Raw genomic sequence first — 61,050 nt, forward strand, 5'->3', positions numbered from 1 at the left:
ACTACAAAATTGATCAGAGAACAAAGATGGCCTGAAGGCTGACCCAGGAATTTACTGACCATATATTTTAAAGAAGCTTCACTGACCGCAGTTTAGTCCTGGAAAGGAGTTTACAAAAGATGAAGCATCCAAAAGAGGAAGTGTTTCTCTCTTCCTTTAGTCTGCCTACCTTATGCCTAAATCTTTGCGGTCCTCAAAACCATTCCCGGAAGGAAGGGTCCTTAGGTGCTTTGGCCCCATCACTTGCTGTGAAAGAAAGGCAATACCATCTTACCCTTTCCCACTCTGCTGATCTTGTTTAAGAGAATGGGAGGCCAGAAGAAGCAAACCACCATTTCCCAAGGGGACTGGAATAAATTCCACCCGGCTATATCCAGTATGCACATGGAGAGCTTCCTGATGGACAGATGTGTGGCATAAAGTGGGACTTGTAGCACCATTCGCAACGGTATTTCCTGTAGAAGTGCAGTCTGTTGCAGAGACAGCAGCTCATAAAGCAGGGGTTGCCCTTGCCCTTGCCTCAGGCTTGGTGATGGGCTACTGCAGACCCGCAAGCTGAGAGTCTCTGCACTGCCACTGGCTGGAGAGCTCTGCCTTTCTGAGTGCAGAACTGGAGCAACCCAGGGCCTGGCATGAGTCCAGCCAGCAACCCAGAGGGAGGCAGCCAAGGACCATTTGGAACCCTTTGGACAATTTTAGGGCTGCTCCCTAAATGATTCCTCCCAACCAAGATAGGCCAAGAAGCATTGCTAGTACTCGGAAGAGGCCAAGACTGTCCTCCAATTGAGTCAACTAGCACAGCAGAGAAAGCTCACATTTTTAAAGGGCTGAGGAGGGTTGGCTGCAGGTGAGCGGGGGCGGGTGGAGTTACAAGCTCATCTAAACCAAGTCCCTCAAAACAGACACAATGTCATTTCGCCCTACCGGATGAGAACGCTGGGAGACTGGCATCTGCTGACTTGGCTAAACAGACCGCATATTTGGAATCCAAACGTCTACAAATGTTTTCACTGATTGTCGTTCTGTTCTCTCCATATTTTAGCTTTGATCATTTTGGAACCCACAGCCTGTCTTGTGGAATAAATAATACAGGCAAATTAAAAAGGCACATTGTGTACCAGGGGGACTTGTCATGCAGTCGCTGTGATGGTCCAGGGCCACTCAGCTCCAGCCTCAGAGTCACCTGCAATGAAAAGCACTTCTTGCCGTCAGGGATTCAGTGATATAGATGGGATTTCGTAAAAACCAAAAATGACCAAATGGTCTCCGGCATATATTTCTGGGTAGGGAAGAAGTCATATTTTTCACAGCAACAAAAAAGGAGGAGGGAGCATGTTTTCAACATCGAACTCTGGCCATCAAAGTTTTCCACTGACCTTTAATAAGTGACTTTTTATTTTGAAAATTAGGGTTCAATAAAGATGGTCCAGAAATCACTTTTATCAATACTCAAGGGCCGCGATGCCTCTACCTCAGAAATCTCGGTTCTGGTGAGAGCAGTGGTTCGGGGGGGCATGACGAGACACTCCAGTTGGAGCAGAGTTCCCAAAGAGCAAGGTGGCCTGACACAGTCATGCCGTCAACCAAGCACTGTGCAGCCAAAGCCTGTAAGCAGGGCGGGGGAGGAGCCAACAAGCCAGCACCCTAGCGCTCTGGGGCTCTGTGCCCCTGTGCTGTGTTCTGAGACGAGGCTGCTCTCCCACCACTTCCCAGGAAAACAAGCCCTAGTGGGGTCCCGCGACCTCCCCGGGACCGGCAGAGGACTTCCATTGAAAATAATGGAAATTCACATTGGCGCGCTTTTGATCCTTAAAAGGCAAGTCTCTTTTGATCCTTGAAGATATTCTGTCAAGCCAGAGGACGGGTAGGGTGGGGAGGAGAGGTGCTTAAAAAGGAGGATGATCCATTTCATCGAGCCAAGAGGCTGGGCTAGTTGGAAAGTCGGGATAGCCTACACTGCTTCCTGTGGAGATGTCAGAGGTGGGTCCCCCAGCCATGGCTCTCAGCGTCTGGCTTACTCCCTGCCCTGCATGCGCAATGAGGCCCAAATTACTGTCCACCGTGTAATCCAGCCCATTGAGCAAAGGAGCGTGGGATGGCAGGGACGAGATGGAGGATGGAGACTGGGGGATTCCATAGGGGCTCCCATCCCTCAAGTCCTGATAGGATTGTCCTGTCCCATCCATGGAGAAGCTCCCATTCATTAACTGTCCGCCTGTAACGTCCCCCACGGTGCCATAAATCCTATTGGTGTGGCCAAGTTCTGAGAGAATTTGATCCTCTGTGGACAAAAGAACGGAGATTTATTGTCAGCCGCCAGGACTCCGGTGGTCCCCTGTTCTTCACAACCTAGGAATACACACGACCAGGAAAGAAGCCCAAGCATGAGCCAGACGCCAACACGTCAGCCTGGCATCCAGAGACTGACCCGCATCAAGGGGAAACAACAGAACCCACACCTGCAGAGACCAAACACCCAGGTCCCAGAAGACTGGACAAATGTTTGGTGAGTTTGTTGGTCCCATGTGTGCTCAGGTACGAAGATGGCTACACTGAGGAATACGAATGCCTGAGGTTTGGGGAGTCATATGTTCTCCACATCACAGACGGAAGAAACTCTGTGCTAACAAGATTTCATCTGAAAGTTTTCAAGCTGAGAAAAGTGCTTGGTTCAGTTAGTTGGGAAACAAGCAGGCCCATGCGGTCAGGGGGGCTGAGGACCTCTCTAAGACGTGTACAAAAGCCTTCTGGTCTACCTGGGAAAGAGGTTCGATATTAAAGTACTTGGTTTCTCTGTCTACCAATAAGCTCTTCATTGGGGACAAAGTATTGGACTGATTAAGGCAAATGACCTTCTTGTTTTATGAAGAATTTCATTAAGGGGATCTAATGGAACCTTTGCCACCGGGAAGAATTCCTCTCTCCGACCGAAGTGAGCAATTTTAGTCTTAAGAAAAAGAAGATTATATAATTACCTGGAGAGACCAATGATATGTCAACCTGGGGACCCACCTGCACCCAACAGAAAGGAGCTATGAAACAAGACTTAACAATCCTGTATGTTCCAGACGTTGATTTCAGCAGCTTAGAGGAGATTAAGTGGCTTTCCCCCTCCCCCGCCAAGAGGCCTGGAAGGTGAGCATAGGGCCCTTGAACCCTCCCCAGGGCCCCACGGGCAGACCTCTGGGCTGGGCTACAGTCCTCTCAGGACATCACGGTCCTGGCGGGCAGCTCATGCCATCTGCTGCCCCACAGACTTCCTTTCTATTCCCACCTGGGCCTGTGCATCCATTCCTACCAAGGCCACCCCAGAGTGGACTTCAACACCCATCCCTTCTGACGACCTGCCCTAGGCTGTCCCTCACCCCACCCATAAAAATGAAGAGGGGGAGGGGAGTCATGCCCTTTAGAGGGGTCAGGGGTTGAAGGCTCAGCTCCACTGTAAAACGGCCATTAGCGGTGTCGCCTTTTGCCTCCACCTGTCATGCCGTGCGGCCAGGGCCCTCTGTGGGAGCCACAGGCTCCCTGAAGGGGATGGTCGTGTCTTCCAAGTGTGAAAATGTGCTGAGCTTTCCCCAAACACATTCACAGTCAGTTGTGTTCATGGATCCCCAAGAACACTGCGAGGTGGGCAAGGATGTGGTTATTCCCCATTTATAGATGGGGAAACTGAGGCTCGAGAGAAGTGAATCCGTTTGACAGAGCCATAACCGGAAGCCAGATTTCTGATCCCCCAGCTCAGGACTCTTCCCTTCGCCCCACAACAGAAGACCTTCCACATTCGAGGACTCATTGCATGAGAACCGTTACGGCTATCTGCAAATGACCGAAGGATCCAAAACATGCAGCCATTTGCAACTTCGCTGACGCACAAATTTGAACATAGCGCATGCAGCAAAGCGCGTGCGCTGGACCGGATGACAGGGGCAGTGAGGGAAGGGATTTCAGAATGAGGCCGGTCCCCACCTCACGGGCACTCACAGTACTGACTTCCCGGGGCAAAGGGCCCGTTCAGCACATCCTCCCACCGCCAGGAGAGGAGGGGGCTCACTCTAGGGGGTCACGGGAGGGAGCCCAGTGCCCCGGCCGAGGGGAGAAATGCAGGAGGGGGGGCTCAGGGTGCAGGCAGAGACACAGCTGTCCTGCACAGCTGCGTGGGCTGGTGAGGGAGCCCCGGGCCGCAGGCAAGGAGGGGAGGCCTTGGGGCCCATGGGCCTGGGAACCCGGCTTCCATGTGTCCGCAGCAGAGCTCTGGTTTCCTGTGCCTTGTCCCCTCTGGAAGGGCCACTACCCTTTCCCCCCTGCCCTTTACCCCAAGTTGCAGGGAGGGCTGTGTTCGGGAGGGAGGTGGCCAGGCCTCCAGAAAGACCCCTCGTGAGCATCGGGGATGAGTTTCCCAGGGGCCTCTCCTAGGGCCTGGGCCTCGCCCCGGCAGCCCTGCTCACCTCGGAAGCTCAGCTCACTGTCACTAACCCCACAGTCCTCTGCCGAGCTCTCCTTCTCCTGTTTGCTGCCTCCCCGGCTCCTCTTGACGCTCTTATAGAACTGCCCCCAGCGGTGCCGCCCCGCGTCCTTCTTCAGCCGCTTTTCCTTGGCCCTTCTGTTCTGAAACCAAACCTGCCACACAAGCACAAGGGACAATCTCGGGGGGCGTCCACCACGAACCCAAAGCCCCCAGGGTCCCTGAGACAAAAGACAAAGACCGAAGCCTCAGCAGAGCTCAGGGCAAGGAATGGGACGTGCCCACCACTCCCCCTGTCTGGGCCTCAGAAATCTGCCTCTGATTCGGCAGATTTCCGGGGCTTGTGGCCCTGAGCCCAACTCCCCCAGGGGATCAGCGACACCGCTGATGAGGTACCATGGGTACCACTCCCGAAGCCTCCCTCACGTGGAGGGCACAGATGCAGGGACCCGCAGGACAGCCTCCACCCCTGCCCCAGGCCCGGCCTGGGTGGCGCCGGGCCTGGGATCTCCGGTCAACAAAGGAGGCCCGGGGGCCAGGGTGGCTGGTGTCTCACCTGTACGACCCTCATGTCCAGGCCTGTCTCCGAGGACAGCTGCTCCCTCACGTGCCGGGCGGGCTTAGGGGAGTTCTTGTAGGCGTTCTTCAATGTCTCCAGCTGCTTCGCCGTGATGGTGGTCCGGGGTCGCTTAGCTCCGGCCTCTGAGTCATCTGCAATGAAAACCACTTCTTACTGGGTCCAGCCCATCTGGAGCAGCTGGGTCTCAACCCGCCTTCCTCCTCTCCCCATGTAATCTTGCCTGCTATGGGCAAGAGTGAGGGAAAATGGGGGAATACCAAAGGGGCGTGGTCCCAAACCCCAGGGAGCCCATAGGCCCTCTGAGTCACTGAAAAGTGAGGACCATGTCCTCCTTCCCTCAGCTCCCTGCCTCTCCCCTGCCAGCCCAGCCACACAGGGGCTTTCCTCAGACTGAAGGTGTACCATTCCATGCGTTTCCCCATCATGACAAACACTCTGACTGGCCAACCATGTGAGTTACTGCCAAGGCTGCAAAGGTGAAGGAGTCGGAATGAAGTCTGTGCTCTGGGCTGCCCCAGACGCCTGCCCCTCCTCCCATCAGGAAGGTCCGTTCCCCCAGGTCCCACCCACGGCTTCGCTGCCTTGCCACAGCCCTGGGCTCATAGCAGGGGTGACCTGTACATTCACTATTCACCTAAGCAGTGTTCATAAATTATGGGTCAGAGCCCACTAGTGTGTTGTGAAGTCAATTTAGTTGATCGCAAACTAAGAGAGGAAATCAAATGGATGGGATGGAGTGAGATGGGATGGGCTGGGACGGGATGGACGAGGCAGATGAGAGCGAGTATTGTTTCATGAAACTTGATCAATGCTTGCTGTATGAACATGTGTGCTGAGCTGAAACATAAAATGAGTCTCTTACTGTAGATCATAGTCAACATTTTTGGAAAAACACTGGTCTGAAGAGTGTTCAGGACAACATGCTGATTGATCAACTGTCTTCAGTGGATTTTGAGCATCAAGTTCCTGTGTGTCAAAGGCTGTTTATTCTCAGTCAGAGTCAGGCACAGAGAGAGGCACTGGGTGTAAGTGGTTTGCTCCTCTCCCAGCACTGAGACTTACTTCCATTCTCTGCCTAGCACCCCCGGAGTCAAGCAAGAGGGAATGGGCGGCTGCGTCTGGCCCTCTGGGTTCTTTGTGCCCCTCCCACATGTGTACTTTGAAGGGGGTCTGCTCCATGCCTATCTTCCTACCTTTCTTCCTTTCCACCCAAGAAAACCCTCTCTTAGGAACAACAATAAAAATAGCTAATGTTTATTAAGTGCTTACTGTGTGCCTGGTGTTGACCTGAGAGCTTTATGTGCCTAGGAGCCTCACAACAATTCTAAAAGGTTTTTCTTGGAGTCAGAAGACCTGGGTTCACCGTTCTCATTGAGTGAGTGCATGGGCAAGTCCCCTCGCCCCTCTGAAGCCTGGGTGGGTGGCACGTTGTAGGATTAAGTCATCCTTAATGACATTAAGCCCAGGCTCACACTACGATCAATCGTGCACACAGCGGAGGGGGGACAAGGCCCCCAGTCCTCTCTCCCCCTTGGGCCGTTTTCTTCCCCAGCAGAGCACTGTCATCCTCAAAGCCCACCACTCAAGTCCCTCCCTGGGGTCCTGGACACAGGACCAGGAGGAAGGATTCCAGAGCCACTGAGGCACACGCACTGAGGAAAACCTCCAAAATTCTTTAAATTCTGTTGTTAGGAATCACTCCCGTCTACCCGTATTTATAGAGATAAGAGCATGACAGAACTTGATGCAAATACGAAACAGTGCACTTTAAAAATATCTATACGGTCTTTACGTACAAAATTTGAAATAATGAAACCACCAAAAATTTTTTCAATTCATTGAGAATTGCTTAATTTCAAAATAGGTTGGCCTAGTGCATTAGGTTGGCCAGATGGCAGCGCCACTGGGACAAACCCCTGTCATCCTGGGTTGGTGGCCCCTTGGTTCCGCATGGCTGGCTACGTACGCGGAACTTTCTTCTTGCGATTATGGGGATTATTATGCTGTTATTTTAACATTCACTGTTATTATAATTTAAAATCTTTTTTATATCCTATAACAATATCATCCAAGTATTCATTAAGTAGCGGTGGCAGTGCTCGTGCTGAAAAATGTACCCGAAAATCAATAACTTTGGTACGGAAGTTAAATGTGATAAAATGCTATGAGGAAGGCCAAGCAAGACCATGATACCCTAGGCTGTTAATTTAGGAGAGAGCATCTAGGAGAGACTGAGATAGTGCTGAGAAAATAAAAAGTAGCATTAAGGCAAAGATACACTTCACTGGTTATGGATTTATGTGCTCCCAGGATACATGCCCGCCCCTCGACTTTTTACATTAATTCCTATGGGAAAATTAGTCTTAAAATATGTTAGTTTTGAATTATGCAGGGTCTCCTAGCACTTGTCCCTGGCCTAAAATGCCACCTCATTATATTGAAAATGCAAATATCCAGGGAGACTAACAAATGAACGAAATCATTCACACCAAGATACAAATAGCTGATATTCAGTCTTTTGGGTAGCACCAGCGAGGGAACCTAAGCCTGAAAGAGGGTTTAGATTAGCAAGGAGGAATTAAAACATAAAAAGGGAGAGCCAACTGCCCCACAGCAGACCAAGGCCCCTGCTGTACCGAGGAGCACCCAGATTTCAAGGGATGGAGCGGCCGCTGCCTCACTGACAGCCAGAGGCAGGAGGAATGGACCAGAAACACTGTGTAAGCCCCAGCTGCTGGCAAACCTACAACAGATCTCACCTACTGTTTGCATTTCTTTTCCACGTTGGTCTCTCCCTCGTGGAACGTCCCATTCCACAAGTGTCAGCCTCTGGAAACCTCAGGACACAGCCCTATGTGACAGGTGCTCTGACCCACCCCTATGGAGCTGAGACGCCGAGGCTCAACCAGGTACACAACTTGCCGGGGGAACCCCCAAGTTAGTGCATGACCCGGCAGAGATGCCCACCAACCTCTGAGGCCAAATTCGGTGTCTTTCCACCATCCTACAGAGGTCCGCTGCGAGGCAAAGCATCCTCGATAAGAGCGTTAGCCCCACTGGGTCATTCTTGCCTCCCCAGCTGGTCTCCCCTTTCTCTCGACCCATCCACAGCAGCAGTGGACACCGGGCTGCACGTGCTCAGGGTCTAAAGGAGGCCTCTGACTGCGAGAAGCAGCCGCTGGCCCTGGGGGTGGCCTGCATCCTTGGGGTCTCTGGTGGAGGGCATCAGAGTTGCACGGGCAGCTTGGGCTCTCTGAGTCCATCTGCGCTGAGGGTTTATCCCTAATCTTCTGTGACACCATAAGTGACTCCAAAGTAACTGCACCGAGTGAGTTTTAAGGGGCCAGAGCAGATTAATACATTAAGGCAAAGAGCCTGGGAGCAGGCTTGCAGAGGCCCCAGAAAGAGGAGAAGAGACTGAAGGGCAGTCCATGTCAAACGCCAGAACTCTGGGGGTGGGGGCAGAAGAGAGAGGAGGCCCTGCCGCGCTGTCCCTCCCAGCCTGAGCTCGGTTCCCGCGGCCTCACCAACACAAACCCTTGAACTGCATTCGTTAGCAAAAGACTAATTTCTCCATGCATTGATCGTATCTATACAATATATATGTGGGGACCGAGGAAAGACCTGGAAGGAGATACATGAAATTGTTGTTCCTTTGTTTTTTCATCAAGCCCAGAGCCGTCAACAGAAGTGTTCCGCAGTAACACCCTGAGTCGAAATAAACTCTGGTCAAAGGCAAATGACCTTGGACGTTTCACGAGTTTGTGCGCCTGAGATTCCCAGGTTGACTTTGGCCAAATGCCATATTCGGGTGGAGGGCACAGCCCTGAGTGAGAAGCCTGAGGTGAGGCTGCAGGAGGTGGGGAGTCGGGCTTGGCTTTCCTGCGGGGAATGGCGGGGAGGGGTCCGAGCCCTCTCTAGGCCCTGGGAAGGCCCAGGAAAGACCTAGGGCTGCCCAGGAGCAAGGCCTGGGAGGGCAGGAGCCGCTGCTGCCCAGGCCGCCCCTGTGAAGGCAGGCTTTCCAGGGTGGTTACTAAAGGCTGGGGCCCGACATCAGCCTCAGCCTGTGCTGCGAGCTTCCGTGCAGACCGTGCACAGGGCCCTGAGGTGGCCAGGGAAGGGTGGCGGGGTGCACGGGAGCAGAAGGTTGAGACGGTTGGGTCTCCCTGAACGAGGAGACTGGCTGAGCGTCTGCTCCCATATGAGGGGCTTGGGAGACACAAGAGTCGTCACCCCTAAGGCCCTGCCCTCGAGAAGCCCACAGTCTGAGAGGGGAAACACAATACAATTAACTGAAATACTGAAATACGAGCTGACCCGTTCCAAGGGTGACCTAGGCCAACGCCAGGGCTCCTGCTGACCGAAGCCTCTGAGGTGCAGAGGTAGATGTGCACCCCGATATGTGAAACTGACGAGCAGCTCCACTGCAGACGGAGCACCCTCCCAGCCCCACCCCAAGCGAGGGGCCTCAAGATGATGGGCACAAGGTCCTCAGCTGCTCCCGAGCCAACGTGCTGGCGCGCGAGACAGGCAGGCGCTCAGCGGCCGGAAACCGGTTGATGCTTCCGTGGAGCAGCAAGCGCCAAGGGCTGGGGGCTGGGGGTTCCCCCTCCCTGCAGGCATCTGGGAAGGTTCTAGAGGAGGCAGGGGGCGAGCAGGGCTCCGAGGGGTGGGCAGCCCGGACTCAGGCAGGACAGGGGGCACGGCCGGCACGGAGGCCGGGGGAGGGGCCGTGCTGATTACCGTTCTGCTTGGCCGTCTCGTAGTCCTCCTTGCACACCAGCCGTCCGTCCTCCATGAGGTAGAACTCGTCCCCCGTGGCCAGCTGCCGGTTACAGATGATGCAGGCGAAGCAGTGCAGGTGGTAGACGAAGTCCTGCGCCTTCCTGACCACCTGGGTCGGGGGGATGCCCTGCTGGCAGGCCGTGCATTTTGTGCCGAAGCGCCTGTAAGGGCAGCGTGGCGTGAAAAGATTAGAGCGCGCGGCAGGGAGGCGGGGTCTGGCTTGGGCGCACTTTTCATCTGTCCCTCCCCCACCCCACCACTCCGGGGGGTCCATGGGCCTCCACCCCTGGGCCACCCAACTGTCCGATTAACAGCTCGTCAGTTCACCCAGGGCTGTAGGATTTTCCAGGTCCCACTGAGCGGGCAGTTTCGCCCTCTGCCTCCTGGTTTCTTCAGCTTGATGGTGAGGCCTGGAGGACCAGCCCCACGGGGCAACCGTGTGCACCCATGTGCATAAAGCATCAGGTGAAACGCCTCTTCCCGTGCTCCCCACGGGACACGCCACACGCCAGGGTCCACACGGGGCTCCGGAGAAATCACACGTCGGCCGCAGAGCGGGCCTCTCACGATGGGTTCTCTCTCCTGCCTCTCCCCTCCATCCGGCAGACACCAAACCCTCCGTAGCAGCCTCCGTCCCCTTCCCACGCACAGCCCCTGAGATGTGAGCCCGGGAATCTGCGTTTTATACCCCTGCCATCATTCGAGGTGTGGGGCCTGCAGACCTCAGTTTGAAAAATGCTGCCTCAGACCTCTTCCCATCAACCCCTTTCTGGAGCAGCACCGAGGCAAGAGGAAGGTGCCCACCATCCGGGCCCAAGGTTGGGAAAAGAAGAGAAGTAGACTCATTGCAACTATAGTCCAGCTGGGTCATTTAAGCCCCGTTCCCTGTCCTGGCCATACACACAGAGCCACACCGGTGGTCGCAGAGGCCAGAGGGGAACTGGGGGCCAGTGCAGATGTGACGATGAAGCGGTGGGTGCGTGGGGGGCTCTGCTGCAGGAGGGAGGTGGGAGGGTTAGGGAGGAAGGGGCAGAGTTTAAAACAGCAATCAACCTAATTATTCATGACATTTCACACAGCAGAACTTTATCTTCTTCAGGATGAAAGACTTTGCCTAATGGATCTGGGGAAGGTTTGATTTTAATGGTCCTTTTAACTAATGCTTATAGGCAGCCTGATTTCCCCTGAAAGGACAGTACATATTTCATCCCCATTAATACCAAATAAATTAATTATGGTCATGGCTATCATGATGAATCCCAGATTAATGCAGAATGATGGGTCTCTTGTGCAGTAATGATACCTGCCGGGGGCTGCAGGGGCCTGGAGCAGGCACGGCCAGCTGCGGCTTCAGCCCCGTCCCGGGGGCATGGGGTCACAGAGAGAAGTGGGGTTCTCTAAGTCTAGATGGGTAACCCCAAAAGAGCCAGGAGCGTGGCCCCAGGGACTGCTCTTCTGAGACGAGATCTGAGGAGGGTGTGAGGGCCTGAGCTGTTTGGCTCGGAAGGACCCCAGGCTTCTGAACTCCTGGAATGCCCCTAGGTTTTGTGAGGACGGTGGCATGCATGGGAGAAGGCCTCTTTAGAGCAGGGGTTCTCAGCCCAGAGCTCAGGACGGGCTCTGTCAACTACCCCTGAGTTTTTTCAAAACTGTGCATCAGGAGGGGGGGCCTGGACTTTCAACAAATTTTCAAAGGGTTTCAAGGGTTTCATCAGATTTCAAGTCCAGGACCCAGAAAAGTAGAGATCAAGTTTGTTGAAAAATAAATCAGTGAATAAAGAACCATGATTTTAGAGATTATGCAAGGAGATGGCTAAATCTGAGAATGGAGAACAAAGTCTACTGTCCGTCCTAGATGGTTCTGAACCTCCCAGAGCACAGGTGAGAACCAGGCTGCTTCCACAGCTGCTGTCTAACCATGTCGCCTGTATTAGAGAGGAAGGCAGGCAGGCACCCAGCTCGTGTGTGTGTGTGTGTGTGTGTGTGTGTGTGTGTGTGTGTGTGTGTGTGTGTGTGTGTGTGTGTGTGTGTGTGTGTGTGTGTGTGTGTGTGTGTGTGTGTGTGTGTGTGTGTGTGTCTGAAGGACAAAGAGAAAGGAAGCCTGTTTATGTGTTACTAGAGTGTGTTTTCAAATTGCCTGTAGTTTGCTATCCAGTCCAGGCCAATTCACAAAGCAGGTGTTCAAAATGAAACAATCCTGCTCACTGCAAAACCCTCCCAAATAAACCACCGAAACCCAAGCGTCCAAATCCTTTGCTGCAAAGGCTGGAGCAGAAGCAGCTCCAGAGAAGAACTAGAATGTTCCAAAAAGCAAGTCCTATTTTGTGGCCGAGTCACGGGGTGGAGACCGGGGGTGGGGGCAGGAGGGGGGTGTGGGAGGAGGGCTGAGCAGACTCCAGAACAGAGTGGAGACCCTGCAGCGGCCCCGCCCACAGGCAGGGCCACATCCTCTCCCCACTAGAATGCAGGCCGTGGCTTTCCGTAACCAGAAACCTAGTTGACACCAGAGCCCCAGAGACATGAAAGATAACGAGGGTATAAATTTAATCTACATACCGACAGTGATTCATGCGTGAGGGTGGCAAGTGCACAAGAAAAATGAAAAATAAATGGACTTTCCCACCGGTGTTTTTTAGCAATTGAAGCAATTTTCCTGATTGTGGGATTTATACCGATGGTAAGTGGAAGTTGCCCCTTATTACCCCCCTCCCCTGGAGCACGGCCAGCGGGACCCTCATCGAGGGGACTGCGTGCACCCCCTGGGCCCACAGGGCTCTCCCAGCATGGCCCAGTCCTGAGGGGCTCCCCACCCCAACTTCTGGTCAGAGCCAGCGAGCCCAGAATAAGACGCCGTCCTGTGGGGCTGCAGATGTGATGACGACACTGTCCTGAATGTCCAGATCTCAGACCAGCCAGAGTCACAGGTGAGGCAGTCATGGCCTGGAGAGGTTACACAACTTGTTCTGTGACGAGCAATAATGAGATGACCGCGGCTAAAACTCCCGGGTCCAAAACCAGGTAAAACTGTGAACCTGGCTGCTACACAGAACCAATAGTCGAACCAACCTGACCAAATCTGCAGGATGCTGGGGGCGGGGGCCGAGCAGGACAGTGGCCAAGGAAGAGGCTTCCGAGGAATTTTCTAGTCAGCATTCCCTTCGTCCTATCGCTGAGCCCCTACCGTGTGCAGGGCCCTGCCCGCGCGGGTGCAAACTGCACTGGCCTTGCTCACCAGGACAATCTCTCTCTGGTCAACCCTGCCCGCTAGGCCTTCAGGGACGGCCGGTCTCCTCGGGGAAAGCAGCTGGAGCTGATCCAAAAGACAAAGAAGACACAAGGGAGGACTTGCTCATGGCTAACGTTTCTCAGAGCAACGTCACTGGCAATGCTCTTATCTCTGCCCAACAAGCAGCAGGCAAGCCACAAAGACCCACCGAAGGAGTGAATGAACGCACGCAGGGAGGAATGAGTGCACGAACTGCTCCTTCAAGCATGTGTCCGAAGCAGGAGGGGAAGGGTTAGCACTCACCATAATAACTGCAGCTCCCGGCAAAAGCTCTCCTAAGAAGGGAACTGAACCCCCCGTTGAAATGAGGCCCGAAGTGTACGAAAACATAAACTTTCCACCCCACTTTGCTCTCATCATTGCACTCATTCCACAGATGTCTCCTGAGTGCCCAACCTGGAAGGCGGGGATTATGATGCCTTCTGACAAATGAGAAACTGAGGCTCAGATGGGGGAGGTGCCGGCCTCGGCTCACACAGGCAAAGAGTAAAAAGGCCAGGATTTGAACTCGGTGCTTCTGACAGCACAGCTGGTGCACGGTGGGCATCAAAGGCAGCAAACATCACGGAGCAGCCAGCCGTGGTGCCTCTACTCTGGACTGGAAGTGGGTTCCAGGGGCCCTGTGCCCCTCAAGCATCCCCAGCTGCTCTGAGCCCTCGAGCATGCGGCTCCCAGGCCTGCGATGCGGGGCTGCCCCAAGAGCCTTCCCCCGCGGCGTTCACCTCAACACACCAACTGGTCCTATCCACACCTTCCTGCACCTGTAGCTCAGGCGTGAGGGGCCTGGGCTTCCGGAAATGCACCAGACGTCATGGCTGACGTTCAGGGGCTGTCCCCAACCCTGGGAACAGGGCCAGGCCTGTGTCCTTGGCCTCGCCCTCTGCTCCCGTGCTCAGCCTGAGTTCCCTCTGCCCATTCATCTGTCCACCCCAGCTGCTCTCGTCAGGCCTGCCTGGCCCGCTGTCCACTTCAGGGTGTCTGGATACTGCAGGAAGGGTGACAGGCAGGCCTGGCAGGCACCACATCTTCTAGAGACAGGTGCATGTAAATCCTACACCGCAGATGTTCCAGCACATTCCTGATTTTAAGTTCTGACCTACCATCAGGCCAGGTACCACATTCTGGTCACCAACACGATTAAAGAGCAGCTCCCGTTTACCAAGCACCTGCCGTGTGCCCGCGTGGTACATAACCTCACGTGATCCTTGCAACTGGCCCTCAGGCCACACCGCTACCTCCCCAGGGCAGTCATTGATACCCCGGCCCACGCCCCACCCCGGGGCGAGTTTCCCTCCTGGCTCACTGTCGCTCTCACCGTCCCTGCTGCCGTAATTGTCAGTGGCATCAGTGTCCCCAGAGTCCCTCCTGCCCCTGCCCTCTCGTTTCCTTGACCTCTTCTCCTGAAAGGCATGGCCTCCCCCGTTCCTCGGCCACTCATGCCCATGGTCCGCCCCGGACCCTGTCACCAGGAACTGCACCGCCTCCAGGAATAACTTCCAACCTTTGCACCGTCCTGTCCTTCCAGCTCAGTCCCCGCAGCAGCCCGATGCCCACAGCCCTGCAACCCAGCCCCTCTCACTGCCCCTCCCTCCCCTCGTGGCCTCACGTCCCCCCCTTACCCAGCAAAGACTCCGAGGTCCACCTTAGGAATCGCTCTCGCGCCCACACCCCGAACCTGCGCCCCGCTCTCAGTCCTCTGCTTGCTCCATGCAGCACCGGGTGTCTGACAGCACCGAGGGAAACCTACCACCTCCCTGACCGGGCTCCCCTTAAACTCAGGCTCTGGACCTCAAGAGGGCCCGGGAAAGCACAGGGCACTTCCCTAGTGCATTAGCGCCCCCACCTTCCCATACCTTCTCTCTCTCAGGCCCCTCATCCTCCGTCTCAGCTGGTGGCCCGGCCTCCTATTTCCAGGAGAAAAACGGAGCTCTAAGCAAAGGCCTGCCAGGCCCTCCCACTGTCCCGTCCACACACACCCCCCACCCCCGCCCCGCCGCCGCTTGCCCAGGTCTCTCGGCTTCCTACAGCTGACTCGGCTGTGCTCCTGGTCAAGGCCGACCGCCCGCCTGGGCGCAGAGTCCGCTCCTTCCTGCCTAATAAGATCATTCACCCAGCAACTGGCCCCCTTGCCGCCCACATCATTAACTTCCCCTCTCTACCACATCTACTCAGCAGCGTACAGCATGCTATTATCCATAGTTCCACCACTTAAAAAAATAAAACCTCTCTTGACCCTACACCTCCTTGCATCTACCAGCCCTTTCTCTACTCCCCTTGGAGCAAAATCCCTCAGAAGACGGGTCTCTAGGCAGGGTCTCTAATGCCCCTGCTCTCAGCCTTCTCTTGAATCCACTCCGATGGTTAATTTCATGGGCAACCAGATGTTTGCTCAAACATTTTCCTGGGTGTGTCTGGAAGCGGTTTTGGACAGATTAACATCTGAATCAGTGACGGAGTAAAGCAGATTGCCCTCCTCAATGCAATGGGCCTCATTCAATCAGGTGAAGACCAGAAGAGAACAGAAAGGTTGGCCCTCCCAAGAGTGAGAGTGAACTCCCCTTGCCTGACTGCCGGGAGCTGGGACATCGGTCTTTTCCTGCCTTTAGACTCGAACTGAAATGCTGGCCCTTCCTGGGTCTCGAGCCTGCCATCTTTTGGATTGGGACTTACACCATCAACTCTCCTGGGTCTCCAGCCTGCTGACTGCAGATCTTGGGGCTTCTCAGCCTCCAAAATCTTGTCAGCCAATCCTTAAATTAAATCTCTTTACACACACACACCCCCCCACACACACACACCCAACACACACCCTGTTGGTTGCATTTCTGTGGAAAACCCTGAATAATACACGCTCCAGTCAAGGTGCCACCGACATATCAACCCCAACTGCACTTGACCAGGTCAGCACGGCCCCGGCATCGCTGAGTCCAGTGGTCAGGCCTACTCTTCCCTGACCTTCTACCACATCGGCCATCCCTCTTCCTTAGAACGCTGCGCTCACTTGGCCTCTGGACCCGACTCTCCTGGGTCTGCTCCTTCCTCGGACAGCCCCTCCTCCACCTCCCACACCTCTTCTCTGTCCCCCCCTACACCCCTAGGGATTCTACTTCCACCTCCAAGCCCAGACCTCCCCACCCAACTCCAGACGGGTACATCCCATGACGTCCTCAGCATCTCGACTTGGACGCCCAAGACCAAACTCCTGATCCAGATGCAGATCCCAGCATCTGTTCCTCAGGAACAGGAACATTTGCAATAGCATCAAAAAGAATCATCAAATATTTTAGGATAAATTTAACCAAACAGGTGCAAGACGTACACACTAAAAACTACAAAATATTTCTGAAAGAAATTTTAAAAGACCAAGACAAATGGAAAGATATTCTATGTTCATGGCTTTAAAAACTTAATATTGTTAATATGGCAATACTATTCAAAGGGATTTACAGATTTAATGCAATTCCTATCAAAATCCCAACAGCACATTTTGCAGGAATTGAGAAGCCAATCTTAACCCTAATTTCATGGGCAACCAGATGTTTGCTCAAACAAACATCTATTGCAAATGTTTCTGTTCCTCCAGTGACCTTCCCCATCTCAGAGAAGGGTGATTTCATTCTTCCAGTTGCTCAGGCCGACAGCCTCGGACACCTGCATCTGATCTGTCAGCAAATCTCATTGGCACCACTCAAAATTATGCCAAGAACTGGACCACCCCTCGCCGTCTCCACCACTGCCTCCCCAGCTGAGGCCACCCTCTCCCCTTGCCCACAGCTCCCCTAAAGCATCCCCTGGCTACAGCCCTTGCCCCACCATCTATCTTCCACACGGTGACCCTGAGTCGGACCATCTCACTCCCCTGCTCAAAACCTTCCAGGGGCTCCCCTCTCACTCAGAGTAAAAGCCAAAGTCCCCTAACTGGCCTCTACAATCCTGCACCATCCGGCCTGCTTCCTAGGCTCGGAGCTCTTTCCCCAGATATCTACATGGCTCACCCCTGCATTTTCTACAGGTCTCCCCTCAGATGTATCCTTCTCAGGGGGCAGTCCTTAACCACCTCCCCTGCACCCCACCCCAGCACTTCCTTTCCCTTCTCTGAAGCACTCATCTCCCATGGATGTACTGTGCATTTCGTTCATTTATCGTATTGTCTTTTCCCTTCTCTAGAAGACGAGCTCCGTGACAGCGGGGCTGGATCTGTTTGGTTCACCAGTGGACCCAGCGCCTGGAGCAGTGCCTGGCCCGGGATATGTGTTCAGTGACTATTTGATCATACGTAGTGAATGACCCACTCCTATGGTATGCATTAATGCACAATTCCCCCATTTGTGGATGAGGAAACAAGTTCAGAGAGGGTAAGAAACGTGCCAGGGGCCTCACAGCCATAGACCGTGGTGCTGGGATTTGAACCCAATGTTCTTCCTTTCTCTGGGCCGTTGAGAGCAGTCAGTGGAAGCCAGTCCGGGCCCACGCCAGCCTCTCACATGTAGGAGCTGCCACAGTGCGGTGCGCTGTCCCGAGGAAACAAAATACCACACAACTTAATTTTATGCTTTAATTGCTTGGTGGTGATTTACTGCCGGCCGTATATTTTTTTCCCAGTTGACACTTCCCTCCATGTATTTCTTTTATCTATCACCACACTTGACAGGTAAGTCGCTGATATTTACTGTTACTGTATGTACCAATATTTCCAACATATATCACCACCACAGCCATGTCACGGCACACAGAGTTCTGGCCCAGAACGGTCAGCCTTCTCCAGACATAAACGGGGGCCATATTTGGAGAAGGCCTGACACCGGAGAATGTTAGAACCTTAGAGAATACGGACACAGCTCCCCCATCCACATACTCACACATAAAGCTCCCAGGCCCACCAGAACTGCCCCTCAGGCTCTGCTTTTTGTTTTTAATATAATGTTTTTCTTTTCAACAAGCATTCAATATTACTTTGAGATGAATACAACGGGAAAAGCTTTAGAACCAGTGACCTAGTCCAACCTCCTCATTTAACACAGAAGCAAACTGGGGAAGCCCAGAGAGGGTCAGGGGCTTGCCCAAGATCACACAGCCCAGTTAGTGGCAGAAAAAGGTCGACAGCCCAACTCTCCCTTCCCCCAGCCATCCTTCCCCGCTTTCCCTGCTGGGGGGAGATTTGCTTCCCAAGAGGCAATGGGACGTGTAGGATCTGACCCTCTTCTACGAGAGTGCAGCCCATCTCTCCTAATTTTTGTGAACATGCATTAAGCAGTCAGTAGGCACCAGGGGATTTCACGTGAGCTATTTCATTGAAAGCGCACAACAGCCCTTATCGGTAGCTATTATTATTCCCTTTTCACAGATGGGACAGGCTGCCAGCTGGCCCAACAACATCGTCCCTCCTTCCCACTCCTCTCCTCTAGGCACCTAATCGGCTCTCCTTACTCCAGACTAATTCTTCTCTGCCAAGGTGTTAGCCCAGCTGTCACCAAATTACCCTGTGCAGAAGGGCCACCTGGGATGTTTGCCACCCCAGACTCCTGATTCTGGGCCCAGAACCCACACTTTTAACAAGCCCCACACGGATGACCCCAGTACAGCTGTGGCATGGACCATTCTTTGAGAAACCCTGCGTAATGGACGCTCTTGGCCCTCTCACAGCATCTGCAGCTTGCGTGTTGATTCTTGAGCCCTTCAAGACCTAAGGACTCATTCTCAACAGTGGTGCGGCAGACACGGGGACAGGCAGCAGGATGGACGTTCGGGGACGGAGGCCCCATCCCACCCCCTCCCACCATACCCCCGGCCAGCCCGCTGCATGGACCCATGATGCCCGCCGCAGGGTCCAAGGCTGGTCTGTGGCTTCTCCGAAAGCGGCGCTTCCAGGGGCACCGACGGACCCCAGGAGCCAGATCGGCAAGTCAGAGACTGGCTCTCCCTGGACCTTCGTGTGACCTCGGCCAGAGAAACAGCAGGAAACGTGGTGGAGCCAGGTGGGCTCGGGAGATTCAGGAGCCATGGGGGCAACGTGGCTGAAGATGGGCTGCAGCAGGAAGGCACAGACTGGCAGAGAGGGGATCGAGAGGGGAAGGACAGCCGATTAGAAAAGCTTCCAGCGGTGCAGAGGTGTGGTGACAGGGGACGGAGAGACGAGAGAGGCAGTAGGAATGGAAAGAGAGGCCCTTTGGAGGTGGGACCCCGTGTCTCAGTACCTGAATGGCTGTGGGTGGGAAGTAAAGGAGGGAGGAGGTTGAGCCCCAGTGATTAAGAGAATGGGACTTGCTGCTGCCAGCTGGTGTGTTTTAAGCTGCCCCCATCTCCCATTCCCATGTCACCCCATCCCTCTTTGCCTGGGGACCATGTTCCTACAGCCCAGATGCCATCTGACTCCCAGGCTGATTTGCAACTATTTGTTTCCAAACAGATTCTCCCAAGGCAGAAAGGTCTCCAGTATGCAGGTTCCAGAGATGTCAGGAGGCCTTCACTGAGAGCCTGGGCTCTGGGAGGGGAGGCAGGCACCGCTGAATGGGAGGTCTCCGGGGCAGGCAGACAGATAATCCCTGGACTCATCACCGCCTGATATACCGCCTCAGGTCCCAGGGGGAACTGCTCAGCTAAGTAATTGCTTCTGCCTTGATTACAGGCCTTTGCAAATGACTATGGGCCTGGTCCCACCAGTGTTTGAATCTTACAAATGTCCACATGCACGGCTACTATCTGGACCATCTGATCGTTACCTTAAGAGGTTTAATTTGCTTAGCGAGGGAATTAGACTATAAACTATTCGGAAATTATGGAAAGTCACACGTCAAAGAGACCCTCCCCTTGTGAGTTCTTCAAGCACATTTTGCTAGAGTGTGTGTGTGTGTGTGTGTGTGTGTGTGTGTGTGTCCTAACAGGTGTGTGGTTATCAAAAATAACAAGTGGCTCAGCAAGAACCTGGCCCCAGATCGGACCACAACCAACCCCAGAACTGAAGTGGCCTCTTCCTGGGGCAACAGAGTACAAGCTAGCTAGAGGCGGCCACACAGGCACAGGCGGGACCCTCCCGCCAGAGCTGGGAACCCAGCTGTGGGAAGCGAAGGCTGAGGGCTGCAGTCACTGCCACAGAGCTCTGGACCACACAGGGAGGGATGGTCTCCTGTGGGGAAGACCCAGGGCAGCTCCGCACACCAAGAGGTGGACAGTTGTTCCAATCACCTGACCTGCCATTGCCACTGGACAGGCCCACCTCCCTCCCCAGGACCCCTGTCTGGCCCAAGGCCTTTTGTAGCCTCTGCCCCAGGACCCTCCTTTCCTCTTTTTTTCTCCTCCCTACATAGATATGCCACCACGGCCTTCATAGGGATAGCTGCCGATAATGATGGCTACTGAACACTTCATTTGACTCAGTCCTCATAGTAACTTGTGAAAAGTAGACATTTTTATTCCCATCCCTTTTTCGAGATGGGAGAGTGAGGCTCAGAGAGGTCTGATGCCCCAAATTCACACTGAGCCTGGATTCAAACCCAGCGCCTGGTCCCTCTTCAACGTCCACCTCGGAGAGAGGTTTCTGGGCCCTTATGGGCCCATCAGGCCCATATTGCCCGATGTCCTGTGGGCGTCTGCCCAGCTGAGGAATGGAGGCCCTGGTCACCGGAGTGACTGGCCCAAGGTCACTAACGAAGACCTGGCCAGAGCCAGCAAAACTACCCTGCAGCTGGGCCAAACTCAGAGCGCACCGGAGCTGAAACAGGCTGTTCTGAACTGCGGGGACAAATCAGCAGCTCCCGGGCTCCCAAGAACGCCGCTTACCTGCCCCTGGCTGACAGCCGCCTGGAGACTGACCGGCTGGGGGAGGGGACACAGCTCCCCAGTGACAACGGCGCAGCAGCCCTCCATCCCGCTGGGTCCCCTCAGTATCAGGCAGGTGAGGGCCTCAGGGGCAGGGAGACACTCCCAGAGAAGCATGAAGCTTTAGACAGGACCCCCCCGGAGTGGCAGTCACCCCAGAACGCCTCCGACTCTTCCCCACGGCCCCCTCTGGCAGGCAGATGCCAGCACACATACCTGGCGGCCAGGGCGTGGCTTGAAGCTCCCCTCAAGCCTGGGATGTTCTTAAAAGCTGTGCTTTGCCTTAAAAACATACACGGACTCTTGCCCTTTCTTTGATTCTATAGCTGTTTGTTTTCATGTTATAATGATCACTGGTTTGTTTCTCAAGTCTTCATGTAAATTGACATGGCATCTTTGTCACCGGCCCACTGCCATGTACCCTCTCCACCTGCCAGGCTGCCCCCGCCTCCATCTGAGGAGTTCTAGGCCTTTAAAAGTCATCTCAGTGGGAAGGTTTCAAAGCTGGAGGGAGCAGCGGGCAGGAGAGGTCAGCTCAGGCCCAGCCCCAGGGAGAACTCTGCCAGCTGGTCCTCCATGGCCACAGGTCAGGTGAACACATCCAGGGCCAGAAACCCAGAGACACAGCACCTAGCATGAAGCACCCAGCAGTGCTAGACACAGTTCACACACTATCTTCTTCCACTGGTGGCGCAGTGGTTGAGAGTCCGCCTGCCGATGCAGGGGACACGGGTTCGTGCCCCGGTCCGGGAAGATCCCACATGCCGCGGAGCGGCTGAGCCCGCACGTTCCAAAACCTCATTCCCTTATCTGTTAAGAGGTGACATTCTAACCCACAGAGTTGCATTTCATAGCAACTCTGTGGGTTAGAATGTCACCTCTTAACAGATAACGGAATGAGGTTTTCAGGAAGGCCTAGTCACTTGTTTGCTGACAACTTGTAAAACACAGGACAGGAATTCGGTCAAGCTCCGTTTGGGTTCACCAGACCACTCCACTGATAAAATAACTCCCCTTTGCGAAATGCTACTGTGTACCAGGTCTTCTAAAGCAGCCACCGTTAGCATTCCCATTTTTCCTGCAGAGGACACTGGAGCTCAGAGATGTTAAGGAACTTGCCTAAGGACCCCAGCACTTGAACCAGTTCCTGGAGCAGAAAACCTGTTTTCACCACGCCTCAGAGTAAGGGAGCTGCCAGGCTCATCCCAGGACCAAATCAGTGATGAAAAGGGGGACCCGGAAGCCCAAATCCCAGATCCCTGCTCTCCCCAGGCTCTAGTCCTTTTGCAAGGAGCCAGGGATCCTCCACATGCTGGGTGCACAGTCCAGAAAAGACCTGCTCAGCAAATGCAACCCAAGGAGTTGTGGGCCCCCTGGCTTGCGATTCAAATTGTAATAATCTTAGAAGCACGCTGTATGAGTCAACTAAGCCTCTGCTCTCAGGCCCCAGAATGTTATTTCCTTCGGAGAAGGGGATCCAAGGACCCAAGAGTCAAAACAACAAACAACAGCAAAAATCAGCCAATGTTACTGAGCAAGACAGAGTTTAACAGCCCCCGCCCTTCAAACAACATAACAACCACAGAGTGCAACCTTCCGACAGTACTTCTTTCTGCCTGTGCACACACCAACATCGCCCTCTGCTGCCAGTCACCAGTACGACCATGTCTCACAGGCTGGAAGCTAGTGGGAGCCAACCTCCAGCTTTCCTCTCTGTCCCCCTCCCCCACTTTGGGGGTATTGCACACCTCCAGCGGGGCACTCCTCACATTACAGTCTTGAGTCACAAAGCTTCACACAGAATAAAAGATGCCCCTGGAATTGTGCAAAGCAGTGGCCCTGCCCCTTGTTATAGGCAAAGAGATTTAAAATATTGATCCTGGAACTTAGAACCACAGTGTTGATCAGTGAGGTCAATGAATCCTGCCCTCTGCCTCCGAGCCAGGCTTTGGGGCAGATATCATAAAAGGACACTGCTTTTTCTTTTTTCTTTTTCTCTTTTACTTCAAGGAGCATAGAGAAGATGCCTCTGACCAGGCATCTTCCAAGTGCCACGGGCACAAGTGACGGGCAAATCCAAGTGCACGGCACCTGCTGGCCCTCTCTCGAGGCTGCTGGTGGTGACACCTGCAGCCTGGTGTGAGACGAGGGAGGGACCTGGGCTGCCTGGGACTGCCCTCCCCTCCTGCCCCGCCTCTTGTTCTCTCTGCTCCCAGTGTCCCTCTGCACATGTGCCATCTGAAAGCAGGTGCCTGGTGACCTTTAATGAGCTGTAATGAGGAGCAGACCCACGCATTCTGTGACCAAATCACAGCCTGAGCCCCAAGTGGGCAGCAGGTCTCAAGACCCCTGTGGATGGGAGGTGAGGCCGCTCTGACCGTAGACAATTCTCCCTCTCTGTCCTCACCGAGGACTGTGACTTGCTATACCAAACCGTACTGCAGATGTGCCTTCCTGTACCAAACAGCCATGGTCCCCAAAAGCTGGGTGAGGCCTGACTGCCTGTAAATCCACGTGGCCTCCCTATAGGGCCTCAGAGGTGCCCGATCTTCGTGTCTGATTGCCCCTCCATTGGCAGTGCGGAGAATCACTTCAGTTTTCAATTTCTCTCCACCCAGCAGCCCCATCACAGAGGTAATGACCTGGTTTCAGCACTGAATATGCGGTCAGCTCCCCGGCTTTACAAGAGGATCCAGTCCTGAGAGTGGGCTACTTTAGGAAGCAGAGCAGTCCTGCGGAAGGAGAACTGGGGCTAAATAACGGAGGCATCCTGGGCCTCTGTGACTCGCAGGACGCCAAGCCGGGTACGGAAGAAACTGGTCCCCACAGTGCGTTGTGAATTCACTATGTAATCTACTCTCTGTTGCGTCAAACCCAGCGATGGCCTGTGGGCAAGGCTCGGGGCCAGGTGCGTGGGGAAGACAGAAAAATGAGTGACTAATACGCCTTTCCTCAAGCCAACGGGGAAGATCAAACAGGTTTGTGAGGAATGAGCAAAGCAAGCAGCTCGTGCTGAGTCATCGGAAGAGACAAGGGGCAAGGTGGCCAGGCCACTGCGGGGCTGGACTCACAGTCATGGAAGGATGGGGAGACCTTGAGGGGGTGGACCTCATCCCTGGACGATGAAACAGCTGGGAAATGGGGCATCTTGCTGGGGGCATCGGGTACCCAAGGAAAGCAGTGAGCTGGATGGGAGGCTGGGCACAGGGTGGAAGGCTCTGGCGGCACAGTGCTTCTGGGATATTCTGTAGGCAGAGGGGGCCCTGCCGAAGGAGCTGGGGTCGGGGTGTCAGGAGCTGAGCTGTGGGGGGGACGCTGGTCTGGTGGGGAGGTGTGTGGGCAGCAAAGTGTGGGGAGAAGAGCAGGGACGTTACTGATAAGCAAGGCCATGGAGACAGGGGCCCAGGGCAACGGCCTGGGTGAGTAATTGTCACTCGTATTTCTGGTCTTGGGCTAACGGCTCACAGGCCTGTGCTAATCCCTCCTTAGCCCATAGCCTGGGCTCCTCCCGGGTCTAGAGCGACCCTCTTTCCTTACCACCACTTCTCCCAAACCCAAGTCTACACTTCAGCTGCGGCCACCTCCCTTTCCCCCACCCGGAGGCAGCCAGTCGAGGTCCAAACATCAGATAGGGCCCTAGGGCAAGGCCGGGGCTCAAAGGAGCTTCTCTGCTGACAGAGCCCTAGGTCTGTGGTCCTGACAGGTCTTGCCTGAACCCCAGCCAGAATTCTGACCCAGGGACATCTCAGCACCTATCCTGGAGCTCACCGAGGATTTCCAAATAGGAGGATGATGTGCTGGCCCTGGAAGCAGGGACAGCTCAGCAAACCCCGACGGCCAGGCCCACGCACCTATGTCCTCCTGCCCTCCTCCCCCGACGCACGTCCCATCCAGGGGCCCATAAGAGCTGCCATGGTGCTCGGCCACGGCATCCATGAGGGAGGAAGGCAGAGGCAAACGTGCTGCTGAGAAAGGATGTGGGTAGAGGGGACGGAACCACGTAAATGCCAAAATAAAGGCAACAGGGCGAGGGTCAGAGGTGGGGAGAGCAAAAGGAAGATGGGAGAAAGGGGAACAGTCCACAAAAAAGACTTAGAGGAAGAAGCAGAGGCCCATCCCTCAACTGGAACCATCAAGGATTCATTGGGTTTGCCTGTGCTAGCTACTGCCCCACCCTCAGGGAGCTCAGACATGCACACACACACACAGACATGTGCCCACACACACACGCACGCACGCACGCACGCGCGCGCACACACACACACACACACACACACACACACTCCCAAGGACAGAGCAGTGCTCATTTGACCAACGTGTGTGATGGTGACAATGAGTGCTACCTTCTGAACACAAGCCACGGAGGCAGCCCCTGTGGTTACCAAGATCATCTTTAAAGTGCTTTTCGACTCATATTGGAGTAACCAAATTTGAGAATCGGAAATTCAAATCACTTATTCCCCGCAGTTAAGCCTTGGGGAGGATTTGTGAGAGATCACGTTCTGTGTCAGGACTGGCACCTCTCCCTACTTCTCCTCCCTGTCTCCAGAAAACACACCCTCTGAAGGACGCACACCATCTCTCCGGGGCTTGTTCGTTTGTGCCCAGTGTGTCCCGGCGCTGGCGAGCCTCCCGGCAGTCCCACCACGCTCCACGCACCCCGTGGGCCACCCACACTGGGCTCTGTGTCGCTGACAGACACCCCCCACCTCCTGCTCTTGGCTTTGCTGTTACCAGCTGGCCCACGTCACTTGAGGCATCAGCCTAAGTGCCTCAGGTAATAAATTCTTGGAGAGAAGTCTCAGACTAAATGCCATGGAAAATAAATTCTAGGAGATCCCCTCACTTTGACCTAAAGTTCCAACATGATTTGTTTCTGATGGACCCAACCCCAGAATGAAAAATCAAGGACAGGCTTAAGAGCTGATACGCATGTATCAGGCAAGTATCCTAAGGAATTTACACATGTTGACTCATTCAAAACTAACAACCCTATGATTATCAGCCCCATTTTACAGATAAGCAAACTGAGACACAGAGAAGTTAGATAACTTGCCCAAGAGCACACTGCTAGTAAGTGAGTTCAAACCCAGGCAGGGTCTGGGCTCTAAACCGTCACACAAAACTGTCTCTTTGTCATACTTCCATTGAAGTTGATGACACTGTCTGAGCCTGGCTCAACCCCTACCAGGAGCAACACTTCTCTGAGACCCTAGGAGCAACCATAGAGATGCCTCTAGATTTGGGGCACAAAATTCAAAGTACCACTCTGAAAGCCGCAGGAATGATACAGCCAAGTGCCCTGGGGCACCAACTCACCAAGACAGAAAGAGCAACTCGTTCTAGGATTTGCAGGGATCCTTTGTCAGCCACCCTGGAGAAGTCTGGCTCTTGCCTCCTGCTGGCTCCCTACCCATGGCCCTTGCAGAGCTCAAGTGAGGCCGAGATCCTGGGCCTCAGGGGGTGATGGGGCCGGTGATCAAAAGGGGGCCCTCAATGAGGAACAGCCTCTCAGCACCAGGATTCACCCACCCCACCCAGGGTGGACCCCCGCCCTCCCCACCCTGCCTTACTGAGAGCTTCCCCCTCACTGCATGGGGCAGGCAGTTAGATCAGGGCAAGGAGAGCAAGGTGCAGCCCCCAGCTCTGACTTACTTGAAGAAGTCCTCCTTGCAGTAGACGCTCCCGGCCCTGGAGAAGCACCTGTCAGCTAGCTGCATCTGGCAGTCTGCACACTTGAGGCAGGAGCTGTGCCAGTGTCTGTCCAGGACCTTCAGGATGAACTTGTCCAGGATATGCTGGTTGCAGCCAGCACACTGGGGGATCTCTGTGGAGAGAGGAGAGAGAGGCAATGTAAGACTTCTGTACGGCACCACTAACCAGGTGCTGTTTGGATGTCTTCTCATTCTGCTTGTTTTGGGAAAGAACATGAGCCAAACCCTCAGGGCTGCCACATACAGTTGTACAGGTTGTACACTGCACAAAGGTGCCTGGTCAAAGGAGTAGGTTGGGACTGAAATCCAATCCATGCTTTGCTGGCCTGGCTTTGGGTGGCTTTGACCCAAAAGTGTTGCCTGTTTCTAAGAGCACCACAAGGCTAGCAGCATCAGCTAACTCCACTTTTGCCAGCTGCAATTCCACAGCCAATGGCCAGGAAGACCCAATAACATTCACCTTTATTTCTATGACATTTTCACTACTGGGTAGAATCTGTGCTAAAAACCTCAGCCTCTAAAGTAAGCCCTGCCTAAGCATGGACTGAGAGGTCATCTGGCATAAAAAAGAAATGATATGTTGGGGGTGGGTAGTGACCAAAGTCCATGCCTGAAGGTATTCCTGGAGAAAGAATCTCAGTATTTTTTTTAATTTTATTTTATTTTTTTTATACAGCAGGTTATTAGTCATCAATTTTATACACATCAGCGTATACATGTCAATCCCAATCGCCCAATTCATCACACCACCCACCTTGGTGTCCATACGTTTGTTCTCTATATCTGTGTCTCTATTTCTGCCCTGCAAACCGGTTCCTCTGTACCATTTCTCGAGGTTCCACATATATGCGTTAATATACGGTATTTGTTTTTGTCTTTCTGACTTACTTCACTCTGTATGACAGTCTCTAGATCCATTCACGTCTCTACAAATGACCCAATTTCGTTCCTTTTTATGGCTGAGTAATATTCCATTGTATATATGTGCCACATCTTCTTTATCCATTCATCTGTTGATGGGCATTTAGGTTGCTTCCATGACCTGGCTATTGTAAATAGTGCTGCAATGAACATTGGGGTGCATGTGTCTTTTTGAATTATGGTTTTCTCTGGGTATATGCCCAGTAGTGGGATTGCTGGGTCATATGGTAATTCTATTTTTAGGTTTTTAAGGAACCTCCATACTGTTTTCCATAGTGGCTGTATCAATTTACATTCCCACCAACAGTGCAAGAGGGTTCCCTTTTCTCCACACCCTCTCCAGCATTTGTTGTTTGTAGATTTTCTGATGATGCCCATTCTAACTGGTGTGAGGTGATACCTCATTGTAGTTTTGATTTGCATTTCTCTAATGATTAGTGATGTTGAGCAGCTTTTCACGTGCTTCTTGGCCATCTGTATGTCTTCTCTGGAGAAATGTCTATTTAGGTCTTCTGCCCATTTTTGGATTGGGTTGTTTGTTTTTTTAATATTGAGCTACATGAGCTGTTTATATATTTTGGAGATTAATCCTTTGTCCACTGGAGAATCTCAGTATTTTGAGAGAGTCTCCTGAGAGAGAATCTCAGCATTTTAATGAAATGCAAAAGATACCATCGATTAACTCGATCAACATACCCAACTAATATGCCTTCATGTACTGCAGACAGGAAAACTAGAAACTGCTTTTCCAGATTCCCTTGCAGCTTGGGTTCCGAAAGTGATTTAGAGTCTGCCAATCAGGTGAACTTAGAAGAGACTTGAATTCAGAACCGAGTTGAATGGAGCCTGCCAAGAGGCAGGCTCCCACTATGCCGGTGTGGATCATGACAGAGGCTACAGGGTTCTCTGGCTTTAATGTCCTGAGCAATCATGGCAGAAGCAACAACATTCTGGGGGCTGGGAGTTATTCCCAGCAGCTTGGTCCAGAACTGGCTCCACTGAGTTAAAAGTCATCTACTACATATCTGGTAATTGATCACTCTCCACTTAAATAGTGAAAATGGATTCTGTTGTCTGCAACTGAACCTGAACCACTACCGCACCCTGTTCCTGTGCTGGGTGACTTCCTATCCAAGGTCTGTTTCTCTGCCATCCCATCTCTACCAAGGGATTGCTCAGGGGGTTGATAGTATTTTGAGTCACTGAATTAGTTTCAAAATGGTCAGGCTTTCACAGCTGGATGAACAAACAGTGCTAGCATCTCTAGCCATTTTCCCTGGTCCTTTTCCTCAAAAAAGGGAAGGTAACAAATGTTAAGAACAAAAACATAGAAGTGCAAGCATTTGGCCTCCTATGGTAGCCTCGTGATATAGCATGTCATGAGACTGGTAACCCTGGGGTTTCTCACCTCTATTATAAATAGCATTTTTGCTAATTGTTTTTTTTACACACCATCTTTCCCATCAGAAGGTGAGATCCTCAAGGAACAGGAACAGCATTTCTTTCTCAGTTTTGTATCATCCGTGCCTAGCACAATGTCTGGCACACAAGAGTAACTCCACAGATATTTTTCACCAAATAAATTACTGACCAAATCCTCTCTAAGAAGCTCACTTGAAACAGTTCTTCACTAGTTTTTCCCGCACACCCCAAATGTCAACAAAAGTACTAAAACCAAATCTCTCGTGAGATTTCGTGAATCTAGTGTTTCTTGATTCATAACAAGTTTGTTGGTTGTGATATAATTTTAAAGTGTTGAAATAGGGAATTAGTCTCAAAGCATTAGGGGGAAATTTTAAGCACATCTAAACCTATGTAGAGAGAAAGCTTTCTCAAGTATTAAGTCATCTGTATCTAAAACTTACAGACACACTGTTAGGACAGTCACTAACTGTCATTAGCCCTGTACACACAATTGTCTATCTTGGACCCAATTAAACCCCAGCACAGCTTGTTTCCTTCATGGTCTTGGCAGCCACCACCATTTGCCCGAAAGTCATACTCACTAGATTCCGTGCCCTTTGACCTGATTCTCAGACCAAAATGCCCCATGAAAACTACCAGATACGTGTAGCCCTGGACACTTGGTACCTGTCCCAGTTCAGATGGGACTTTCTTTTTATCTCAAAACATTTCCTCCTTGGCAAAGAAATTGTTCAGCCAATAAGTACTTACCAAGGAGTCCCAGAAAAGTGCTAAACACATGACAGCTACACGAATTTCCATCAAATAAGAAGGGCTAGGTAGGACACAGATGAAGACCACGGATTCTGAAACCAGACTGCCTAATTTTGTGTCCTGGCTCCGCTTTCTAAGATTGAACAAATTACTTTGCCTCTCTCTGCCTCAGTTTTCTCACCTGTAAAAGTGGGGTGATGATAACAATAGTACCTGGTAGAATTGTTGTCAAGGTAAATGAATCAATATACGTAGGACGGGACTTGGTATACAGTAGGTGCTCAGTAAAGGCTTGCTATTATTAAGAGATAAGATAACTGCAATAACCAGGTGCTCGAGGTGGTGCCGCTGGACTGAGAGTAAGGAAAGTTAGGGGCCCACGATCCTGGGCTTGACCTCATTGAACTCCCACCGAGAATCTCCACAAAGATGTCAAGATCCCCCCACGGAGGTTCAGAGAGGGCCCACATCACACAGCAACTATGCCGTGGTTGGTGGGGAGGCGTGCTTGGCACCTCCAGGCAGGTGCCCGTTCAACCACACGCCTGCCTCTCTCCAGGGACCATCAGGGACTGGCATCCCTGGAGCGGCCAGGGAGGGTTCCGAGAGCAGGGCCCTTACCAGCTGGAGGTTGGGAAAGAAGAGGTGAGACTCTAGGGAATGAGGGGAGGATAACCTGGAGCTGCTGTGGTATGACAAGTCCAGCCTGGGCAAGCGGTGGAGACAACACAGGTAAACCTAGCCATTAAGCGGGAAAGGGTGTGGATCTCCCCTGCAGGAATTCGCGTTCAGAGCTGTAGCAGCTGCGGAGCCAGGGGCTTGAGGAAGGAGGTGTGGAGGAAGATTGCTCAGGCATCTTTTTCGAAGAGGGGAAGGAAGCCCTAACGAGAAGCCCTCCGGCTCAGGGAAGAGGTGTGCCGACGGGCGGGTGCCGAGCTGCAGGAACCTTTGCCCCCGGAGCCGAGAGTGCCCGGCCCGACCTGTGTGTCGCCGTGGACCATAAGCCCCGGGGACACGACCCGCTAGGGATGTCTTTGTCCCAGGAGCCAGGCAGCCGGCCCGCGGGGGCAAATTAACCACTGGAGAGCCCGATGGTTGGGGGTTGGGGTCTGGGGACGACCCTCGGGGCGCGAGCCCGCTCCTTCCCCGCACCCCGCCCTCCCCCCGGGCCAGAGGGCCGCCAATTCCCACCTAATTGTTGTTTGGCCTCCGAGGAAAGCGGTTCTATTTCTCCTCCTGGCCACAAATGCATGGGGATGAGGGCGAGGATGCATGCCTGTAAAATTTATTTCGAGCAAGGTATCTACCGGGAGCCTTAATATGATAAGTATTCAAGAGAGAATACATTAAGGCTAATGTATGCGGGAAGGGCGGGCAGGGGAGTTTTAGAGGCTTGGAAGCTGAGGCAACATCATATTTAGGAACAACACTAAAAGCAGCAGACAGCCATTTCTTTCGACCTCCAGCTTGCAGGGGATGTGTCCGGCAGGGACAGGCTGGGCTGCCCACACTAGGGGTTCTCAGAGAGAGGCCCTGGGACCCAACTGGGGGTCCTTGAGTCTGGCAAAAATGTAAGAGACATACTAAGGGTGCTTTTTAACTTAAAAGAAAACAAAACCTTTCCCACTGTATTCCACTGTAGATTTTGAGAGAGAGAGCATTTTTTAAAATAGAGATAATGTAGAAATGGTTTAAGAGACCCACAATATACCTATAGTAATAGTAAAACCAGGCAACAAGAGCCTGTTATAAACTGTGCCAGGTCCTAAATGTATGTTTCCTCAATCCACACAACTTGGTGAGGGAGGTGTTATTATCCCCAATTTACAGATGAGGAAACAGCCTGGGAGAGATCAAGCAAAGTGTCCAAGGTCCCACAACGGGGGAACCAGGATTTCAACTGGGCCTGTGTGCGAGATGGGCTCACCCAACCCCAGAGCTGGAGGGTCTGAGACATCACCCCACCTGGCTGGTTCGACCCTGTCACTTTATGGAGGGTAAATGGAGGTGGCTCAAAGCTGCTCTGTGTGCAGTGACAGGAGTAGATGAGACACTGGCCTCTGGTGCTCCCCAACAATTAGGCAAATGGAAATGTCTGAGGGACAGAATTCCATCCTTTGCACAGAGTATGCATGTGTTGTAGGGGACAGACACCTAATGCCCAAGGAGGGCTGGGAGTGGGAAGCCCTGTCCGGCTGATCGCCTCCACCCAGCTGCAAAGTGCCAGCTTGTTGATGGCGTCTGTCAAGTTCAGATTCATCCCTGCCTGTGAGGGGGTGGGGACCTGTGAACTCAACCCCACACTTTAGGAGACGGTGCTCCATGCAATTATTTAGATGAAATAAATGTGTGAAATATGAACGAACTAGAAACTTTTAAAGAGCAACAAAACAAATCTTTTTTTAACCTACAATAAATTATGATTTTTTAAAAATAATTTAGAGTCTGAACAGGACAGAAGTTATATAGGTTTCCTAAGAGAAATAAAGTCGTAACCAAAATTTCCAAATCCCTAGTAAACTCAACTTATTCATGCAGTATTTGATATCACGAAATTTTACTTTAAAAACTGGAGTTTAAGCAGATCCTTGCAGTCACTAAGACAGCATTTGATCTATAAACTCAGTTCCTGATCCAAGGAGTCGTTTCATTTAAAATGAAAATTTTTATCTTATCTGCAGGAAAGTGTTCTGTGGTGATGCTCTCTGCTGGGGCTCTGCAGAGGATAAACCCAGGCATGAAAAGACAGCAACATCCCTTGAACAGGCAAGGAATCTGTGGAGATGCTGGACCACACAGTACAATACACTCCCATCTGCAGGGCCATCCACCAGCACCCAGGAGAGACACGGCCCAAGGCACAGACCTAAGCCCACAGGGAGAACAGCTGTGTGTACACAGCTATCCAAGCAGACACCATCACGCACACTCACACAGACACATACACAAGTCAGATGTACACACGTTCACACATACTTACAACATACACAAAGACACAACACAGACATAATCACATATACACTCAGACACACAGAGGAAAACATAATCACAAATAGATACACTGAGACATACACATACATAGACAAAGGCACCCACACATACCACATTCACTTAGACACAAACGCACCTGCACATATTCACATCTACTGAGACATGCATATTTAGCACACACACATACACATATGTACACACACATATACCACAGATACTAACACACACTCACACATGCACACAAACACATGCACACACATATCCTGATACAAGGGCTAAGGCATTGTGATTCCAGGAAAAAGCCAATTCTTCTGAAGTCAAGCTGTGTCTATGGAAAGGAAGCCACCTCCGAAATGAGGGAGCTGTCCAGCTCTGGAGTGGTGGGGAGAGTGGGCAGTGAGTGAAATAGAAAACTAGGGGGAACTAGAAAATTTTGCTCAAAGACCTTTTGGGAAAACTATTGAGGGAATTTGAAAGTTTTCAGTTCTGTTAAGAGTTTAGATCTTCAAATTTTTAGGTCTGCCAAATTGTTTACAATAAATCCCAGGCCAGATTTTGAGATTCTGATTCTACCATGTATGTGATTTTGGACAAATTGCTTAACCTCTTAGAGCCTCAATTTTCTTATCTGTAAAATGGAGATAATAACACCAGTCTCTGGGGTTGTGGTGTTGTGTGATCATATCAGTTAATGAGTATAAGACCCTTAGCCCCATAATACATTTGTCCAAGCTCAACGGCCAGCTCCCTTCTCCCTTTTCCTGACTAGCCACCAGCAAGATGGATTTATATATTTAAAGTGTATCAAAATTATTTCATGCTTCTTTATTTCCCAATATAATTTTCCCACCGCCCCCTCCAAAACACTCAAAACTCTCCTCCACACCCCTAGTTCTAAAGCATCTGGAAAATGTACAACCCTTTCTAATCAACATTATCCCAGAGTATGAACAGCAGATAATGCAACATTACAAGATTCAGTTTCTTTGGAATAAAGAAATCTGTCAGATTCTTTCTTCCATAGAATGAGGGCAAATTTGCCAGACCTTGGTCCCCTCCCCACATGTGAATGGTGAGAGTGGGGCGGTTAGGACCACCAACTGCCTGACCTCACTTCACTTTTGCTGTAATGTATTCAGGTAAGAAAGGACTGAGTTCATATTAACATTTGAGGCTTCTAGTATTTTTCTTAGAGACATCTAAATGCCCAATGGTGAAGTGACTATTTCTTATTTGATATGAAATAACTAAAAACCCTTTGCCTGTAGCCATAACCTACTTCTTCATCAAGGAAGCTTATAAAACACACAACGTGATGTCCAGCCCTCAAATCACCTGAGTGCCCTAGTGGAGGTACAAGGGGCTTGTTTTTCAGAGTGGCCCATCAAACAATGGACTCTGTTTTAAATCCCCAAATTCCTCCGTTAGTGAAGTTTCAGAAAGCTGGGAAGTGGAAGAGATCAAAGGTCTGATGTGGTCTGTGGTAGATCAAATTGCCCTCAGCCCTCTGGTGATATAGCATAACTATTGTGCATTTTTATTCCCCACTCAATGTTTCTTCATTTCCAAGAAACTGCTCTCAAGGAACCAGGGGCCACCATGAAACATTTCAGAAATGGTTTGTTTGTCTGATCGATTTTAATTCTTTGAAAAAGTGTGCTTTCTGTCTCTTTGGTCACAGAAGATGAACAACGTGAGGAAAAACTTTTTTTTCCACTAAAGAGACTAAAACTAGAACCAACATACTTGACGATGACTTCTAAAATGTATTTAAGAAAGTGTACCTTTCTGGGAAAGTGGTTTAGAATTTCAGCTATTTCCATTGGACTCATAATGCAAGTGAATACTGTAATATTTTAAAGACAGGTATTCTGTACTGGTCGGAATAGTGTTCAGAACAGATTCATATTTTGTAAAATTTGGACTTTGATGGGCCGCTTTGGAATCCTGCAAGACATTGCTTTTTCACTACCTTTTGGACAAATAGAGTTCTTCTTTTTGTTTCACAAACAATTTGGCTTGACAGCCTAGTGCCCAGGAAAAGGTTTTCCTTGCTTCTTTCTGGATAGGGAGCTGGTCCAGGGGAGATGCTTCCAGGGTTCCCCGTTTGCAGACCCCACAGTGCTCCCTATCGGCTTGGCCATCCCCTTAAGACACCCAGGAGCACTCCAGCCCGCGGAGGGTGACTCCCCCTGCAAAACGGAACCATGATCTTCCTCTTTAAGTTCACCAGCACTTTGAACTTTGTCAAGTACTTGCAAATCTGCAAGCTCATTTACTCCTCCTAGAGATCCTGAGAAAAGTGAACCTCTAATCTACATTTAAAAGGGTTTCCCTTAGGGTACACAGTTGGGGGCCAAACTAGGGCTGGAACCCTCTTTTTCTCTGGGATAGATTCTGGGGCTGACTGAAGACCAAGGTTTCCAACTGTGTTCACCAAAGCCACCTCTGTCTGGTGGGTTTCATCCCAAATCCTTTCGCTGGTAAGTAGTTTTTTTTGAACTCTGTCTTAAATAACATTTGGCCAATGTATGTTTCCAAAACTACACAATTTTATTTATTAAGTTTTGTTTACTGACTACAAAAAAAGCCAAATGGGGCTTTAAGGAAACACACATATAATTGAAATATTATGCAAATGTTTTTCTTGGAATTCTCTAGTCCTTCCCCACGTAGAAGGGGGAGAAAAATTAACGGCAGACAATGCTGCTCTGTTACCTAAGGTTCTCTGAGTAAGAAGGAAGATGGTTTTGAAAAGGCGGGTTGGGAAAATAATCTCAGTGGGGGCTCCTTGATTTTGTCTGGGAATGACTAATTCTAAAGTGTGTCAACATAAAGCCACAGGACATAAGTATGACACCAGGCCTGCCTAAACTCATACCTAAGTTCTGGAATATCCAAATCTAAGAATTATAACAGAGGTACAGTTAAATTAAATTAATTAAAAGTTCTGTTATTCGATACATATTTTAAAAATAAAACTTTCCAAATCAAAGTCACTGCCATCACCATTGAAAATAAAATCCTGTTTTCTGGTCACAACTCCCCTTTTAAATCACCTGCTAACTGTGACTGAAGGAACAGAGGACTGAGACCAAGGATGCAGTTTATATGACAAATCATAACTAGATGTGTCTGGTTTTTTTCCCCCTCCTGGCTCTTTATTTGCTCTTTCCCTATTAAAGACACTCCATTTTTATTGAACAGCTTAGGGTTTCCTTATTTATATGTTCCCTTATTTTAAACCAATGTATCTTGAAGAGCCCATAACATAATTTTCCAAAATGTTTTCATTAACTTTCTCTTAAGGGATCTCAATAACCTAGTAAGAATAATCTCATAAACAACACAGCTGAAGCGTAAAATTCCAATATTAATTCTTTTAAACTTAAGGATAAGAGGTTTATTGAACTTTGTGATGGTGATGGCAGCATTAAATATAGTAGTAATCTGGGCCAGCCACAAAAATATTGGGAAAAGTAAAACAAACAAACAACAAACAAACAAAAACACTGGTATCACATTTAAGGTAAATTATATTCTCTAATATAATTCTATTCACTTACATACTTTGAAAATACTTCAGTCTACATCTTATCTAATTTCTAGTTTGTTTTCTAATTTGTCTTGACAAATGACTCACAACTAGGAAGAAGTCAGAAAATCCTTTTCATATCAGAAATGATCACGCCTAACGTTCTATTTTCCCTCCATTTCTCCTCCAGAAGCCTTCCCACCGCGGGTCCTATTTGTTTCATTTGGTGGTTTGACGACCCTTTGAAAATCTCCTTTGTTCTTCTGCTTAGCTCAAAAAATAGTAACCTCTTCAATAAAAGATCAAAAGTATCCTGGAGACAATTTTGATGTTACCATTTTAAGGCTGAATCTGAATAACATTTTAATAGGAGGAGTCCCATAGTCAATAAAATAAGAAATGTAAACATATATTTGCAGGTATAGAATTATCTTCTAGATTATATACTGACACAGAATTAGTAATCTTCAGTAGGATATTGAATATTCTCAGTAATTGCAAATAAAACAGAAAAATCGCATTAAACAAATCCATGACAGTCTATGGAAATGCCATACACATCTATTTCCACTCCATTTTTCACATTTAATCATTGCTAAATCTCCACAACGTATTTTTCTGATGTCTCATTCTGTGGCAATATTCCATATGTTTGGCAACCGGTCCCTCATAAGAAGAAACTTTCAATTAATTTGGCCGCAAGTTTTCTCTCTATTAAGCTATTCCCAGAACCAATCCCTTAGCCCCCTAACATTATAATGAAAACAAATTATACTTTAAAGGCATTTGGGCGTGAGATGCCGCAGTAAAACATCTGTGACTAGACCCAGATTGACAGAGGGAAGGGGAGTGGGGCGATCTGAGAAAAGAAATCCACCAAAATAACAACAGGGGTTAGGAGCTGCCTCCCAAGATGATTTTCCAGTCCGCCACTAACACAGTTAACCCAAAGTACATTTTCCAAGGGAGAATCAATTTCAATTTTGCCAATTAAACCCAACCTGTCCACCTACCCCCGACTGCAGTGCCTCAGAATGGTTGATCTGTGTTCCATTTTGATCAGGGTTCCGTAAAACTGAGGACTAAAACAGGTAAAACCTCACAGCGGCATGTGAGGTTTTCTTCCTACAGCAAACAATAGCCCAGCTCCAGGGCTGCTTCTGGTTCTGGACCCAGAAACTGCTCTTCCCTCCCAGGCCTCCTGGGAACACAGTGAGAGAGATGGATCTCACCTCTCTGTAGCTTGCTGGGCACTCAAACCCCAATGGCACCCTGGTGCTCAGAATTCCTGCACAAACCCACGCTCCTCCCCGCAAAGATCTCACAAAGGAAAGAAGGAAGAGACAGAGGAAGGAAGGGATAAAGGAAGAAGAGAGAGAGAAGGAATACAGATATTCAAGCCACGATGGAATTTTACTAAAAACAGTAGACCCTGTTCGCTCGCATTTGGGTTACAGGCATTGTTAACAACACATTCCAGGAAGGGAGGAAAGGCGGAAAACCATTACAAAAGTAAGCCCCACCCCCAGCCATCTCGGAACCCAGCAATCTATATACAGTAATGCATCTGGTGCTGCCATAGCAAACTGCTGTTTCAGTCTGTCTCCAACCTTAGGTTTCCCAAAGTGGGTAAGATTACTCCTTGCGTCCACTCAGCAGCTAAACTGGTTCCAAGTCTCTCTGCATTCCAAAGCTTCTCAGCCCGAATCCTGATAAATTTCCCTAATGGCACAAGGTCCCTCCATCCAACTCCACCAACCCTCCCCCTCCACAACTCCTTAATTTGGAGAAGATTAGTTTCCCAGGGAAAACCACAAGATAGCCACCATTACTGACTAAATCAAGAGGCTCGAAGGAGATTCCTTAACAACGTGATAGAAAGAAAGGTGAGTCCCTGTTAACTAATTTCCCAATCCTGATGACTGCAGGTGTGACTGTCTCCCTCCCCTTCCTCCGCGGCAGCCCTCCCAGCGCCTGAGTCTCTCTGGGTTCTGTCTGCTAATGCGGTGCTAAGTAATCACTAATTGACTGTAGCACAGAGTGAAAGGACACTAAAATCCGAAGCAAAAGGGAAGTGTTAGGACAATGGAAATATTTAGGACTTGAGGCTGTCTACACCTGGTCAGCGGGGTCATCAGGTCACTGTTCAAAATCCAAGACGCCCCTGTGGGCTGTGTTTTGTCTACTCAATGGAAAGCCATTGCTTAGCCGGTTTCCCGCCTGCCTCGACCCCCACCTCACCTCTAGGACTCGATTTTTTAAAAATCGACCCTGGTATTTGGTCGCGTAGGCGGTCCCCAAGACGTCTTGACGACTCACGTTGCTCTAATCCCCAGAGCGTTCAGCCTACATTCTTGTCTTAACCCCGCTTTGTTTTCGGCGTGTAAAGAGGGAGGTACAACTAGCTTTGGTATTCCTTCCTTTAACTTCCGCCGCCCCTGGTTTCATCCCGCCCGGGGTTTTGCTAGTAACTCTTCTTCCTGATTAGTTTCACCCTTCAGAATCCTTTAAAAGACATTCGCCCTGCCTTCTTTAAAAAAAAAAAAAGGTCTCATCCGTGATGAAGCCAACCGCTGAGCCCCAAAGAGTGAAGCCTGCGCTGAGTGCCAGGCCAGCCGCGGCTTCCTCTGTAGGATGGTGGGTACAACCCGCGACCCGCTCCATTTCTCCCCGGGCACACAGTGTTACCAATTCCCTCCCCATGTCGAATTTAATTTACAACAACGGCTGCGCAGGTACAGACCTCGTCTCTCTTGAGCCTGCCACATTTCAAGCGCTCTTCAAGTTCCGCTGAGCGCTGGGAGCCCAGACGAGAATGCGGCCAGGGCGCGCGCAGCGCAGGGACCCGCCAGCTGCCTCCAGGCTCTGTGCCGGAGGAGCCGCTCCCAAAATGTGAGAACAGCTTTCTAAGGGTTAAAAAGTCACAGAAAGACTTGTGCCGCCAGCGTAGGGGGTTAATTTTGTCTTCCCAAACTCTTGGTGCGAAATGGGTATGCGCAAGAAAAGAGCTTACTGTCTCCGCTCTCTGGCCGCGCTCCCACCTGCCGCGCCTCTTCGCGCGAAAAAAGTCTGCCCGGCTGCAAACAGGTAGGAAACTGGTTCCGGGTTTGGCCAATCCCAGACCAATAGGGATAATAAACTAGGAAGAGGAACGGGCAAAGTGGACGGTGGGAAAGGGCCAAAGAGCAGAAATGCCTAATGCGCCGCGCGGTGGCCGTCCCTCTTTTGCCCCCTGCGCAGTTGCGACCTCCACTCGGGGCGGCTGGACGCGGTGCGTGCGAAGCCGGCTCCGCGGGAAGGGCCGCCCTGTCCGCACCTGCCTCCCCTAGCGAGCCCTCAAAAACCCAGGGCGCGCGGCAGGCTCGCTCAGGACCTTGCGCCGCCCATAGGTGCGCAGCAAACGCTTTTGGATGCAATTCATCGTCAGTCCCCCGGGCCACCCAGGCCGGCGCCTGCCGCGAGGCGGAGGAGCTCTGCCCTGGTGGCGGCAAGGTCACGCAGGTCGCGCTCCCAGACCCGAGGACGCCACTCCCGCCCGGCCCCGCCTGGCTCTGGTTTTCCGCGAGGATGGACGGCGACCGAGCGAGGAAACCACTCGAGTTAGGTCCTGTCTCCTCTCTTCAGTCCCGACTTTTTGTCTTACCTAGACACGGACATGGGACCGCTCAGTGCAGACCTTCGCCCCTCACCCGCCCCACCTGCCTGCTCTTTGTCCTGGTTAAATCGTTAATTCCTCTCCCTGAGCGCCCTGAGTCTGCGGCTTCCCAGGCGGGCTCCCCTCCGCCCTCTCTGCCCTCTCCGATCTAGGCAAGGGAACGAAGGAGGCCGGAGCCAGCGCGCCCCTCGGGCGCCCTCGGCCTCCCGCCACCCCAAGCGAGGCACGGCCGCAGTCACCCGGGTTTCTCCAAACTCCCTCTGGCTGGTGCGTGGCTCTGGCCCGACGCTGGGACGGGATCCTCACAGTTGGAGAATTTGAATCCCCAACCCGCGAGGCCCGAATCTGCCGACGGGGACAGCCAGTCTGACCTTTAAAAGTTGGCCCGCCCCTGACAATATTTTTGTGACGCGGGGAAGGAGGTTTGTGGCGTCGGGGGCTGCTGTTTGGATATCTGTACTGGAATCTGATGGAATTTCAATCTCTATATTTTTTTCCGTGTTTTTTTTTCCTGGCACCACGAGAAAAGACAGGAATGGGAAGAAGAGCAAATCCCTGCTCTATAGTTTGAGAGAACTGCCCACCGGGAAGTGAGTTCACTCCACCCTTAAGAAATGGCCCGCAAGAGGATAAGGTCGGGGACGAGGATTCTAACGCGACCAGTGCAGGGAGCCTCACCCCACGCAGGAGCGCCAGGAAGGGAAGAAAGGGTAGTGAGGCGTCCTGAGGGGTCCTTCGCCCAGATCCTGCCAAATACAAAATCAAATGCCCTTTCCCCACAGCTTCGGGGTTCACATGAGCGCAAGACAGATCTTTTAGGAGACAAGGAAGGGATGGGAGACGCCCGGGCTGGCTTCTCATTTACCACTCCCAGCCTGGACCCGGCGAATCACTCCTTCCTCCCGCGGGGCTGGCCTGCTCCCTAGCCAGCATTCCGGGATGTCCGTTGTCCTTTCCTGTGAGCCCCGGGAGACTACGTGTGAGATGGACCAAAACCGAGGGCAAGGGGCGGATAAAACGCCCACCTCCCTGGACGTCCCTCACTATTCCCAAACGTCTTGGTCAGCAAGAGGGGCCGACAGGACCCAGGTGCGTGGGGGAACTGCTGGATTCGGGGAGGAGAGAGGTTCGGAGGAGGCTAAGAGGCCAGCGCACCCAGCGCTGGGTTAGGCGCTGTGGGAACTCGGACCTTGGCAGCCCTGGGGGAGGCAGCGGGGACGACCCCGGACAAAGGCAGGTGTGCCGGAAACAAGAGAAACCAGCCACCCTAAATCGTGGGCCAAGTAGCTGGGACGCATCAGTTTAGGACGAAGTCCTTTTTTGAACCTATCCACTGGCGCCCACAAAACAAGGAACTCTGCGCGTGCTGGATGTGACCCCGAGGGTGTCGAAGGTGTTGCCTCCTGCAGAGCACTCCCACCACTCAGAGCAAGGAGCCGGGGTTCGAGTTCCTTAAAAAACACTGACCTGAGGCGGCGGGAGGGGGGCTGCCCCGCCCACCAGTCCGCGCTTTGGCGGGGCGCGGGGTGTTCTATTTCTCTACCCAAAGTTGGTCTCGGATTGCTCCCAGCCTCCTCCCTCCGGATTCTCCCGAGCTTCTTGCTCAGGCCTACGCCCCTCAAACGGATAAAGACCCCCGAGTTTGTCCGGAGAAGCCCCAGCCAGGCACGGCCCGATCGGGCGACCCAGGGGCTCTCGGAGCGGGAAGGCCGGGACCTGCTCCGCAACCTCTACACGGAAAAGCAGAAGGCCAGCAATCGCTTCAAAGACCAGACCACCCAGGAGCGAGCAGTGTCGGGAGGCGCTGTGTGTGGGGGGCATACAGGGTGTAAGGAAGGAGGCCACCAAAAGAGAGAAATGATTACATAATTTGATAACGTTTTCCTGAAGGGAATGCGCCTCACCCATCCCTCCAAAGCAAAAGACTATACTGGATTCCAACCCCTAAAACACCCCTAGAGGCCAGGGCACCAGAGGCACTGAGGTTGGGGAATCTCTAGACCTGCGCTGCCAAGTGCTCCATCTGTGGTGGCCCAGAGTGAAGAAGCAGAACCTGGTGGTGGGGTGGCGGGTGACCCTTCCAGTTGGCAGGTTGGAGGGATCCCTGCGGGAGAGCCTTTCTGGTGTCTCCTCCACTACCAGGTTTAAACACCCACAGCCGGAGATTAACCCCTCTTCCTCCCTGAGGCCCAAGGGCATGTCCACCCCCCCCCATGGAATTCTTAGGCTACTGGGTCCGATGCCCCAAGAGAGAGAATGATCGGGTATATGTACCAGAGGGGACCAGTCCCCCAGTGCCCAGCACCAACAGCTTAATAGCCAGAAGCCAGATCTGCTGCAATGGGGGAGGGTAAAATCCAAACACATCCCCAAAAGGAAAAAAAAAAAGTTGATCCCAAAGCCTTCAGGGATTGGTCCCCTAAATTTTGGCCAGTGCCTCCTCCAACCCAGGCCACAGAACCACGGCAAGACAAAAGGAAGGTCAGACCAACCCCTCCTGGTTCAGCCTTGCCTCACTGGACCACCCTGGGATGAGAGTCCCCTTCTCTACCTCATTAAGTTTTCCACAGTTCCAACCCAGACGCCGAGGCCTGGCGAACTGTAGCTCTGAAGGTGAGTTCTAGGCAATTTAGGAAATCGAGTTCCTGACGACAAAATCAAAGCTGTCTCTGAGTAAGAAAAACGAAAAGTGAGACCTTCTGAGAGTGTGTCCTGCGCATCCAAAGAAAGGCTGTCAGAGCAAAACCCACCGTCTTACATTGCGGTCCTAACAGAGGCCACCTATGGACCACAACTATTAAAGCACAGCTGTATCGCGTAACAAGGACATGAGTCACACACACCTGCGCCCACTCACACACTCCCCTCACTCGCGCAAAGGTACAATCAACTTAAGCTGCAGCACCTTTGCCAGGGTTTGTGTTTGTGCAGGGGCTGACGATCCACTCCCTCCCTGCCCTCGGTGGGCTGGGGTAGTAAGGAGTCAGTGAATCCCCAACGCCTTCCACAGATACATCTTAACGGCAAATTCCCCAAGGCACAGCGCAGACTTGGAACTGCTTGCCAGCAGTTGACAGAAAAAGATACAAAACATAACTGTAGTATATAGTCAAGGAACAACCTTAGTAGGTTTGAGTGAAGCTATCCTCTTCTAGTCCCTTCTCACAAACTTCCCAGGAAGTCGCGGGGTAGGGGTGTGAGGGGACAGACACGCTCGCCAGCCTGCCTTGGAGGTACTGCTGGGGCAGAAACCATGTCATGGAGAGCCGGGGCGCAGGAGGGCGCGCTGCTGCGCCCTAGTTCCTAGGTAGGCACCCTCCGTGGATGAGCCGGTCCTTACTTAAACCTCAAGGATGTAGCTACCGGTCCACTGAAGAAGTCGCGGGCGGAAGCACAGCCCCTTGGCGAGCGGAGTGAGGGAGCCCCTCTTCTCTCTACCGTGCCCAGGGGCTTTCCGCAGAACCCGCGAGCCTGCGGGGCAGGGCTCACGCGGCGCCAGCCAAGCGAGCGCGACGCCACGGGACCTGCTCTGGCCTCCGCACAGACTCTCCACCGAAGACCTCGTTCACCAGCAAGGAACAGAGAAAATTCTCACTGGGAAAATCCCTGCGCGCGCGCGCACACACACACACACACACACACACACACACGCACTCACCTGAGGATAAACAAGCCCCGAGCTCCGGCCGCCTTCCTAATTTCGGGGACGGGAAAGAAAGCGCCCGCACACCCTTATCTCTCTCCTTTCGAATCTGAACCATACTGAGAGCCTGCTCTCGCGTGCGCCAAGGCTGTACCCCGAGTTCACAACTTCGTCCCGGTGCTTCTCCCTCCCTTCATTCCTCGGCTAGCTGGAATATGGCGAGTGGACTTCCTCACCAGGAGCCGGCAGTCCCTGGCGGCGCAGGCGGCGGGCGCCGCGGGCAGCAGCGGCTGCGGACGCACCAGGCGCGCACGCCCTGCGCGCGGGGACAGCGCGTGTGGCCTGGGCTTCTGCGCCGCCAGCCCCGGCGGCGGGGGACGCGCTCTCTAACTTCCCGCCAGCTGGGGTGAAGTTGCACTAGCGGTACTGCGAGCTTTGACCGTAGCCCCCTCCCCCGGCGGGGGAGGAGGGTTTGGGGGACCACCCCAGCGCTTAGGCCTGGCCTGCAGCTCTTTCCTCTGGTGTCTGTCCCCAGACAGCACTCTCCCCAAGGCTCCTAGGAAAAAACATGGGCTGGGGATGCGGGGTTCGGTATCCCTAGGCTCGCCTCAAGCACCATCCGGGAGGCTTTCACTTTCGGCCCCCAAAAGCCAAGGGCCAGGCCCTTCAAACGCACTCTAGCTGGTGCCCCTGCCCTGTGACCGCCTCTGCGCCCGGGCCGCCGGCCCCTCGCCCCGCCCGTCCTCTCCGGTCCAGGCTACGCGCAGCGTCCGGCCCGCCCCAAACCGGCCAAAGCTGCCGGTCGTCTCGTTATCAAATTAAGTCAGCGAGAAAGGGGGGTGTCTTACGTTGCATCGGCACACCAAGCATCTCCGGGAGCCCCTTGACAGCCCCCTCCGCGGGGACAGCTGCGCTCTGCATCATCTCCGAGCGAGAGCCAGCGAGTCGCAGTCTACAGAGATTTCTCGTTCTCTCGCTCAAGCTGGATTCAGAAATTTGAAAATAATAAAAAACCCAACCAGACCGCCGAAGTCACGGTGGAAGCCGGCCCCTCCGCCTCTACAGGAGGATTCCACAGGCTGCCTGGCCCCCTCCCCCCGCCAGTCCTCAGTCTGTTTCAAATCCCTTTGATCTCGCTCTCCCGGGTTGGTGCACATCCCGGGTTGAGGAGACGCTGTTGCTGCAGCTCTGGCTTTTTTCCCCTCCTCCCTCCCCCCGCCCGCTTCTCTCCCCCTCCCCCTCCACCCTTCGCGTGCCGGCCGCCCAGGAGGCCGCGGTCACCCAGGCATTTTGATTCATTCACACTGCAGGAACGGCCGTGACGTCGCTTTCCGCAGGGAGGCCCGCCCTTCAGCCAAGCCCCCCACCCAGCAGCGAGCGGCGGACCCAGGCCCGAGTGGTGTTGCTAGCGCCCTGAGAGAGGCCGGCCGGGCAGGAGGGCCGGACCGCATGGAGCGGGGCGGGGCCTCACGGGCCGTTCCCCCTGCTCCCCGCGGTGCGGGCTAGCGCCCCGTGTATAAATACTGCAGCTGGCTCGGCCGCGGCAGCAGGTGGTCCTGGACGGCCGCGTCTGGGGCTCGCAGGTTTCCGTGGATCTTCTCAGGGTTCCGGCCTCAGCCGGCGGCTCGTGTCCTCTCCGCCCCTCCGTTCGAACCAAGGGGCGGGGAAGGGCGGGGCAGGCGCTCGGGAGGCCTGGGTCGCACGGCGGTGTCTTCCCGTCGCGCTCTCTTGGTCCCGGGCTTCTCTCGGGCGGACGGAGCGTGCTCCGTAACTAGATGACTCCATCCTCCTCCTCCTCCTCTCCTCCGGCCAATTCCTTTCCCGCCGGCGCTTCCCAGCCCTTGCTCGCTCTCCCCCGCGTCTGGCTGAGGCCGGGCCAGGGACAGCCAGTACTCAGCCTGGAACGCGCGAGTCACGCAGCGGGCTGCGGCGGGCCGAGGAGAGCAGCCAGGGTCTGCGCACGGAGGTGGCAGGGCGCGGGCCCCCGGTGCGCGCCCCCGCACGCCGCGGCCTGCAGCCCCGAGTCGGCTCCTCAGTCCTTCCCCGCCCCGTCCCGACTGCTCTGCCCGTGTCCTCTCTGCTTGTCCTGCCCTCGGTCCTCAGAGACCGCTCTGCCTCAGCGCTGCGACCGCGGGCGTTTTGAACAATTCCCCACCTCGTGTGTGCGGGGCGGCAGCGAGCACACCACCCCAGGGGCTAACCAGCAAAGGCGTGTGTGTTGTTACGGTATTTACACCACACACACACACACACACACACACACACAGCAATTCTCAACGCGAGTTCCTCGAGGAAATAAAACAGAAGACCCACCACCGCTGGGACAGGTCTCCGCCGAGGTTTCCTCATGCTTCATCAGATTCTCTACGCCGCCTGACCGGCAGACGCGGAACACCCATCCCCCGGACCCGGCGGCTTTCTGGATCCCAGAGCTCGCGACACCGCCACCCGGAATTCGTTCTAGAGATGTAGACATATGTGTAATCCCAGCATAGTGGAGTCCAGCCCGGGTGGGAAAGGGAACTGTGTGCTCTCTCCAACTTTCCAGCGTGTCCCCTGCTTCTTCTCCTGGCGTTGTCCCCAAAAAGGGGACACCAGGGTTGGTGAGGGACAAGCATGAGTGTGGGAGCGGATGGCATGGCTGTCAGCGCTTAGAATTTGTTTTCAATGAAGTCACAGTGACTTCTATGTGACCTAGTACTGGGTTGGCATCATCTCTTGCCCTGTTTACCTGCGAGGTAACTCCAGGGCACAGGAAAAAAGCCAAGAACCCGGTGACATTTTCAGTGTTTACCAAAATGTTTTCTACAAAAATTTAGCTAGTAAACAAACACGAGGAAATGCCAGCCTCATTAAGAATCAAAGACAGGAAAAACAAAGCATCGTAGCACTTCCACCTTTTTTGTCTGTTCAATGAGTAAAGGGGGGCGGATGGTAGAATTCAGTGCTGGTGAAGGTTATTTGATACTGCTACTCTCACAAATATTGTTGGTGTGCTTATAAGCTCTTAAATTCGTTTGGAAAGCAATTAGGCAATATGTATCAAACCCATAAATTTTTCATACCCTTTAGCTCATGAAATTCCACTTTTGAGTGTCTTTTCCACAGAAATAATAAAATTCGAAACAAGTTTCATACATGAAGATGCTTATTACAGCATTACATTTTGGAGAAAAATAACCTAAAAATCCAACAAAAGAAAAGTAATATACAATTATTGAAACTAATTATGAAACCTAGCAACATGGAAATGCTTGTGAAATACTAAATTTTTTAAAAAGCAGAATGCACTATTGTATGATTATAAGTATGTAAAAATGTTAAAGATAAAAGCAGTGATAATCCCATTGTTGGCTAGGGTGTGGGGAAATTAGAAAACAGTTTCCTGGTGGGTATGCAAAGAGGGACAATGTCCTCTGAGGGCATTTTGGCAATATCTTTTATAGCCCAACAGTGTGATGGATTTGTCCCAATCCATACAAAAATTTGTCCACAGTAAATAATCAAGAATATTTATAATGATATAGTTGCAAGGACGTTTAAAAAAGAGAATAACCTGCATATCCAACAGCAGGGGATTATTAGAGTATATAAAATGGAATGATACAGTCATTAGAAAATACAACACAAGAGTAATAATGTAGAAAAGTGTTTGAGATTTATAAGGAAGTGAGGGAAAAAAGAGAATATGAAGCAGTATGAACTTTAGGATAATTATTTTTTAAAGAAGCATAAATAGAAATATATATAAATATAAAAGTGGTTACCTGTACATTATAATTTTTATTTTCTTCTTTTTGCTTTTTTCAGTTTCCTCAATGAGCACGTTATTTTATAAAGTGGAAAAAAACTAATAAAAGTTGTTTTCAAAAACACGGGACAAACTGGAAGGAAATATATCAGAATGCTATTCAGAAGTACATTATGGAAAATAGTATACTAGGGAGATGTATTTTATGAAATTTTTTCTTCTCTTTTTCAGATTTACTGTAAAGTTGTTATATGTTTTCAGTAATATCCGTAAAAGATAAAATATTTATATGCAGTGAAATATAGAGCATATGTGGTAATTATTTTTATAATTTAATATTACATTTTTAAAATGCTCTCTGCGGCTCCTACTCCCCTGATATGAACCTGCCTGGGTCCTGCCCTCTTCCCACTGCATGTCACTAAGTCATTCACTGGGTGAGGGGCAGCATTACTGTGGTGGAGACTCTCCTGTGCCTAGGGCTGGTTCAGGGGATGCCACTTTCAAGTCTATCCAATGGCAGAGGAGCCCTGGGAGATCAGTTTGGCTCTCAGTTCTTGACCTCGTGAGCAGCTGCTCCCCCCGCACCCCTCTGTGTTCCCACATGTACACGCAATGTAGCTCCACGAATAAATGCCCTTGTTACATTCCTAAACTTTTCTAGAGGTACTCAGCTCCTGGTATGAGCTGAGTCCCATTCCCAAGGTCTTCCACTAACATCTACATCTGTCAAGGTATTTCACTTTCTTCCTGGGGCCTTAGCCTTCCCATCTAATAATGAATCCCCAATAAAAATCTTTCCTTAAATGTATTTTTTAGTGCCTGCTGCTGCTGCAGATAGCGATAATGATAACAACATAACAGCATATGGTGGTAATAATAATAACCAACACTTATGGAAAGTTTAAAACTGTGTCAGGCACCAGGGTAAGTGCTTCTACATGTATAATTCCACCTATTATTCACAACAGTTCAATAAGTGGTATTGGTGGATGAAAAAACTGAGGTTAACAGGGGCTAAGCTTGTCTCTACCCTCCACAGAATGGAAGAATGGCTGATTCCCACAGAAAGCAGATAATCTCTACTGTGGAATAGCCCAGGAAGACCACTGGGGTGCATCTGTTCGGACTTAGACCTCTGAGCTGACTCAGGGCTTTTCCCACTGAAAGCTGCCCATGGCTGGCCAGTGACGTCCCAGGAGCAATGGTCCTCAGAGCCTCCTCAGACCTGTGCCTTCCAGCTACAACCCAATGGGAGGGTGGGTACCAGAGGATGGCCTGGTGGTGATGTGGCTTTCCCCAGGTCTAAGTTCTGTAAGGGCAGTCGGTCAATAGCCAGTAAGAGTATCTGGTACTTTCTGGACATTTACATATTACATTTCTGGGAACCAAACCCAACATGTCAGTGGATCCAGTTCTAAGGGAAGAATCTCCAGAATTCAACTTAAGAAAATGATTAAAGCTTCCATTCGTCTTTACATTTTACAAAGTTCCTCCACATATTTTATCTCATTTGATCTTCATAATCATGCCTGGGCTTGGGTATGATTATCAGGAGACGGAGAAGCTAAGTGGTTTGCCTAAGGTCACACTGCTAATAAGTTGCAGAGTCAACTGGAAATTAAATCCAGCCTTTGACTCCCAATCTGGTGCTCTGTCCACTCCGCACAGCAGACCTGTGTGTCTTCTAACCCTTGCACTTTAGGAACTTCACAGAGTGGGCAAGTTCACCCTCAGACACCGGGAATCCTGAGGCCCAGTCCCTTTCTCCACTGAGGGATGAATTCGCTGCCTCTGCTCCTTGTCACCCCATCTCCAATTATTTCCTCCTGTCCTTATTCCTCTCAAACCCTCTTTTATCATTTGCATTTTGAAACTGTTTCCTTAATTATTCTCCTGCTGTTGGAATCCTGCTCCCCCTTGTCTTTGTGGCATCCTTTGATTTATCTCTGTCTGGATAACAGCTCCCCGATTCTCCTTGGGGAATTCAATTTTCATTCATTTTTCTGCTGGGCTAGATTGATATAGACCCTCTGCCCGGGTCCATATTAGTCATCCCAGCAGAGAAAACCAGGGAGACAAACCCTAAGCCCAGCCCCTGGGGAGTCACTGTCTTGTTCGGGGAGCCACAAGGAGTTCTCCAATGAAAGGACAGGGGCCTTTGCTCTTCTCCATCTGTCCACCCAGTCCTCCCAGTCATTTGTCACAGGCCCCTTTTGTGAGCCCACCACTTTGTCATTTGTCTCCTTCTCTTCCCAGAATCTTCCAGGGATCTCTCCCCGCTGGGATGCCGATTAGTTACTGCTCATCTGAAACCTGCCCTGTGTCCTTGACACAGGAATTTAAGGGACGTGGAAAAGAGATGGTCCTGTACTTGGACATCTAACTCTTAAAATGAGATTATGAGTCAGTAAGTGGCTGAGAAACAGAATAAGTAAAGGGCACTGGGATCCTTAGAGAAAGAAGGAAAGTGACAAAAGCTAACCTTTATGTCGCCGGCACTGCTCTAAGTGCTCCGTATATGTTAACTCATTCAATCCTCACAAATCCCCTGAGGCAGGAACTATTATTATCCCCATCAGATGAAGAAACTGAGTCAGCACAGAGAGGTCAAGTGATGTGCCCAAGGTTGCACAGGTAGTAAGAAGTGGAGCCAGGGTATTGTCATAGGTAGTCTGGTTATATTTCTGCCAGCACCATAAAGTAACTTTTATTTGAAGGTTCCTGGGCATCGCCAGGTGGTGGGTCCACACAGAATACATTACCTGGCAAGGCCAAATCCTCAGATCCACCTGTGCAGCTATCGTACCCCATGGCCTATGTGTATGGGGAGCAGAGGAATGAATTGGGGAACTTGGTTTCATTCTAATCTCAGGGTTCATTCTTTTGATTTCCTATCAAAATTCTAGAGTATTTTAGGTTATTTCTTAATTCATGCATTCACTGAACATCTATTGAATGCCAGCTTCTGGCTGGACCCTGGAAGACAATGACCGGGGTGTCAGGGGCAGATAGCCCGTAGCCTACTCTGCTCCAGGATTCCCAGCCTGCCGGTGACATAGTGTCAGCAAAGTTCCCCAGGTGCATCTGCCTTCCTTGTGCTGGGAGGGACTCAGAGACTGGGTTAGCAGACATTTGGGTTCTAGGCTCAGGGTACCTGCATTCAAATCCCAACTTGTGTACAACCTAATTGGGGTAACCTTTGGAAGTTTCCTTGCTTTGCCTTCTCAATGGCTAAATAACAACAGTACTGTCCTCACAGATGGTCACCTGAAGCACCTAGGGAGCTTTTCCCTAGAAACGCTGGCTGGCATCATTATTGTACCCCCTCTGTAGTATTTTGCCTGCTTTTCTTTCTCTTGATTTATATTTATGGGAGAGGCAAGAAACTCTCTTGGAACTTTCAAGCAAAGACTAGAACTTGGGAGCTCTTCTTTCCTAAAAATGTTAGTTGGGAGAGAGACCCATGATTGGTTTGTTTTCCCCCTTTTGGAGGTGGAGGAGACCCCTCCTCTTACAGCATGGTTACAAGCTGAGGTCAAGGTGCCTAAATTACTCCTTGGTGAAAATTTAACCATCTTGTGAAAAGCTCCCACTCCACTATGGAAACAGGCAGCTTTTGTACCAAGCAAAGGAGACAGGATGGTACAGCTGGGTGGTGGCTGGGAGAAGGGTTCCCTGAAAATAGCCTTCTGATGCAATGGGTCAGACCATCAGGGCTCACTTGACACCTAGGGCAAGTTACTTAATCTTGCCAATTTCTTTCCTCAACTGTAAAATTGGGAAACGCCTCCCCTACATTGCAGGGTGCTTGTTGGATTAGAGATGATGCATATAAAGCCCAGAGCCCTGTGCTCAACACACAGAAGGCAATCAGATGTCATTGTGGTGGTTGTTAAGAAGGTGACCCACAGTCGTAATCAGTAACTGGGCTCTGCTCTTTCTGCATCCTTCCCCAAACAGCCTCTCCATGGCACACTGAGATACTCGATGCTATATCTTCAGAAGAACCGCTCTGCCCACACAACCTGCAATTATGCTCTCTTTGCCTTTGTTTTTAAAGTTGACCTAATATCCAAGTCCATTTAAAGAAAGAACTTGGAGTCCAGATGTTGCACAGCTGACACCCTTTCTCCCTACCCCATTTCCCTCTTCAGTCTCCAGGACTCAGGGGCATCCTGAATCCAAGAATGATTCAGTGACCAACATTTTTGTGGTGCTCTATAGCTGGTTAAGGGCCTTCCCACACCTTTTCTCACCCAAGCCAGGTAGGGCCCATCGTAATCCGACCACATTACCGATGAGGAAACAGTGCAAAAATGTGGGGCTGTCTACACTACCATACCAGGGCCCAATCCCAGAGCCTCTAACCTGATGATCTGTTGTCTCAGCTTCTAAGGAGGAGGCTATAAACGGGGAGCAGGAGGAAGAGGGGTGGGAAGTCCAGCCTGGATCCATTTGAAAATAGCTGCAGGTGTCAAGGCTAACCTATAAAACAACCCTGTCATCATCTCGGCGAAAGAACTTTTACTGGAGGAACTTAACTCAGCAGTTTCCTCTCAGGAACTGACTTACAACCAAAAAAACATGAATGTGCCAGATGTGGGCAGAGGTGACAGGAGAAAGGCCAGGGTAGGGGTGGAGTTCATGTGAGAAGCGGTGAGGCGGGGGTCAGACTCCCGACCCCCAGACCAGATGGACTTCAGTTTCGCTGACTGCTGGAGGGTGACCCACTCTGAGCCTCCACTTACTGACTGGTGCGTGGAGAGTGCTAGTATTGTCACAGGAGGGCTCCAGCTGTTAGCACAGGGCCTGGCACATGGAAAGTCCCCCACAGATGCCCGCTATTGTGAGCGTATAAGGACGAGGAACTCCTTTTACTTCTCTCACTGCTCGGCCATCTCCTCTCTTCACAGCCCTGGTTCACTGGGAAGGGGCCTGCCCTTCATCACCAAAACTTTCTGCCTGCAGTGAAGGGACAAAGACATACTGTGACTATGGCCATTTTGGATGGTCAAAGAAGAAATACTGAGAGCTTTGGGGGGCAAAGGATTTCCCCAAGACCTCACCGAGGAAGCAGTCCCTAGAAGACATAAACCCTGGCTCTACTCTACATCTGAGCTTGGTGGCTGTGAGAAGTTGTACTGTCCCAGCCTCTGTTTTCCTGTGTTAGCTGGGGATGATAATACTCAGATAGTTCTCTTGAGGAGGGGTTGTTGGGGATCATATGAGATCATATGAAAAGCCCCTGAAGCAAATGCTCCGTGAAAGTTCATTCTACTCCCCCGTCCCTGCACACACAGGATCCTTGATTTACAGTGTGCGTAACTCACCTGGGAGTTTTGTTTAAATACAGATTCTGATTCAGCAGGTCTGGGACCTGAGAGTCTACATTTCTAACAAGTTGCCAGGCCATGCCCTTCCTGCTGGCCCGTGGACGCCACTGTGTGTGGGCATGCTCTAGGGCACCGCTGTCCAATACAGAAGCCACTGGTCACATGTGGCTACTGAGAAATGTGGCTGATAGGAAAAGAAATGTGCTATAAATGTCGATTGCATGTTGGATTCTAAGACTTAATACAAAGAAAAGAGTGTAAAGTGTCTCATTAAGACTTTAGAAAGTTTTATTACATGTTGAAATGCTAATCTTTTGGATATATTAGGTTAAATAAAATCGTTTATTAATTTCATTTCTTTTTTCTAGTTGCATGGCTACCAGCAAACTTAAAATTACTCAAGTGGCTGGCATCATATTTCTGTTGGACCGTACTGTTCCTGGGCGTTTTGACCCGGCTGTACTGTGCTCACACACACACACACGCACGCATACAGCAGTCCCTTTTTTCCCCCTTAGAACCTAGCACATTTTCTGGCTTCGAGTAGGGGACTGATAAGCATTTGCTGGTGCATGAGTGGGGAGGATGCCCACAAATGGAGCCCCATGAGAGATGGCCCCGCACGCTGGTGAAGAGACCTCAGCTGCAGCAGGAAGCCAGCGGGGCTGAGCAGGTGGCTCTGCCTGAAGAATGGCCATCTCCCCCTTGCAGTTGACCCTGACCTGCCACCCATCCATTCTCCGTCATCCTCGGCCCACCCTCTGCTCTTTTCAAGGCTTTGATGGCAAAGAAAAAGGAATTCTAGTGTTCCCTCCCCAGGGCTCGCCAGATAAAGAAGATGGTCACAGGGTCGCCTGAATCCAGGGACCAGTCTGGGCCCCGCAGGCTTCCTGCCTTCCCTGAAAGCCACCTCAGCTAACACTGGGGGCCCCACCCCTTTCCTCTGCTTTCCTCTCCCAGGCTTCTCTCTGTGGTCTTCACTCCATCCCTGCTAGGAGGGGTGGGGGGTGAAGGGGGAGGGATGGGAGAGAAATCCAAGATCATGGGCACGGGCCAGGTATGAACGTGCATAGACCTCCCTGAGCCCCTGTCACAGCCCAACCGGATCTTAGAGAAAGAGATGGCAAGCAGCTTCTAAAGATGCTCCCCACGTCCACTCTGAAATTAGCAGGACCGCGCAGAGCCCAGATTCCCACATCTTCTGATCCCACCAGCGACCAGAGTCAGGTTCCAGGGCACTGCAGTCTGAGATCTGGGGGTACGAGGACACACGGGGGAAGGAAGACCAGCCCAGAAGAGGTTGTGGTGGAGCAGGAAAGTCCCCAGGGTGCTCGGGAGCTGGGCTCTGCCCCAGACCACAGGGCTCCGAGGGGACTGCTGCCGCCTCCACCGGGGCCTGGGCACGTGTGCACGTGGGCCCTTATCCTCCCACTTCAGTATCTCCCGCACCCGCCTCCTGACTGTTTCCTTTCCACGCCTCTGATACGAAGCAGGACAAAGCATTCTCGGAGCATGTGAACTTACCAGAGGTCAGAGGAAGACTCTGCCTTCATGGTGAGGACTGGAGGCTGGAGCTGCTGTTCTCAACGCGGGCTGAGTGCAGGCGGCTCTAGAGGAAAGTCAGAGAGTGTCTGGGAGGGGAGCGGCACCCCCATCTAGGGTGGGAGCTGGGGGAGGGGCGTGGGGGGCAAGGGCGGGGCTGTTCCAAAGGAGGAGGCCAAACGGACAGATCGGGACAGAGCCCAGGGGAGGCCCTTCTCCTCTTTCCTCTGAGGAAAGGTGCTCTGCTCCCCCTTGGAAGCTGGGGAAATGAGGGTCTGTCTGGGGGAGGGTAGCAGAGGGGCTAGAGACCGCCTCAGAGAAAATTAAATTGCACTTGAGGGCAAATTCTATTAGGGAATAGAGCCTGTCTCTCAACAGCCTGCGTCCATTTAGGTGATTAGCTCAGCCCAGCACCTCCACCCCAGAGCCTGGTGAGCTCTCTCCCTCAGCTGGGGGAGACGGGCCTGTGGCCTCTGGGGGCCCAGCCGCCCCTGCTTCCCTTTCCTGCCCCCCAGCCCACCCTGGGAGGACCCTTCTCTCACCACTCATGGCCCCCCAGGCTCTTTGAAAGTGGCCAAGAGGGTGTGAGCCCCTGGCTGTCCTCCTAGAGCACAGGCCGAAAACAAGGACAGGCAAGGCCAGGGAGGACCGAGCTGGGATTCCCACTGCTTAGGCCTGGGGCAGGGATGGGGGAGGTCAGAGGTCAGATGAAGGAGACCACTGGGCACCGGGTGGTCAGATGGCTGGAGGATGGGAAGGATCTGGATAGGAGGAGAAGGGGGAAGAGAAGGGGTTCCCGTGAGCGAAAGGGCGCAAGTAAAAGTGAGGAGATGGACAAAGAGGCAGGGTTTTAATGGGCAGAATTTGGCACCAGGGAGTAGGTACAGAGAAATACAAGTGATGACACTGGAGAATGTCCACTGTAATGATAAATTAATGTAATGGAACAGTAACTGGTAAAATAAATTCATCTGTAAAATGGGCATCATAATATTATCAAGTACTTTACGGGGCTGTTGTGCTACCTAAATGCACATACTGAGTTCACCAAATGTTCAGGATAGTATTATTAGCTATTGGCTGTGTGTTAATACCTGCCACACCGTATCCAAGCTTTAGCAGAAAGGTCTAGATTGAGGCCCCGTGACTGAGGCCCACTTACCAGCCCCCTACTTCCTAGCACCAGTGGCACCTGATTCACCAGGGTTAGGTCCCTGATTCACGGGCCAGTGTCAACCGGCTGGACCAGCCTCTGGACCCTGCCGGCCATCAGCCCATGAAAAGATGGTGTGGGGCCTCCTCTCCTCGGTATTGAAAGCGTTTGCTTGATTTCCTTCCATTTCTGGCTATAAAATTATTTCACCTGCTTAGCGAAACACCTGAAATGTATCATGAGGAGAGCCCGTACGTAGTTTCCAGAACGAGCAGAAACATCAGTGCAGGCAACGTAAAATGAGTTCTGAGAACACATAATGCAGCAGCATCTCTGACCCGCGGCCGGAATTATTCTATTGTATGTGACCCTCCTCTTGAGGGCTCGTCTAAGGCTCCCCCAAGTGCCTTGAGGACATAGAATTTCAGCCCCAAGCGAGCTTGACTTTTAAACCAAGGGTTAAACCGTTTCTTTATATTGCTGGGGTGGTTGCACTAGCCCAAATAGCAAGAAATGTGTGTTCTGTGGGGAGGGCAGCAGAGGGGGTGTTCAGAAAGGGAGGGAAAGAAAGGAAGTGCGTGCTGTGCGGAGTGCAGGAGGTCCCCAGTCTCGAGGCCGCGTGCAGGATAGTCACGCTGTTCATTGCAGCGGGGAGAAGCCCAGGACTGCTCTGCCCATTTCTCCAGCCCAGGGTCTCTCTCAGAGAAGCTACCCCCGCCCAGGGATGGGCTCCAGTGAGTCCCACCCACCCCTGTCTCCTGCTCAACTGTCAGGGTGTGGGTTTACCCCTGAAGTACCGGTGAGCCCTAGGAGCCGGCTGGCGCCCTCCCCGTGGAGGTTGCCCAGGTCCCACAGGGTCCAGGCTTTCTGGCCTCAGACACAACAGCTAGTGTGGACGAGGCCCCTGCTTCCTGAGAACGCCCTCCCCTCATCCCTGTGCTAACATGGGGCAGGTCCCTCCTGGGGTTCCAGCATTGTCATGACAACAACATCCATGATAATACACACATTGCTGCCCTTAGCTTGGGTGCCCGCACCTTGTCCCAGCCACTCAGTCATGGGGATCCTCTTGGGCGGCTCTGAGAAGGCATTCAAGCACTGTTGATTCTCACTAGCTGTTCTCTCCAAAGGCGACCTCATTTACTAGCGGCCTCAGCGCTGGAGACCTTGGGCAAGTTACTCAACCACAGGAAAACGGAGAGAGCAACACCTGCCTCAGGATTACACCTGAAATGATTGCGCTCAGGGCCTGGCCCTGAACAGGTGCTGTATAGATGGTAATAAATGTTGTTATGACAGCCTTGGGCCCCGTCCTTGACACTCTCTGCTGACAGTAAAGAAACTGTCTTGTTTGCCATTATGTCTCCAGCTCCAAGTGTAGGGACCAGCATATTATGGGGTCTTTGTAAATATATGTTACACGAACGAATGAAGGAGCGAGTGAGTTTGTAAGCAATCCGCTGCTGCAGCCCGAGAATGGGAGGAGCGCATCCTCCCAGGGGCAGAAGCAGGCTCTCAGCTGCTGCTCCCCGGGCGGCCACGCGGCCCTGTCGGGCCTGTTTAGGCTGCCGGGCCTGTTATCAGTGTGGTCGCTGGCTGGGGACTCAGGCTGACTCAGCTGTCAGGGCCCTACTTACCTCTCACCCTTAATGGTCCCTGGCTTTTCATGTACTTCCTGCTCTCCCGTGGCACTCTTTGGACTTTATTACATATGCCACGTGATCCCTGTGATGAGAGTTAAAGAAGAAGGGGAAAGCCTGGGATAACCACCCAGACACCAAGACACAGGAAAAGCTACACCAGCCTCCTGCTTCAGCGCTGCTTGCTGGGACAAGGCTGGGGGATTCCTGCCCACCAGCCCCCAGGGTGCTGCTCCAGGCCCAGGGTGCACACTGCTTCTTTCCTTCTTTCCAAGTCCTGGCCCCTTTTTAAAGCCACCTCTGGCATCGCAGGACCGGATCCTCAGGCTGGAAGCATCTGAGAGGACTTCTAGCCCACCGCCTGCCCTGCAGAATTAGGTCTGTGCACCCCTGCGCGGCACGCATCTGGCCTGTGTGTGGACACGGCAGGTTTCAGGGGCTCCCTCTTCAGAGGCAGCCAGGACCATTACCAGGCAGTTCTGCCCAGGACTATTCCTTCCCACAGAGTTTTGCCTTCGAATAAATTTAATTGAAAGTGTGATTTTGCTATGTGTATGTTACGTATGCTTCAGAGTTAGCGCCCAAATTATTGTAAATTCTCTCAAAATAACTGTACCATCTGGAGTTACTTGCTTTTCCACCATGTATTGAAATGACAATGATAAGAGGTGAGCGCCAAAATTCACTATTAGATCTTTGCTTTTTCAAAGTGGGCTATGATTTTTAACTGAATTTTAGATTGTTGACTATTTCCTGAAAACACAAAAACGAGTTGCTCTCAAAAATTTGGTTGCCACTTACATGACCACATCCTTAAAGAGCACACACAACCACACTACGTTCTCATCCATGGAGTAGACCTTTGGGGTTTATACTAGTCAGAAGAGGTCACATGGTCGTGTGTCACACAAGTGATGTCTAATGAACATCTCTAGTATCTGCCTTTGTGGGGTACCCTCCCCTTGAATCTGGGCTGGGCCTGTGACTTACTTTAACCAGTAGAATGCAGCAGATGTGTCACTGGGCCTGTTCTGGGACTAAGCTTTAAGAAGGCATGGCACTTGCGGGGGGTTGGGGGCCCTGTGTTTATAAGATGTTCAACCGCTCTGCCGGAGAGACCAGGTGCCAAAAGCTTGCCAAAAAGAGTCTATCAATGGACACATCTTACAGCGCTTCTGAGAACCTAAATTAAAAAAAAAAACAAAACACTTTTTGGCATCTCTGCTCTCCCTAGGGTACTGAGTGCAGCCAGGGCAGAGAGCCGAACTGGCCTGGGACAGAGAGGAGATGAGTCTTAGCAAAGTCAGGAAGTGTTTTACTTACCAGTGCGTGTGGAGGTCACACATTCATTCATCAACCACTCGTTGAGCAGCGAGGGTGACAAACAAGGAGATACAGGCATGGAGAGGATGCAGCCCCTGCCTTCCCAGAGTTCTCAGTGTGACGGGGGAGGCTGTGTAGTCAGCACGCACCTTCAGTAATGCAGGAGCAACAAGAGAGGAGAAGGAGGGTGCTTAGTGTGCCTGTAGAGGGGAGGGGAGGAAGAGCCTGACTGTGGGGTTGGCGGCAGGGTGTATAAGGAGGGCCAGAGAAGGCTTCTCAGAGGAGGTGACCTAGGATCCCAGACAGCTTGGTGGGGAAGGAGTTCTGGTGGGGAGAAGAGCACATATGAGGCCCATGGAGTGAGAGATCCTGAGACTTAGGGGGCCCACAAGTCCTACTGTCCAGCCTGGGGTGGGGAGGGTACCTGTGGGTATGGCCAGAGAGGCAGCTGGAGAGGCGGGCAAGCATTCAGAGCACGGCTGGGCAACCGCACCAAGGTGTTACACGTTACTGGCTGAGGAGAACTTGGACCTCAGGCCTGCACCTTTCACAGCAGGCGCATCTTGCTGAAAACCACCGGAGACCGTGCCCTCTCCTGCTGAAACACCCCACCCGCCCTGCCGATCAAGTCCCGACTTCCAGACCCCTGCTTAAGCCACGTCCCTCCCACTCACTCCTGGTGCTTCCCCCCAACCCTGCCCCCATGCTAACTCCCCAGTGAACACCTGCTTCTCCTGTGTGCCTCCCCGCCACTTCCCCTCCTGAAGAGCAGGCGACAGCTCAGGGTTTCCTCAGCACCTCAGCCATCCTGTGGCGCAATTATAATGGAACTCATGCTCCTTGAGGACGGCACCGTATGCCTATCTGCTATGATTGTTACTGCCCCTCAGGAGAAGCCCGCCCAAAACCCTCCCCTAGAAGGGAGATAAGGCGTGAGGGGCAGCCCTTCTGTAGGAGACTGTTCCCCAATCTGCAGCGCGTGTGGCCTGCCGCAGCAAGTCCTCTCTTGTCCCCCAAACACACACACAACGTGGATTCAGTCTTTTCAGTCACAGAAACAGGGCAGTGGTGACAGGAAGGGTTGCTCAGGCCAGGAGCTGGACACAGAAAGGAATTCTCCCAGGAAGGAGCAGAATTAGCCCCACTCTCTCCCCGAGGCCTGGAGATGACAGCTTCCTTTAGGCGGGTAATCCACCATGAAGGCCCCATTTCACACTTGCAGCTCTGGAACAGGCCTGTGGGGAATTGCTCCTGGAGAGTGAAAATTGGAACTCATCAGGATAATTTGTCCATTTTACCACACACGTTTCAGGCTGGTGCCCATGGTCTGACCTGTGGCTGGCCATGAATGAAACTGGCCTCAGAGAGAAGACTTTGAGAACATAGTGTTTCTTGCCTTTGAGGAGCTGTCCTGAGCCGGGCCCTGTCTCTGCCGCTCCACAGCCGTAGGGAGTGGCCAAGCCCCCAGGCCAGTTCCAACACCCAGGGCCTGGCGCCTCGGCGCCTCGTGCAGCCAGGGGTGTCGGCTGCCTGGTTGTCCCTTGTTGCTTGGGTCTCTGGAGTCCACCGCCCTTCCCGATGCCTGGCCCGCTGTGATTAGGAGGGAAGGCTGAAGCTATCGATAATGGGACTCTGTCTGAAATCCTGTGATGTGCTGGGCCCTGTCACACACACACCTTTAACCCCATGCTAGCTTCTTTACAGATGAAGAAACTCGGGCTCAGAGAACACTTGCCAAGGTTATGTGGCTGGTAAAAAGCAGCAGCAGGATTTGAAACCAGGTCTCTTGACTCTAAAATATCGTTTATCCACAGTGGTAATAATAATTATACCACTTAATAATTTCTTAAATTCTTTTTTTTTGTGGCCACACCATGCGGCATGTGAGATCTTAGTTCCCCGACCAGCGATCGAACCTGCACCCCTTGCAGTGGAAGCATGGAGTTTTAACCACTGGACCGCCAGGGAAGTCCCAATAATTTCTTAAATTCTTAACAATTTGTTATTCCCTCATCCTAACATCGTTAAGCATCTTTGACGCTCAGGGCACTCACTGAGCGGCACTGAAAGGGGTATGAAAAGGGACAACATGCTTTGAGAAATGCAGAACCTAGGATGTATGCCCATTTATTCAAAAGACATCCGCTGGCCACCTCTGATGTGCCAGGCCCCGTGTTAAGTCCTGGCGCTGCAGTGGAAGAGCGGAAAACTGTCCCTGTCCTCGTGGAGCTCAGAGGAGCTGGGGGAGGAGGCCACAGCCAGGGGACCTCGTTGCCGGGTGGTAATGGGGTTGGCTCTCACGGGGTTGGCGCACCTGACTCAGGCTTGAGGGGCTCAGAGGACTTTGCTGAAGGAGTGAGGTCTCAGCTGAGTCTCAAATCAGGTCACAACTCATATGCCCAAGAGGCAGGCAGCTGAGGTAAGGAATGAGGTGAGCTAACTCCATTCTTAGACAGAGATATGCTCTGCCTGAGTATCAAATATATAGGAATATTCTTCACACAGATAATGCTTTCTTCATTTTTCTTGAAACATGACTCATGTAGTTAAGAGATACGAGTGCTTGGAAATATTTCCCTCTTCTAAATCAACAGTGCAAATGTGATGATAAAGGTAACTTGTCCCTTGGCCTCCAAATCGGGAATGCAAAAGGAAGAGGTGGGAACTATGGCCCTGGGAAGGGGAGACCCAGTTGCCCTGTGGGCATTGCACTCCGTGGGGGCAGGTCTTCTGATGGTGG

General features: G+C 51.8%; 1 protein-coding gene across 1 annotated transcript; it reads right to left on the reverse strand.

The window, feature by feature from the left end:
- Positions 1–1,886: 1,886 nt before the first annotated feature.
- Positions 1,887–44,489, reverse strand: LHX4 (LIM homeobox 4). Its single transcript, XM_060142158.1, has 6 exons — positions 44,414–44,489; positions 26,584–26,755; positions 9,786–9,988; positions 5,019–5,173; positions 4,446–4,617; positions 1,887–2,281 (listed from the first exon to the last, which is right to left on the reverse strand). The coding sequence occupies exons 1-6, from the start codon at positions 44,487–44,489 to the stop codon at positions 1,887–1,889; spliced, it is 1,173 nt and encodes a 390-aa protein (XP_059998141.1).
- Between the last annotated feature and the right edge of the window lie 16,561 nt (positions 44,490–61,050).

Source organism: Lagenorhynchus albirostris, chromosome 2 (assembly GCF_949774975.1).
Source record: "Lagenorhynchus albirostris chromosome 2, mLagAlb1.1, whole genome shotgun sequence".
NCBI lineage: Eukaryota > Metazoa > Chordata > Mammalia > Artiodactyla > Delphinidae > Lagenorhynchus > Lagenorhynchus albirostris.

What these genes read in the sequence shown, in the direction of transcription:
- LHX4 (XM_060142158.1), bottom strand. Translation starts at nt 44,489, where the DNA reads ATGATGCAGAGCGCAGCTGTCCCCGCGGAGGGGGCTGTCAAGGGGCTC. An exon ending in TGGACATGAGGGTCGTACAG is followed by an intron (nt 4,618 to 5,018) that starts GTGAGACACCAG and finishes CTTGTGTGGCAG; the next exon opens with GTTTGGTTTCAGAACAGAAG. An exon ending in CAGTGAGCTGAGCTTCCGAG is followed by an intron (nt 2,282 to 4,445) that starts GTGAGCAGGGCT and finishes TTTTGTCCACAG; the next exon opens with AGGATCAAATTCTCTCAGAA.